Below are 60,948 nucleotides of genomic sequence, written 5' to 3' on the forward strand. Positions count from 1 at the left end.
GCTGAAAAGATGGACTCTCATCTGCTAAAAAAGATGGCCTTCAGGTAATCTTCATTTGGATATTTTTAGAATTCTTGCATGAGACATCCAGATAACCACAACTGTTTCATTGCTCCCTCTCCAGGAAGTCGTTGTCTCCAGGAGCGTTGGTGTCAGGCAGTCCGGGAGTTAGCAAGCTGCTGCTGCGAACGGGACCCCACCGACTTGGGGACTCTTCTCCCGTGTCTTGTCCTGAAAATCAAGCTGAATTGGTGCTTAATCGAAGTTAATCCATTTAATCATTCAATCAAAACAACAATATTTTTCTTTAAAACAGACAGATGAGGTCAATTTCCACCTAGATTTGTTTGAAGCTACGTGGCAGACATGAGCTGGATGAGTTACTAGATAGTGTTAATTTGTTTTTGCTCTTGTTTTTTTTGGTATATTTTGCCCCCTCACAGGAAAGCCACGTAAAAATTCATAGCCCAAAAATGACAGCATATGCGGTATGTCTGATGAAAATCATTCTAAACCGTTGTGTGTTACCAAGGGGACACAGTGTGATTTTCACTGTGTCCAACACAAGTCATGTCATACTTTAACTGCTTCACTTTAATTAATGTGATTTTTTTGCATCTGTGGTCTCTCACTTGTTAGTTCAATACCACTAAATCTCGCCATTAACGCTGGCTTGTCCAGTTCCCTCTCAGATGCACATTTAGCTCATGTGATCTTTCATGGACTGAACACAGTCTTCGTATGGCTTATGCACTATTTCACTTTAAGATCAAGAGAGGTGTTTGGGAGGTCCAATATGCTATTGTTCAATGACAGTCTGAGACTACAGTTACCGAGGGTCCAGTTGAGCTCGATCGAGGAAGCACATTTAAAAAAAAAAAAAGCATGTTCTAGTGTATTGGCTAGTCAGTGTCTATATTGGTAATTGTAATTAAATTGAAATCTCCCACTCGTTGTCGGTCTCAGGGTTTTGAAGCCAATAGATTTACCAGTTTTATTACAGTATTTAACACAAAAGTGAAGGATTACTTTACAACTCACTACAGTCTAGTCACCACATATAGTAGATCGTTTGTCTCTGCACTTACTCAGGTTGATCATCCACTTTACTTTTTCTCCTCCACTCACTGATTCATGTCACATCGGGGCATGTTTTCTGTTTATTTCTGTCAAGGTCCTTCCCTTCTAGGTTAATCAAAGCAACATTAACCTTACATTCTCTGGATTTAACATGGGTTTAAAAGAATAAATATTTTTATGAATACATCTGTTTAAGAGATGGTTAAGCTACAGCAGTCCTTCTCAAATAGTAGGGCGACTTTGGAGCATACTTTTTAGCTGTACTAGAATAATAAAGTGTAATAGCACATCCACTCATGATTTTCTTTATTTTTAATTTCAGACAAATTGATGCACTATAAGTCTTTTCTGGGATACAATGCTATACTGAGGTGTACTTATAATAATTTTATATAATTTTTACAAATAATAATATTTACAGAGGTGGCGGTTAGTTGGGGACACGAAACGTTTCCTTCTTCCTGAGGCGGGGCGCAACAAAAATAATTGAGAAGCACTGTGCTGCCGATACACCTCTATTATTAGACCACTGTTATTCTAAATGTCTTTAGTTACACCGGCTAAGAAGCGAAATGGGAGCTATGTGACAGCCGTATTTTAGACATAGGCCTCACAACTGCTTCATTGTTCATTACTGAATCATTGAAATTGACTCGCCCCTAACAGCTCAGAACGTCCATTTTGAATCAAACAACAGACCGCTATATTCAGCGACCGAAAAGGCCTCTGTCTTTTGCAAGTCATATGATCGCATGCTGCTGACGTCTTAATTCTCCAACACAGAGAGAAGGCCTTAACCATCAGTTTTCACACGGTCTCCAGCAATTCCATCTTACACTTGTTTCTTAAACATTTCTTTACAGATGTTCGTGTCCTGTCGAGTTGTATTTGTACGCTAACTACCAATATTTCAAAATAATGTGAAATTTACGTCTTCCTCAACATTGCATCACACTTCTACTTTCTTTTTTTGCCCTTGTACGATGTTTGGATTGTATTTGCCACACATATGGGTGCATTTTTCTGAGTGTGATGTACTCTGTTGATGTATTAAGTGTACAGCAATATAATGGGTTATAATTCCATTCATACTACCTTTTTTTTTCTTTCAGATAATGAATATGTAGTCCATATTATTTGTACTTTAAAACAAGTTTAACACATATCTAAACCACACTACTGTCAAGGTTAGAAATAATGCAAGGAAACATAATGGCCAGTCATAAACCTCTGACTTTATAGAACTAACTTAATGACCCCCTGCAAAGGTTCTGTAGTGATCAGAAGAACCATGTGTTTTCAAAACCTTTGCATCTCACCCATTCAGCTGCAATAGCACGTCTGCTGAATTGGACCACACTTTTCCTCCCATTGCCCATTTACTGTATGAGTGCCAAGATTTTGGCATGTGCTGTCATTTTTTTTAAATTGTTCCAGAGATTTGTTGATATCATCATCATAGAAAATGAAACACAAATGAATTAAATTCTTGTCAAGGTTTATGACTAACAATTGTAGTTAAGTCTATAATAAGATAATGAGTCTGATGAACATCTTTTATTATCATGAACAAAGATGATTTTGTCTCACTTAATTGTCTAATTATATTTGATCGATCTGTCTTAGATGGTTTCTAAAATGGTTTCACAAAATCATTCTGTTAAAATGCAAATCAGTCTTTCATCTGTCTGTTTTGGGAATTTTTTTTTCTGACGAACCTTAAAGGTCACACACGAACCTTCCAAGACATGTGACGTGGCAGTACATGATAGACGCACGCTTTACCTGCTCAGGGAGAAATTGTACTAAATACTTTTCTATGTTTCATTTTAAAAGAATCTGCAGAAGTATTTTGCCTCGCAGCTTTGTGATTGAATATCTGTGATTTTTGGACAGATTTGGGCGATGCAGTGTTGAGCAACAGTATTGTCAGGTACAGTTAAAGTGATAGCCGTGTTTTATTGCCATTTGCACTGCACTAGGTTCTCCCCCTTCACTGCCTGAGGCGGTGGAGGTCAGACTGACCTGTGCCCCTTATTCTGCATTCTTTGTCAAGCATGCATTATAGTCCCTCTTGTGATGGCAGAGGAGTATTGATGATTCTGTAGTTGTGATACAACACACCTGGTGCTGTACAAGTTCTGCACATGCCCACTGTGTGGCCACGTCAATCGCTGATGTTAGCTTGCAGCGTTCCGTTTCCTCATGAAGATGACTTATAGTGAAGTTGTGATGATTCTGTATTATTGTTGCTATAATTAATATCACCTTTTTGTTGTGCTATTTATTTTTGGTAATTCAAAGTATTGAAGTCGAATAAGATGTTGAAGCTTGTAACTAGTCACTTTCATACTTCTGTATCATGCAGACAGCCTCAGTGTTGATTGTGTAACATGCAGATTTAATGTTTACCTAATTCATGTCTGTATTAGACATTTTATTTGCAAATCTATTCGATTGAGATGAATTCTTATGCGATGGTACACATCCGTCATTGTACACACAGTCTGGCGCCATCGTTTGATGGACTTATATCAATGCTTATTTGTAAATTCTTAAATAACACACAGTATTGCTATGGTTGACCTATTTTTGGGGATGATGTTTTAGAATAAGGTATGGAAATCCTTAATACAGAGCATCTGTAAAAACGCCCCCACACTGAATAATACTGTTATATGTATTCCATTTATTTCCTTGGAAATATCCCATTGTTAAGTGAAAACTTAACTGTATGCTCGTGCGGGACTGTACTAAGTCTGTAGCTAATGAGTGCTTTTGATGAACGATGAATTTGTCATTGGATATTGTATTGATGATTCTCTGGCACATTTTATGCATGCATGTTTATTTGTCACTGATTTACAGGCAGCTTGGCAACATTCGGCGTCTTTGTTGCACCAAGTGGCAGGTTTGTTATTTATGAGAATTTTTGGTCATGAAGTGCATGCAATGATAATAAAACAATCTGAAATAATGTCGTTCCGGTCACTGTGTGACAGCAAGTATTTTACGATATATATATATATATATATATATATATATACACTTTTAAAGCTCACTTAGCCCCCTGAAGTCATTTAATGTGGTGTGCAAAGGATTTCGTTGGGTGGCTAAAACTAGTATTTAGTACAAATACTGCAGTGCTCCTTTGTTGTCATTCAACTGGCTAAAAATTATGGAAAAAAAATGCGCTGACTGTGACATGTGAACAGAAATTACTCTGTGGCATGAAGGAATCCTAATATTGCTGTAGAACTATGAGCGCGGCGACAGATTTGGATTATTTGGATTAGGGGCCTATTGTGACTTTTGTGAGGGGCCCTCTAGTCGAAAGACAAAAAAGGGTCTTGCATTTAACTTTTATTTACTTACTTCAATAATATGAGACTAGAGGACAGTAGGAGAAAGTTGAATTCCACAATGACAGCATACAAGGTGTTCCAGGACTCTTCTCAAACCCAAATGACAAACTAAGAGGTTTCCCCTTCAGAGTTACCCCACTGTAGTATGTATATGCTATCAACCATTTTATTTGCAAACCGTCTGCTTCAGGATGTCAAATAGTGAGCACAACCTATGGGATCGCTGCAGAAAATGTATGGAGATATGTGATGTCATGCTCACATGTTTTAGAAGCCCCCAAAAGGTTTAAAGGGTGTGAGAACATGAGGATGACCTCAGGAGTGGAAGGCCGTCAAGGACCAGGGCTGAGGTCAATGTAGAAGGCATCAAGCAGATGGTGTGTTGCATCTTTGGTTGACTGATCTGCACAAAAACAGTGGTAGAACTGGTGCACAATGACCAGCAGTGTCGACGCATGCAAGTGACATCCTTTAGCGGCTTGAAACCGAACCAGACTTGCAAAGGAGAGTCAGCACTGGTGATGAGTCATGGAACTTCGAGTACGACTCAGATCCCTCGTTCTTGCTACAGGGCCAGACAGCCAGCCAGCGAGTCTACGGAGATATAAAGCTGCATTTACTTGGGCCGGACTTTTCCCCAAACAGAAACGTCAAGTTTGTTTGTTGCTCGGTGCTCCTTGCTTGATGGCATGCATCAAGAGAGAGCTGAGAGCTGAGAATACACCTACTTACTCCAGGGGGATAACTTTTAAGGGGAAACCTTAAAGTTGTAGTTTGAGTCTGATTTATTTATTTATTTCTGCGGTACCAGTCGTGGAAGTTCAATAATATAGTTTCTTTTTATTTACATTTAATTTAAAGGTTTCAGTATACATGATAAATATTAAATACTAAAAAGTTTGTCACTAGTGGTGAATATCTTGGGTGGTACATTTACCACCTATGTCACATGCTATTTTACCCCCAATATCTTTAATGCCTTTTTCTAATTTATTGGGTAGTTTTGTTTAAATCTCATAACGGCGGAATAGAATAAAGTCAAAGGGCCGTATGTGACCCCAGTACAGAAAAAGAGGAGCAAAGTAGAATACTGTACGTATAATATCGTCTACAGTGTATCTTCACATATAACGCAAGGAGTTGTTCATACACTCTGCGGGTGTGGGAACCCGAGATGGACTTGACGGTAAACGTGAAGTCTTCTCACTCAGTATCTCAGAAGGCACCGGCGTGCTTGTCACTGACAGGCGCATGCGCAGTGGGCAGGTTGGTGGCTCGGGTTTGTGTTTACAGCTCTGGACGGGTGGATGCTGTTGGTTTCTGGTGTTTTAAAGAAACTGCAATGTTGTTAAAACACGCTCAGGATTAGTACAACCACAGCAACTGCAGGTGAGTCGTCTTTTATCTGCAGGAGTGATTCTAAGAGTGGTTGTCTTTGAACTGAGTGGCATTTTATCACTATTAGCCTGCTAGCCAAAGATGGCTACATTTAAAGTTCTGGCCTGGATCTGGATCAAGGCAAGCCAAAACCACTAGGCGTATTGGTTGTTGCTCCTTTCCATGGCCTTTTCAAATGACACAGTTTATATCTTTCGAGATGCTGTATATACTCATTTAGCTGTACTGTTTACTCATCGTTGTCCACAGACTAGCTGTGATAGCTAACGCTGACTTCACAAGACTCGCCCATTGATGCTAAAACATGTAGCATCATCTGATATGTGCGTGTATGTTTGAATGTTTATTATGTTCTCTTTGGATTACATTTGTTAAGTTTTGCATACGATTACCATTGTGGCTAATAGGCCAGCTAACATGTTGTTCACGATTTAAAAATGATGACAGTCGTTTGCCATCATGGTTAAACACATGTGTTCTTAATGCTTTGTATGGTAGATTAGAACACGTAATAGTGGCCTCTTTTCATAGTCACTAAAGTATTTCTGACCGTTGAAAGACACCAAGGTAGTGTCCTTTAAATGAACAGTTACAGGTATAAATATGGAAGATTTAATAAACACATGGTGAATCACCATGATGTGAACTTCTACAGAGCTTATTGCGCTTGGACATCTTAAATTTAACCACAAGGCATCGGTAGTTGTAAAGTAAAGGTTCTATACAATAACAGTCTTTTTTGTGATTACGCGTGAGAAACTGCAGTGTCTTGTCTAGAGCGGATGTCGAGACACCACTCCTTCTGTGTATACAATGTTGAGGAGTGGTGTATGCAATGTTGAGGAAGCCAAGAAAAATAAAAAAAAATGAATATTAGAATTACGAGTGAAAAAACTGTCAGTGTGTTTCGAATATGCTAAACTGACAGTTATATCCATTGCAAAATGACTTTCCTTTATGAGAGTCAATATTTTATTATGTATTTGACTTGCGGAAACCTGTGTATAATAGTTGTTTTTTAGTTGTTTTAATCCATCTCCAGTCTCTCACAATGACTGTGTTAAATAATAGTCTTTTACTGCTAATAATTGTAACGTCCCTCTAGCATAATTGAGGATCTGAATAAACTTTATAAGAAAAAAAACATGCTCCTTGCTTCAATCATTCTCCTAGAAATTCTGCATCCAAGTGCTGCCTGCAAAATACTGTCCAAGCCACAAATGTTACGTATGTTCAAAATAAATAAGTGAACAAATAAATTGGATCGAATCATTGCCCCACAATCATAGGAGAATTCACTACTCCTATTGTACAACAGTATCTAGTGCTTTTGTATTTTACAATAATTCCATCTTATTGTATGATGAAATAGGTTGATGGATTGCCTTATAGATAGAAGGATTGTCTTTATTCTTCCCAAAATGGAGAAATTTTGCTTGTCACATGCTGAGTAAGATTTAAATGCAAAGAGCAAATCAGTTAGGAGTTCATTTCAGCAAGTATACTTCAGTTCTCTCTGAACTTTCCAAATGAATACTGTAAAATTCCAGTAATGCTCCTCTTGCACCTGTCACTTGGTGTGTTGGGTTAGACTGAATGGATGACATCGGCTAAAGTAGATGTGTGTTCCTCTGCAGCTGCTGGGCTTGAACAGGGCGTTTGGTATTTAAGTTGTTTACTTAACACAGATTTTACCCAGTGTTACGGGAATGCAATAGGAAATTGTGAATTTTTGGTGCTTTAGTAGCTTTCGCTCAGGATGCTGGATGTGCTTCCAAAATCAAAAAGTTCTCTTTAGGCCCTGCAGGTGTTCCTTGGTCTGTGTTTTATTATTACTTTTCTACAAAATCATCTGTTTTCTGTTACTGGCATTTATTTTTGCACAACCTTGATTCATATACTCAGTTTAACTGACAGTGGTACATGCTATATATATTTTGAATTTTAATCAGGCACTGTGAACGTAACATGTCTTCTGAAATCTATTTTAATGTGATATTTCTTTCTCTGCTTTGTATTGAAAATAGAAACATGCAACAGTGTTCAAAGCTCGCTGCCTGAGATGGCCTCTCACTTGACCTGAGTCTGAATCTTTGATCATCTTAACTTTAGTTCCATTGTTGATATAAAGAAGTTGTTAAAGCTCCAAATTGTACCTTACATGTGTACTGCAAAAGCCAGATAGGGGGTTATACTAGGTGTGGTGCTGTGCTGACTGGGAATAAATGGCAGCTGTTGCAATTGTCAGTGTGCATTGCACTAATAAAGAATTGTCATGAGACTCTACTATAGCATGTGAACTGCAGTGCCTCGTACTCCTGGGAAGGAGGAAACTCATACTGTGGAAAAAAAAAATCAAAACAATAATAAACGTTTCTACTCCAGAAGAACTGAAACTTGGTTTAACATGGGTTTAAGATGACACTGTAAATTATGTGTTTAAAATATAGTAGTTGCATTATTAATATTAATCAACAGGAGGAGGTAATTGACTTTAACAAACTGTTTATGGCGTGTTTGACAAAAGAAAAATGAGGTTCAGCTTTTACTTTCAACCAGAGTGTGTGTTTGGTGATAATAAACAATTGGAAGCTCAAACACAGTGAAAGTTTTCTGTCGCTGCCACTGATTAATTTCACTGTCAAATCCAGGCAAGCCCTAATAGGATGTTTGTTTTTTTTCCTGCAGTCATGTGGTGTCAGATTGTCTGGAAGACGCGGATGTCGAGTTGTGTGAACATGCAGCATAGTTAGCATTTATTCAGAAATATATGATGAAATAACATTTTTGAGATCTGATGTTTTGCCACACTGTTCTATTCCTCCCTCAATCATGGTATTAGTCACTATTGCACGCTCGAACGCTAGGAAATAGTCCTCCTGTCCCCTGTGAAGTGCAACGTGGCCCAGCTGGCGGCCGAGAACAGCCTGTTCATCTTGTACCAAACTAAAAACAAGCGGACTTGAAGGCAAGGCTGAAGGTGATTTTAATGCCTTGTGTTGAATAATATCTGACTTCTTAACCTCCTGACCACTGTGGCACACTTCGGAAACTTGTCTTCATGACGTGCCACAGGTTGGCTTCTTATTTCAACGTGTGATCACGTGATGTAATCACATGGAACATGGAAGACAAAATCTACCATTTCAGATTGAACACATGCTCAATCTGTAGTTTACAAACACAAGTTCAGTGTGTATAAGGGATTCACTTAAAGGTTACGTTAGCAACAGTGTTTCAATAAGTGGCTGTATGTGCTTTCTGTTAGTTTCAGATCTTGAATCTTGGATGTAAATCATTCAAATCAAAACAATGTCATGATTTAAAGTTGGGTAGTTGATTGTTTCACTTTGCTATGATCTAAATTAGAATTGTCACGGTGATGTCAGTTTTATTCTGTGGAGCGGAGAGTCTGACAATGTCGCCTCAACACAGACTCAAAGTGCTGCCCACAGACTCACAGACATTAGCGAGTCCGTACTCTTTGACTGACCACGAATAAAGCTATTATCAGTCTGTCGTGAGTCTGAGTACCGGTAGACAGTGGAGTCAGTCCACTGACCACACACATGCACGCACTCGCGATTTCTTCATGTGACCAGTATTAAAAACAAAATGATTTTTTACTGATTGGACACAAAAACCCTGCTCCACCCGCGTGTGCTGTTGTCCACTAGTTGTCTTGTAATGACGCGTGCGTTCCTCTCTAATGTCCGTGCTCTACAGCTGCAGACACTGTGACTGCTCTGCTCCATCGGTTGAATGTGTAGATCAGCTGCTTTTCCTCAACAAAAATGTACATGTGCACCCTTAGCCATTGAAGGGGCCTGGTTCAGATGCGATATTGTTTAAATAATGTTAGGTGAAATTCAACCATACTCGGAAGAGCAAAGAAATTCATTTCTCTGTTAATACATAACCATGTTAGTCCTCCACATGAGCAAGTATTAGTATTATTGCTTGTTGTTGTTGTAGGTGACATGCCACATTTGTTGGCATAGGCATGAAAATAAATATTTAACAAATAATACGCTCATTTTTTAGCATTTACTGAATTGACATCAAGGCCTTAGAATCAAAATGAATTTTTATTGAGTCTATACTGAATCGAATCGCAACCTTAATCAAAGTCAAGTCAAATGGAATTATAAAGTTCTTGTCAAAACCCAGACCTATAATCTAATCTAATCTATACCCCGAACTACAGTCAGTGGTTAACAGTAAAACATAGTCCACTTGAAGACACTCGGGATTGAGGTGGCTTTTGACTAAAAACTCTATTCATTATAAAGCAGTGGGTAATTTGAGTGACCATGGCACCTGTTGAAAGTTTTTTTAAGAGAGAATGGCAATAATAATCACACGTCATGAATCAGGCATCCCACAAGACATTTTTATGTGTTTCCTGAACTGCAAACCTTGATAAAGGAAGCAGCGTTCCTCGGGCTACAGGATGACAACGCCGCCATTATGACTCCTCTAGTGCTGCCACTGTTACTGAGCTGAGTGTGTTCATGTGCATCCTGGGGACTTTGTTTACGTGACTTCACTAGTTTTTATATGTCACACTGCTGCAAAGAAGACATCCATTACAAAATGATAAGATACTGTGTCAGGTCATTGAAACAGAGATGTGAAGGGGATGTAATAGGTGCTTGCAGGGACATGCAGGGACACTCATCTGTGTTTCTTTTGGACATCGCCTCTTGGCTACTTTGCCAAGAAAACAACACCCACAGAAAGTACTTCCTTATTTGCTTGACCCTTATAAATGTTATATACGAAAGGGCAAAGAAAGCCTTGGTGAGTGATATAACCTGGTACGTTTTTGTCACAAAAGCTAGTTCTGGGTCAAGTGTGTTGTCAGAAGTGGTTTGCGAGTTGAAGTGTGACCTCATTTACACAAAATCGACAGTAACCATGCTGACTTTCTGTTGGTGAATATCTTATTTAAAAAAGCAAGCACGTATGAAACAAGGAAGTTACAACTGCCGTTTTTTGGTGTGAAAGAGCGACACACTGATGGCAACATGCACATCACGTTGTGTCCACACTTTTTTAACTTTTGAAATCTGTGCTGTGCTAAATGTCTCAATATGGGTCATTTCATCCATGCTGTGTTATGTATGGGAGCACGATTGTTTAGATGCAACCAGGCTACTGTGGTCATACTAACCTGCAAAGGTGCAATTGCCGTCATGCATGTTCTTCTTCTTCTTCTTTTTCTTTCAACACGTTTTTCTAACAATCAGTCCTCTCCAATGGCAGGATTCATTGCTTACATCCGGCATAGTTTTGATGGATTTGATGACAATGGAAGTCATTGAACAGTGGTACAGGCGGAGCGCATGGCGGGACTCGCTTTGTGTTGTTGTGCTTGATAATGTACATGTTTTTGGGTTCCAACTGTTTTCACTAATGCGATTCCCCAGGCTGTCATCTTGAGGAGAGCAGTGAGGTGGAAAGACTTCTTTACTTATTTTTAAATAAGCACTGAATAGCAATCAAGTCTACATCAGATAAAAACCAATTCAATCTTCAGCTAAACCTCTCACTCACTTATGTATTGTGATTATTTTTTTCTTCTTGCCTTGCACTGTGCCTTTAATTTATTTTATATGCAAGTCTATATCGTTTGATACTTTTCTTCAGTATTTGAGATGTCAGCTATGGCAGTCAGCACAATGCGCCAGCAGGTGGCAGTAGTATTCCAGAACTGGCTCATACGCCACACAGCTGCCTGCTTCCTACAGCAAATGATGAATACAAGATTTGTGGATCCAGATAATTCAGTACACCTCCAAAACTGAGTCATCTGTTCCACGTCCCATTATCAACATATCCTGAAGCTTTCATTGAAACCGTATCCATCTGTTTTTAAATTATGTTGCTAACAGACTGTACGATAAACATTGCCGACTATGACTTTGGCTGAAGTTGTTGCAGTCTCTGAAAATGATAGAATATAATCTAAATAGTTAATACAAGTGTTGATTCTCTGTGTTGGCATCAGCTACTAGCTCTGCTATTTCACATGATGTATGTCCACATTTTAAATGCATTTATGGACAGTAGTTAAATATTCTCAGTGGTTGAAGTAAATTTAAAATGGTCTTGCAGAATTCACTTAAGTCCCTCCATTTACTCTGGATCTTTTTCATTGTTTATTCATTTTGATTCCTTTCTATTTACCTTTAGAAGTGCTGTTTCCTGCCCTGTCTTTACAAGATGTGCCGATTTGTTTATGATAATTGAACCGATCAACTGCCTTTCAACTTCTCATGGATTTCATCACATCATAACTGTTTGCTGCTCGTTTTTCATTATTATTTTTCTTTTTCTAGGTGATTTTGCTCATCATCTCCCACCTCCTCCTCCTGTCTTCCATTCATGAGCAGCGTGGCTGACTTTCACAACGACAGCCATGGATGACAAGGGCTCGGTGGGGAAGATTAGTGTGTCGTCAGACTCAGTGTCCACTCTCAACAGTGAGGACTTTGTCCTCGTGTCCCGGCTTGGGGATGAGACAACTTCCTCCACTAATAATGGTAGTGATGACGAAAAGACAGGATTGAAGGTAAGGACTTGGGTAAGGGTATAGGCTTGGATGAGAACGCATAGCTTTAGCAGAGTAGGTGGTCAGGAGAGCAGTTGTACTTCAGATGTGCTTCACATGTGACACAGTGCTTGGACAACAAAATAAAAACATTCCTTATAATAGATAGGGAATGTAGATTCCCTATAATGTTGAGGGATTAGCAGCACTGGATGTCATTGAACTGGACAGTTCTTTTAGAGGGGGCTTTCACTTTGCGGACTTTGGCCCGGTGGGTCCAGGATGTGCTGTCTCACACAACTAATGTGCCTATGCGCTGGGCTGTGTTCAGATTTGGACAGCAGCCGCAAAATAGCCAGTTTGTGCTCTGCAAAATGTCTCAATGATGAAATCCCCATCAGATTGGCAACACTGCGGTCCTGACTCCTGATCCCAACACATTTGCAAGCCAAGCATTGTTGCCTTCACCGTCTTGATGTTTTCCACTTGATCATCTTATTTCCCTGCCTATACCAATGAAGATGATCCTCTTCAGTCTCTGGATGCGAGTAGTGATCCAAAGGTTTTCTTTTTAGTCCAAGCAAGTTGATATATAATAAGTCGTTTATGACCCAAATAATGGATAAAACATGAAAATTATGAACACGCTTGAACAAGTCCTGCTATTCGATGACACCCGTTTGCCGTCTAATGCTTGCTTATGTGGCCGAGAACCTCAATGTAGCGTGTGTTTTGTCAAGTTGTTTTTGGATTATGGTGTCAGTGATCAGACTCAACTACTCACTGCTCCACAGACTTCCTCTTTATTGAAGGTGTGCCACCTATGTTGTTTACTGCATCTAGCACAAAAACACACCCCATTGCATCAGTTGATCGAGTTGAATCAATTTTTTGAGCCAAACAAGAGATTATCCTGATACAGAATCTGTGGTGTGAAATCCCCCTCAAGTATACAAATGGAGTTACTTCGAGAATAATCAGAATGACATCCTTTGCATGATGTGTAAATGTGTCTGTAATGTCAGTCATTCAGTGTCATGCCTTCATATTATATTATCATCATTTTCTTTTTGTATGTTTTAGGTTAACATTTCTCATCTGTTCAAGGCTTGTTTAGACTTTTAATTATTTAAACTGCCATCCATGAAGCTAAGTTTGCGGATATTGCTGCTTATGCATGCTTGGTATTAAGTGGAAGTATGCTTCATCACAATTATTTATATAAAATGCTGTCATGGGTCAGTCGTATTGATAACCTGTTTGTTGGGCACATTATTCCTCCAAACAGCTTCTCTGAGAAGAGGAGTGTTGTGGCGGGTCATCGTTACATACTCAAAATATAGTTTAAAATCATTTTGATCTTTAGCGCGCTATGTATTGCGTTTTTTTTTTTTGTTAGTTTTTTTCCATTGTCGACAATGGAATAAAAATGGGCAATGGAATAAAAAAATGGAGTGTGAGCTGGAGAGTGCTGCTGCATTGAAGGTGAATTAGTCCAAGATAAATTTGGTCCTCGACCCTGCCACTTGCGACACTAGAGGGCACTCATTAACTTATAATTCATTTTTCAAAAGAATGAGCTTTAGATCACTTTTTATTTGGATTACATGTGTTTTCTCACACTACAGGTCACACAAGTCCAGGGAAGCCTCTTGAAATCTGTTTTGTGGTTTGGAATTTGGAATAAAAATTTTCAACTATAATTTCCGTGAAACAAACTAACGAGAAAATATGCAAACTCTTTGTTGTTCTTTGTGCATTCTTGACAGATGGTGGCTGTCTACTTCTTTTCTTGCACCACTTGTCTAAATTCTTTAAAAGTTTTCTTCAGAAGTTAGATGTGAAATGACCAGGAGATGGCGCCAAAATCCTATCCGCGTTTTGGTGGGAGGGGTGCTTGTTCTCAATTATTGCTTTATTAGATTACATTAGATGAACATGGTTTTGTCACTCTGTTTACTGAATAAATTTCAGTTACTGCTTGCTTGAATATCAACCGCAAGTTGACTATTTATTGAATTTCTCTTTGTCTGCATGGGAGACAGCACAACTTTCACAGCTCATTGTGACTCACTTACACGCAGACCTCAAGGATTGAATTGGCACTGGTGAATCGTTTTTCTATATTAGATACATATTCCAGTTTCATCAAAACAATTCATCTGAATGTTGAAAAACCCAAGTGGAAAGTACCATAATGTTGTGCAAGGAGGGTTGTGTTTGCTGTCTGAGTCACCATTTACAGAAGCAAATGAGTTGAATAGAAAATTGTATTTTTTTAATGAGCCTATATTTTATGTTTATTTTATGTATATGTTTGTGATTTATGCGTGGCATGAGAGAAGGTAGATAGATACTTATCTCTGCTGAAGGTGTGTGTGAAAGTGCAGTAATTATTGTGGTGTTCACTCCTAGCTTACTACATGTGGTCAAAGTTTTCTTTGGTTGTGAGTCGCTGTAGAAATAGCCCCAACAGATCACATCTTTTACATCCAATATTGAGTTTGTTGTTGTCAAATCATTCCATTCACCTGGTCACCCAGACATCTTGATTTAGTTTTTCGCCACAATACTCAAGTTTCCCAGTCCATCCTGTAGGAGGGCACTTGGTGTGTCTAAACTTGTTGTTTGTTATACAGGTGATTTCTGAGGAAGGGGTCAGCTTTAAGGTCAGTCTCTTCTATCGCTCTTTCCACATTGTGTTTGTTCCTCTCCTGTAATGTGGTATCTCGTGGTGATTCTGTGATTTGTGATCGTTGTGATTTGAGTTCTGTTCATGGCCGCTGCCTGCCTTGATGAGACTCAAGTGATATCATACTCTTGGCACAGGTCTACTGATTGTAGAAGGATGAGAACTGAGGAGGTCTTCAGATGCATAAGCAGTGCTCCGCCTTTATCTGCACCAGGCTGCTGCTAATGCAACATGTGTACCTTATGTAATGCATGGAATAAATTATGCTGTTGTAAATATTCAATTTTTTTTTGTTTGTGCGAAGCAGACTGCACTGCTGCATGAAAGATTTTGCGTTCAGTGTATGTCTGCTGCAAATATCCTTTTCAGTACCAAGCAAATGACTTACTGGAGTTATCAGAGACGGTTTAATTTGGAGCCGATTTCATAATATTTTTCTTATCATGCTTTGATGTTACACAACAGCTTTTTCAAAATCTGATGCATTCAGGATTTTTTGGCTGATTTTGTGAATGAAATCATGTCACACTAATCTACTGATTATTGGTGATATATTTCTGTTATTAAAAGAAGGACATTGGTCTGTGAAGACCAATCAGAAACGTGGACGACTGTCAGTCAGAGATGAATAATTTTAGAGGGAGTGTCAGTTAAGCAACTATTATAATAAAGCCTATTATTTTTGTGCTCCTTGTTTCTCAGATTGTTGGAAATGGGAGTGAGCAGCAGCTCCGAAGGGAGTTGGAGGATGTCCTCATGGATCCATCAGTAGCTGAAATTGGGGTTGAGCAAGGTGGGGGAATGGAGAATCAATTTGGTAACAACAAAGATCTGCTGTCTTCTATTGGAACATCTGTACCACCGGGCACTGACCCTCTAAGTGCAACATCTCCCAAGCTGGAGATAGCACTTCCAGTTCAAACAGCCCAGGAGAGTGAGCTCAATGAGAGGTCGTACCGAGGTGAGTCATTAGGTGCTTCAAGCTCATACACAAAGGGACACCTGATATTTGTTCTTGGAAATAATCAAGTCTTACTTGCAGCCGATGAATCGTCATCAGAAGGAAGCCCTTGCAGTCCTATACCAGATGAGGACAGTGTTGTCTTCAGCCAGCTGACATATCTGGGTTGTGCCTCAGTCAATGCTCCACGAAGTGAAGTGGAGGCCCTTCGCATGATGAGTATTCTCAGAGGACAGTGCCAAGTCCCATTGGATGTCACACTGTCTGTGCCAGGCGTGTCAGAGGGCACTGTCAGGTAGCGATCACACATAGACCTAAAAATAGGAACCCCAACCTCCATCATCATCTAACTTGTGACCGTTTGATGTGATTGCAGGTTGCTGGACCCCCACAGCAGTACAGAAATTGCCAACTACCCCATCTATAAGATACTGTTCTGTGTGCGTGGTCATGATGGCACACCAGAGAGGGATTGCTTTGCCTTCACGGAGAGCCACTACAATGCGGAGATCTTCCGGATTCATGTGTTCCGCTGCCAAATACAAGAGGCAGTGAGTATTTTGAATGCATTTAGAGGCAATTATTTTCCTCTTCCTCCGTCAACTCCCAATCTTGATTGAGGTTGATGATACTTCGTCGTCCTACACCAAATTACTTCCCGGGCTAACTTATATATTAAAATAACACATATGAACATGCTTATTTGAGACAGTTTAATCCTAATTGTTTGGCCATTTTGCTCTCCATGAAAGTTTTCTATCATTTATAGCAGTGACATGTTACATGACGTAAGCTGACCTGAATGTTTTGGTTATCTTTTTCTTATATCCTTATAAAATTAAGCTTGAGACATTTAGACTAGATGATTGAATTGAACATGTGCATCTAAAAGTTGGAAATTTACCCACACGTAAAGGTCGGTTTTCTTAGTTGCTACAAGGACAGAAGTTTTGGAGCCCTGCTAAGTATCACAGCAATCATGCTTTATATGCTGATACCAAGGCTTTCATTGGGATCCAAAAACATCATTATATTCTTATGGCTACTGTGCAGCATTCAAAAAGTTATTGTTTCATCAAGAAAGAACAAATGGCTAGTAATTACTCTGCTAACCGTGCTCTCACAGTACTCACTTCCACCCCACACAGGCAATAAAAAGGCCAATTGGAGACATTTGCTTACCGTGGCGTTGATGTGAGGGCTTAGGAACAATAAATCCATTGTGCAACTCGGCTCCCTTGGCAGGATTGCTTTCCGAGACACACGGGGGCTCTGCCATTTCACTGAACTCATCCTTACTACTTACATCCAGATGTGGAATTGTTTATCAATAAACAACCCCCCTACACAGTCTCAATCTCCTTCACATGCAAAAAGAACAAAAGCCATTGTATAGTGAAGGTTAAACGCCCCTTTATACTGAACCCCTTTTTAAAAAAAAACAAGTCAAACGATCATTGTTATTTATTGATAAATTGTTGGACCCCCATCATCCAACCCTCTTGCCCCCTCCAAGTTCTGATGCTTACTGGAATCTAAACCACTCTGCTGGGGGCTGCTATTTGGGAGAGAACACCATCTATTATCTAACACACATGTCTGCTCACTAAGAATAAAAGTCAAAAAACGTTCTGCTAAAATGGAAAGCTTGAACATTTTCCACAGTGGGTAGAAACTTGCATGCAGTGATTGTAAACAGTCAGAACTTTTATCTGGCATGTCTGCCACTGCTGGGGGTAAAAGGTAAAGCTTCTTACAACTGAACCATGACATAGTTGTCCAAAAAGTCTTACCTCTGTCATGACAAGGACACAGAACCTCCTGTTTGTTTTTTCCTGGTTGTTTTAGGCTTCTAAATAAATGCTGCTTCTGGGGTTCTGAATCAACTCAAAGTGCTAATGCGCAGTGTTCCATATGCAAATGTATACGTATGTATATTATATGACATATTCCATTTATTAATTTGGTTTCTGTTTGGCCGTGGTAGGTGAGCCGTATTCTGTATAGCTTCGCGACAGCATTTCGGCGGTCTGCAAAGAGGGCACTGTTGTCATCACAGCAAGCGGCTCCACTCACGCCCGACAGTGACTTGTTTACCTTCACTGTCAGCCTGGAAGTCAAGGAAGATGATGGCAAGGGTACTTTCAGGTAACCTTTTTATTGTTGTTACTACTTTATCACATTTGACATGAACGCCAATACTATTAATTAATTAATACATGCTATATTACAGTAATAGTAGTGAATATTACATTCTTTTTTGAAGCTTGTCAAGCTTCATTGACCTGTCTTGTAAACTGAACTTCACTCTGGCTTTTTGTGTAGTCAAAAACATGGCTGAACACCAATTAAGGATTATTAAAAAAATCTATTTTTAAAATTTAGTCATAATGGATTTTCTCGATTCTTTCCAATCCTAGTTGTAAGAATAGGAAATAATCTTTTGAAATGAACTCACTCATTTATTTATCCTGCCAGCCTAATTGCTTTTCAGTTTTTGTGAACACAGACATGGCAAACTTGGTGCATGCATAAATAACAAATCAGTCAGAGATTCAGTTGAATGTCTTGACCTTTTTTTTTTTACTTTCACAAGTTTCTACTAAACAAGCAGTGCTCTTCTGCCTCCCTCAATCATTCATCCTGATTTCATTATTTTGGTTTCCAAAATTGGAGTCACTTCCGCACTCGTACAAATGAGTTGCTTATTTGGAAAACAGCAATCATTATGTTGTTTTCCAAATATGTGCTGCTATCTTTAGCCCGTGTATACTTCCTCCTCATTAGATCTCTTATGTATGGTTCAGTTTTCAGACCCATGATCCCAACTGCTTTCACATGTTTTATACTGTATCACCAAGTTGCTCCCAGTTTGAGCTTGTTATGTCTGACATGTTATGTGTAAGGTTCTAAGAAGAGATTTATTATAATTTGACATCAAAACGTCTTAACACACGTTTTATTGCTGAAAAATGTGTCAATGAATGTTTTAAATGGTGCTGCTCCGGTCTTAAAGTTATTTTCTCTTTCCGGCATTTATAATACGGGGAAGTTAGCCAGATTTAGAACATGTTTGGAATCTTAATCTTCTTCTTAATCTTAATCTTAATTTGATTAGTCAAAACATTCTTTCTTTAAATGTCACCATTCCATTCAATTAAGATCAGTTTAGGTTAACCCTCTTTGTATGGCCAAATTTTAAATGTTTACATTTGTGACCTTTCTCGAAATTACAGTGCAGTTGCCAAAGACAAGGATAAGCAGAGCTTCAAGCTGCGGGCCGGTATGGACAAGAAGATTGTCATCTATGTTCAGCAGACGTCTAATAAAGAACTGGCCATCGAAAGGTAAAGAATGGCGATGAGTAAATGAGATGTTTCAGTGGTTGGCTCATACACTCGTTTGATATATCAACTCCTCTCTGTTGGTGTTCCATCTGTTGGAATTAATCCAATTATATGGGATATAAATTTAGCATTTTAGGGATGCAGTGGATACGGTTGTAATGGTTGCAGGTAAAAATGGTGAACTGAGATAAAATCCCCAAATGTTAGTTGCACTGATCCTTTTTTTGTAACATTCACTGCCTTAAAAAATGTAAGTAGTATTTTATCTTAATCTTTCAATCTTGTAAGTCAGTTTGAACCCAAAATACATGTGAATTTATTGTTTTCATGGATTGCTGCACTCCGTTCAAGTTCCACACCAAGCGGTCACTCCTGCGGGATTGATGCTGGACATCGCAGTGGGAAGTTACGCTCTTAAAAAATGTTTGAAAAAATAAATATGTTGGATATGTATGTTAAAACAACAGAAACGTCGCACCTCTGTTGATTAACATGAACAAACATTGAGGCGATTGCTCTCAACAGTTGTTTCATTCATCTGGTGTCTGCCGTTGCTGACTTATTTTGCACACATTTGCTGAGCACACTTGTAAAGCGTGCTGGAGTAATCCGTGCTACATTGTGCTGTTCTTGGTTGTAAATATTATCCATAGATCTGCTTTTGTAACAATGAAATAGCACAATTTCATGACATCACATGCAGCGTCTGACCCTGTGATGCTGGAGCCGTTTCTTCATCCTGTACAGTGACACAAACCATACAGCAGACATTTTAAATTCAGGCACCTGCTGTACTCTTCATGTGCTTTATTTGTTTGCATATTATTATTTTTCATCGACACTGATCATTTTGACATTAAATTTTCATACTGTTCCGTACTTAGCACGGCGAAACAAGGGCTTAACGACATAAATTTTGAGCTCTCTTCAAAATGGAGAGGTCATTCTGCACCTTTAATTGATCCCGAAAACAGTCTTTGTTTCAGTAGTGCTGAGTCAGATGTGTCAGGTTTATGTGTTCCAGACCAACCATAAGATGGTGGTTGATGCTCCCGTTTTCCATGGTTTAATAAATCTGTTGAATTTAAACATTCCACAGCTATTTTTGTGGACTTCCCTTTTCACAGTGGTTTGTTATTGTATGATGAACTCGAAGAAGATGGAGATTGAAGTGCTGTGTTTAATACCCACCATCTTCTGCTTCGCATTAGGGGATCAGTTCAGTCAGATATGTGATGTTTTAACAGCAGTTATACTCTTGAGAGATTTATTTTTCTGTGTCTGGTGCCTGCGCTTTTGCAGTCCTTTTTTTTTGTCCTGCACCCTTACATAATCGCGTTATTAACTTTTTTTTCTCTATCTCTCCTGGTCTGTGTGTGTCTGTGTGTGTGTGCGTGCACCCTCTATTGCAGGTGCTTTGGCCTGCTTCTTAGCCCGGGGAAAAATGTGAAGAACAGTGACATGCACCTTCTTGACCTGGTGGGTAAGACGTACATTTGGGTGCACTTACATATATTGGTCTTCTGGGAGTTAGCTAACTTTTCCTGACTTATGCCCAAAGGAGTCAATGGGAAAGAGCTCAGACGGGAAGTCTTACATCATCACAGGAAGCTGGAACCCCAACACGCCTCAGTTCCAGGCTGTGAATGAGGAAACACCTAAAGGTAACAACCGAAAAAAAAAAAAAATAAATTACTCAGTGGCTGTTAGCGTGCCAGCTTGTCGTACAAATCCAAATATAAGCTCTAAAGGCTGTTAAAAGTGTGTTATGACAGTTGCTTCTGTTCAAATTGTTCTTAATTGAAAACTTCTCCCTGGCTTCGGTCACTGTGTATCTGGTGGAATATTCTGTGCTTATTTCACAACATTCTTGTTCAAGATATATGTGCTTTGGACTCGGTTAAATCTGATTTTAGCATATATAGTCACCCACTTTGTTTCAAGTAGTAGGAAAACAATTCTGTCACTTCTTCCACAAAACATGGCTATAATACTCAGGCCTGAATTAATTATGTTATTATGTTGCTAAATGGCAGAACTCAATTTAGGAACATTCAGTTGTCATAAAAAAAATTAACATTCAAAATACCTGATTTCTTTCGTAGATAAATTTATGTACATGACAACAGCGGTGGACCTGGTGATCACTGAGGTAGAGGAGCCGGTCCGGTTTCTGCTGGAAACGAGAGTCAGAGTCTGTGCTCCAAACGACAGGCTGTTTTGGCCATTCAGCAAGCGCAGCCACACTGAGACCTTCTACCTTAAACTCAGACAGGTATGTTAAGCCTGAGCTTGAGCTTTTCATGTGTGTATTAACATCTACCACTGACTGCATTTCTCATTAGATGGAACGTAAAGAACGCAAGAGTCCATCCTCTGACACACTTTATGAGGTGGTCAGTTTAGAAAGTGAGACTGAGCGAGAGAAGAGGAAGACAACAGCCTGTCCTGGTGTTCTTCCCAGCGGGCCCGGTGCCATGGTTCCCTCGCCGCCTGAGGATGACGAAGAGGAAGGTATTGATTTAATGCCCTATGTTTTATGGTGTCTGCTAACAATTCACATAGATGACCCTAATTCCATCTAGACATGAATAACTGAGAGGCAAGCACAGCGGTCTTCATGCCCTTTATCAGCATGTTTTGCCAAAAGTTAAAGTGTTTATCAAGGATTTTTAAAAGAATTCCAGAGTGAGAAGGTGAACAAATTAACCTTAGAGATAATCACCTGCAGCATATGTTACATATCTGGAATCATGCAGATGTGATACTTTACAGGGCACAAAGTACCTTGATCTTTTGATAACTGTTTAAAAAGGCATTTACTGTCTTTAGCCTCAATCACCGAAATGAAAGGGGTGCAAGTATTTCTTCTTTGGCTGCACCAAATTTAGACTTGCGGTCTGCAGGAGTCAGTGTCCCGTGGTAGATCAGATGCTGTGTTGCAGAACTGCTTGTTCTGATTTCTGAGGAGTGCATAGCTAGCAGTGTTTTTTTTTTCTCTTCTTTTTTTGGTATTTAATTTTAACTGCAGTAGCAGGGAAGTCATGCTCATCTGTTTGTCCTCTGCATTTTTGCTATAATAAAGTCTTTGTGTTTACATACTCATCCTCATTTTCAGTTTCCTCACAGTATGGATCCCTGGTCATCAATGTAGGTCATCCCGTTGTGCATCTCTATTGGCAACTCTCATATTGACAATACATCAAAACTGACCAATGCAATAAAACACATTCAAACAAAAATAAAGACTTGGACCATTTACTTGGTCGAAAGTGTGAGGTAAAGTTTCCAGTCTGACATTTACTTAGTATCTTTCAACGACTCTCACATAATAGTCACTCTTTGAAGTAAATAATGTGATATTTTATGTTTCTTCATTGACATATGTGTCCTTCTTCAGATAATGATGAGCCTTTGTTAAGTGGCTCCGGGGACGTTTCCAAGGAGTGTGCAGAGAAGATCCTTGAGACCTGGGGAGACCTGCTCTCCAAGTGGTGAGTGGTATTACTTTTAATCCACATGGTTGCTTTATTGAACACAATCTTGCTTTTATTACTTCAAAAATTGGCCTCTTGGAAAAAGCAAAATGGACTTTGTCAGCTACTAGAACAGGGCTCTAAAGTAAACTATTTGGTGCCACTGGTAGTAGAGACTGGCTCAGGGCTGAGGTGCTTTAGGTATTTGCCATAATTTAAAAAAAGTACTAGATTGGATGTGCACCAAAAGGACAGTCTGCTTGAACATCCTGAAGATATCAGGAGAAATGGAGGTGCAACTCTGTAAAGGTGTCCCATCCCTCTTCCCCAGCCCTCTATTGTCCTTGAAGGCTTTCACTCCTACTGTCACTCTAGACGTCTGCTCTGCTGAGCTAACATAACCCACCATGTGCTAATTGGCATTGGCTAACTTGACTATTAAGCTGTCACGAGCCATGTACACACACATCATGACAGAAAGACCATATACAGTTGGTAGCATGTGAAATGTTGCTTGAAATGTTTCTGTAGTAACACTGAATTGTCATTTCAAGTCGGAGCTGCCCATTTTCATCTTGTTGGATTGAATTATTTGAGGGTAGCTCAGGGTAGCTTGTGGGTTCATGGTAACTCCCAAAGTCCTATCAAGCACTTGCATTCATTGCTTCGAAAAAACAAATCTCTTTCCAGTCAGTACTCCAGGTGCTCTATCCCTTGCCAAAAAACCAATGACTTGTTTACTTGCTGTCAATGAAACTTGCTCTGTAATACAGTAGATCTGCAAATGCCAGATCTATGGTGTGGAAGCGGCGCTTCAGAGTTCACTACAACCTCCAGTGAGATGTTCCAGTGACAAGCAGTCTCGGAAATGAGATAAAATGCCCACAACAACCATCATTTACTGAACTGATGGATGACTAAGTGCAGAACAGCGAAAAGGCCACATTTTAAGTAGCTCATCCTGGCCTGAAAAGAAAACCTTGTTTTCGGCTAAGAACTTCTGATTTGTGTACGGGTGAATTCCAATTCCTTTCTTAATGCTCATCCTCAGTCCTCAACATCAAAAATGCACGCTCCCGTGAAGTGCAAGGGCTGTCCCAATTCTCAGGAAGTTAAGTTGAGGAGCAAGATTGAGGATAGTATCTTCCTCAATTTTGAGATTCCCTGGCACCTGGTACCTTAGTATTGAAGAATGCCCATACTACCCAGAATTCTTCATATATTTTTAGCCAGCTACGAATGTGTTTTATTTGTTAATGGTGATATAATCTAACAAAAGCTATTGTATTATCTTTGCCCATTTTATGGTTTATTTACCTCATTGTTGAATGACATTCATTTCTATTTTATGATCTCTTGTCACTCATCTTCCGAATTGACAGAAAAATGCTGCTTTTGCATAATGCAGCCTTGTCTGGATTTAAGGGTTGTCCCATTTCTGAGTCACGCTTAGCCCTAAACACTTGGTTTATCAGCTGGAGTTGAGGGGTTAAGGTAGCCTTTTTCATTCGGGGTGCCGCGGTACACTAGTGTGCCGTGAGAGAGCGTCATGTGTGCCTTTCACAACAGAACGATGGAAGGAGTGATCCTTGTCGGACCGCCGAAGACAGTCTGCACCGCAGAGCTAACGGCTAACGTGACAGCTCACTTTGATTGACATGCACCTTGATACTCATGGACTGTCAAAGTTTGCTTTGTGGTCTTGAGGTTTGCGAAAAACTAAGTACACAACAAAATAAATGTGCTCCAAAATGTGAAGAGAGAAAGAATAATTGTTTTTATGAAGCAAGTTCAGGCAAAGAATGCTAAGGATTTGTCCAGAAACTCAAAACTACAATAAAATCATGCAAAAGAGAAGATATAAAATCGAAACAGTAATTTAAAGTAAGTAAATACATAAATAAATCATGATATATTTAGCCCTATTGCCCGCCCCTTTCTGGACACATTTGAAACAAATACATTTTCTGCTATTTGTTTCTGCAAATAGCCTTGCAAAATTAACAACCAAGTAGCTACAGTTTTTCTCAAATGAATAGGGATTTTTTATAGGACTTTAAGCACAAGCGTGCTTTGGCCAAGGTTCCTTTGGTGGTGTGACCTGGGATTTTTTCAACGAACCAAGGATGCCGTGGCTAGAAATAGGGTGAAAAACACTGGGTTCAGGATTAAGAATTGGCTAAGAATTGCCCCTAACTCTACAGATCAGTTAATATTGCACACAAATGACATTGTGGGGTATTGGATATGATCCATGCGTTAAATAAATTGCTGCAAACAAATAAAAATAATAGTCTTGTCCTCTTATTAAGTTTTGACATCTTCTGATGTCTCTTTTGGAAAACTCTTCCACAGTCAGACAGTTGAGGCAAAGTACTAAGTACAGCAACACAGGTAATCTGATCTACAGATAACACCAATGTGTTTCATTGGGGCCCCTTGATGAAGTAAGTGGGAGCTGTGCTGTCATGGATTCGCGGTGAGTTCCCATTCACTTGCATATTTTTGCAGAAGTCTCACCTCCCAGTCAAAAGAAAAGTCAAGATCATCTAGGTTTGTTTGAGCTTGTTTGGTTTTGATAACATGTATTTTTGACATGCCAAGTTCAACCTGTGAAGACCTTCATCATGAGCTGCATCATCACACCCTTGGAGGGTGTTTCGTAATAAAGCAGCAAAAGATTATTTTTAAGATTGTGTACAGATAGTCGATTGTGTGCGACTGTGAATGCTTGTTTGTACCATGCGTTGTGCCTTTGGGTGGCGGACGTGATTAAGCAGAGGTGATGTAGTTGTGCAGGACTTGGAGGAAGGCAGGATTGGAACAGAAAACTCCTTTACAGTCTTGTGCCCCTCAGCAGCACTACTTACATCACATGGACACACAGCCATTCACACCAGTTTGTTTTTTTTCTTTTTAAGTCTGGGCACAAAATGCCACGTGTTGCATAACCTGGTACACAACATGCATGCAGAGAAGAATCTCAAATTTTAAAGTGGTCTAGATTGTGTGTTCCTTCAATGATTTCATATTTGTTTTATATGGAAGTTTGGAGCTCCCAGTCAGGCAAAACTTTTTTTTTTTTATCAGTATTACCTTATTTTGTGATCATATCGTTTGATGATACTTCTCATGTTATTTCATACTAAATACTTGGGAAATGAATCAGAAGAGACACGTTTGTGGGAATAAACATATTATAATTGACAGTTAAAATGTCAAACCAGTTTATGTCCTCAGTTGCCACGTCTTCTGCTTCACGTTGTCTGACGCGTGCACTTCGTATATTTTGCCAATTCTCTGCACAGAGTATCACGAAGTATTATGATACTGGGCGCCTTGTTTTGTGTCATGTGAATCTAATCATACAAGAGGTTGAGTTGATGATTGAATGATGTTGAAAATAGAGATTAGCAGTCAAATTCTTACTGTTCTCTTTTTTCTTTCTTTTTCTGCATTAGCATTATAAGATATATAGCAGTTAAAGACATTATCACACAAAAAGAGGTATTAATAGTTGATATTTTGTGCGTTTATGAGCTACACACTGTTATTTGATCCCCGTTGATACAAAAAGAAAATCAGTCTTTTAGCAGAAATGTATTTTTCCCCTATCGAAGTCTGATGTTTTGGGTGTCACAAATGTGTGAACAAAACGTGACTTCCGGCTCAGTCTACTAATCAACTGAAATTGTCGCCAACATAAGTATTATAGTGCCCTGCAGTGTATACTAAATGCAAATAATGAATGTGAACAAAAGAGCTGGAAAATATTTCCAGCTCCAACATTCCTCATGAAGCTCTACTTCGAAAGGACACTTTGGAACAAGTCTAAACTGAGCTACAGCTGAACTTTTACTACCGTACAATAACGAATGCATTAAAATAATGCTACACTGTTTAATAGGCGTGCGGCAGAAGCTCATAAAGAGAGTTACTTGTGAGATTGCTGCTCCAATTCTAAATGGGGTCTTCTTAAGTGCAAACTAGGAAGACGATAAAACATTTGACACTTGTTTTCCATGCAGTCTAACTGATGAATAACTCAATACACTGGGAGGAAGATTGTCTTTCACTGGGAAGTATGATGACTTCATTGATAAACCTGTAGACAGGAACAGTAATTTAAAAGCGTGAAGTCATTTATCATAACTATTTGGATATTAATTTATTTAGCACATACACTCAAATTACGACAGCAGCATTGTTCCTGTTCTACTTCCGTCAACGGGCATCTCGGCCATTACACATTTAATAATTACTGTACTGTTACATTCATTAATTTCTGTCTTCCAATACCATTAGGATGTGACTCTTTTTCCAACTGTTGTTTATTGATTTTCAGGTATAGGTGTAAAGACACAAATTGGTCAGTAGCCAAGGACTCTAGAAACAGAGCCGTGTCAAAAAATAGTCTTACTATACATATTCGGAGAAGGATACACATTGGTCACAAGAAAATTCAGTGGTAATAATACTAAAATGGAAGAACCTGAAGCATTGATAATTGCTTTATTAAATTTGATAAACAAAAAGCATCTGCAGAAAACCAGATTACTGTCCAATCAAATTGTGCAGGAACCACACAGGACAAACCATAAACTGAATTAGAAATATACTATATTAATAAATAAATTAAACAAAATAAAAGCGATGCGTAGTTAAGTAAATAACATAAACGACAGATGAGAACACCGCTATCTATCCAAAAGTCAATTTTGCCTTTTTCATGTGGCAATGCGATAAAAATAAAATCCAACAAATATAGATTTAAAAAAAATTACATATTCAAAAAGTTGAAAATTTCTTTTTATTTTTTGTAAAATAGCTAGTTATCTCCAAAGCTAAATAGGATGTCATTCACAACCACTCAGGACTCAAATATTTGTCCACATATCCTTCCTCATACTGTATATTGGATGTCTTCATTATGCATTTACAATGCAGAAAGTAGTAGGAATAAAGACAAGTGGGTCCATACATTTTACCTGTACTGTTAAGAGGGCTGCACTTTCACTTCATTCAGATGGATAAGTCAGTATATTAAATAGTGGATGACTTTGCAAAAGTGAAAGCTTCAAATTATAAAAATACAGGCATGAACTCTGGGATTATTGTTCTTCCCGTCTATTGGTGTCTATCTAGCAATACTGACTGGTTCTGTGAAATGGTGACAACAAACTGTTTCGTCAGTGACTACTGTACTCCTTTCCAGCCAATAGTTCTGTCAACAATGTTACACAATACCCATCACTCTCAATGATAAACTCAGTTACAGTGACCTAATAGTTCCCATGATGCTTAGTAGTCCAGTCAACCAGCTACAACATGTTTCCGCCTCAACAGCTGGTCAGCTGAGCATCGCAGCGCCTTGGGAACAGAAGCGAAGTGGGAAGAAGATGTTGAAATACATATGGACAAAAACAGCAAATTTCATCACTTTAATGTCAAAATGCCTGTACCTTCACTGGTCTGATGTGACAAGGCTCCATCCTGGTAGCATGAAACTCCATTGCTCGCAGAATTCCATGATATAGTGATCGACAACTGTGATTGGTTGACTGGGCTGCAGAGCGTCATGGGAAGTCACCATTGCTGGGCTTGCTGTTGAGGGTGAAGGCACCTCACATGCTACTACAAGCGGCCTAACAGGACGGCCAAATTGGAACGAAGTGTGATTTGTTGTGACGGTATTTTGGTTTCTGATGTCAGTGTTCAACGAGCCAGACGCCTTTGTTGCGGGCCGTAGGTTCCCGACCATTGATCTAAATGAATTAACCTTAATACGTTTCATGTCATGTTTGAAGGCCAACGCTGTTAGTTATGGTTAGAAGTTGAATACAAAACATTCACAAACATAAATCCACAAATATTTCAACAGTCTTTTAATAACCTTAGTTGTTGGTTATTTACAATCACGAGTATAAATAAAAGATTGTTAAAGAAACTAATATACTGTTTAAGATAAGTCTTTGTTTTTCATCCTTGGTGACATTTTTGGACTGTGTTTCTCTCTCATTTTAGGCACTTGAACTTGTCGGTGCGTCCCAGACAACTACCAGCTTTGGTGCGGAGTGGAATTCCTGAGGCTCTCCGTGGGGAAGTGTGGCAGCTTCTGGCAGGTTGCCATAATAACGACCACCAGGTTGAGGAGTACCGAACTCTGATAACTAAGGTGAGATTGACAATTAAATACTTCTCTCAGGATGTACAGTTAGATCATCATGATCACTGAGAGATTCAATGCGATTTTCTGTCTGTTAAATGTCTGTAGATTATCACTTGTAAGAAGGAAGTTGTATCTACATTACATGTGAATGGGAAAAGCAGCAGGCCAAAGTAGCTATTTATAACATCTACATTTTGAAAGTTTGATGGTCTAGCCATAAACCTTACCTCCTCTCCTCTTCTGTCTCTATGTTGTTTCTTAGTGCTTATCTTTTTTTATATTTGTCTGTTCTGCAATATTTTTGTAGATACCATGTTGAATCACTGAAACGTGAGTGGTATGAGTGGAATTCTAACTTTAGCTCACCCAACAATAACAGTGGATCACAGAGCCACTGTATTGATAGACAGAATGCTGGAATTTATTGCATTCCAGGTTGTACATCAGCCACGAAGTGTGTGGCAAACACGTGCAACTGTATCAGAGAATTTATGTTTTCTCCCCTGAACTAGACTGGAGAAGACAGCTAAGATAGTTTTGTTTCATCTCTCTTTCATTGAGCTCCTTTTCAAATGTTCTATGCATAATATCAATTAATGTTGGCAGTGATTTGTTACATGCACCCAATTGATTTCCTTCCTCCTTTATTTTGTACCATTCTAGATTGCTACACAAGCCAGTTTATGTCTTAAGTCACAACTAGGCCGTCGTCTGTGTATTCCTTGAGTCACACTGCATCCCAAATAATGACCCGTTGTGTGCGTTTATCTGCTCCTTTTTATCAGAACATTATGTCCTTCTACGTATCTAACTGCACCCTGCTGAATGGGGTGAACACATAGTCTCTGGTCTTGTAATGCAACCAATTCTTTCCCTTTGAATTTCCTGATACAACAGCACGCGTTGCCAAGGACTGGACGTACCAGTCCATGTCCGAATGCTGACTAATTAACATGCCACCATCAGACAATACACTCATTAGATGCTTGTGGTCCTGACCCACATTTTGTATTAGTTAAAAAAAAAAAAAAGGCTCGAGCGGCATGGACTGAAGTGGTTGCTAAGTTTAGAGAAACCATTAATGTGTTTTGGCAGTGGCTTGGCTCTGCTCCAGCTGATGGTGATCACATCTTACCGAGAACATCAGAAACTAAGTTCAGGGGATATTGTGATGCTTTGTGAACTTAATGTACCCAACGTTTGACAACTGGTGAGCTGAGACAGACAGGGCACAACCTGGACAGGCCAGTCCATCACAGGGCACACCCACATATATCTATATCTATCTCTCTCTCTCTCTGTGTATATATATATATATATATATATATATAAGTGCTGCGTTTATGTTGGCAATTCAGCCAGTTAAGTTAACTAATGTTAAACCTTAATTTAATGTCAAAAGAACTGAAAATATTTACACTTTGAAAAGTGGGTCTATGCTTTCAGGAGTGTTGCTGTGACACTCAGCATAATCACGTGGTAATTTGCTCAGCGTGTATTTTCTATGTTTTTGGAGAGCGCTGGCTGTTTTATTCCAGGAAAAGATGTGAATCAGTGTTGCCTGCAAGATACTTTCGTTCCCTGATTCTTTTGCTTCCCAAACAACCTACCCTCTTTTTTGCTTTTTCTTTTCATCAACTTGAAATGTTTAATAACTAGCTTTATTGACATGGCTTGAAAATGATGGCGATTGAGATATGTGGCTGGTTGGATGCAGACCCTGAGACATTTCTGAATTTTCAAAATTTGAATTCCATATGTTATAAGGAAAGAAAGCTACATCTTGTTTCTGATTCACGAAAAAAACTCCTGACTCTCAGACTGAAACAGAAGGTGCTTTTGGAATTTGTGTTGTTTGACCAGCTGGTTTTCAAGATTGACAATCAGGGAGGGCCTCCACCTCACTTGTGGTTTGTCTTCCACGTTACAGTGTTAACTTTGCATGCTGTATTGCTTCATGAGCATTCATGTTATAGTCACATATAATTACAGTCAATACATTGTTTTGAATGTCATCACCAATTTCACTTGGGGATATTCTGTCATACTTGACGATGCTCAAACTTCTCACGACTCTACTTAATGTTAATGTTCTAGATGCCTTTTCCTTCTTTGCTCTTTGCACATTCAGCTGATTTCATATTTGTGTTTGCCCAAGACATCTTTATCTTCTCTTATCGGTTCTATTCTGGGAATACTTAACATTCATATTGCTTGAAGAAATGTTTTTGTATGTAACACATCAGCTGGCTTGCCTGATACAAGACCCGACTTGTATTCAGTTTTCATATTTTTTTATTTTATTGAGTATAAAGGGCAAAGAAAGAGAACAAGGTGTTTGGTAATCCGTCTGTCTGTTTGGGAAAGCAGCCTTATTTGCTTTTGGTGGAAGAGTTAGTTGGCAATCGTGTCTTTTTACAAAGCGCTTTAACTGACACTACTGGTTATTTCAGAAGTGAGTTACAAACTGATGGAAGCCCTTCAAGTCACACTGTGCCCCGTGAGTGGCACGCAGTTGCAAGAAGATTGGTGACCCCTGGACAAGCTTAAACCAATGATCTGGGATGGGGCTCTTTTATCCACCAGAGTCGCGCTTCATTTCCTTAAATGACCTGGTTGAGGAGGTCAGGGATGAAACTCCCCATTCAGCTGATGGATACACTTTCTAAGGTAGATTCGTGTTGTTGTTGTTTTTCCTTCTTGTCTTCTTTGTAACCACGAATATGATGATTACAATGAATTGTAATCATCTCAGCACGAAAAGAATGATGATGCTGAGTAGAATAATGTCAAGTTATTATCTTTAAATGGTGTTAAATGCTGTTCTGTCTTCTCTGAGAGATCACTTGACCTAGTTGGATTCCAAACCTCCAATAGAAATGATGTGAGGTTTGTTAGTGCTTATTGCAGACCTTTGACTACAGTGTCTTCTGCCCTCACTGACCTATTGCAAACCATATTGTGGGGAATTTCTATTCCTTCCTTTACTTCTTCTCCTCCTGAGCCTTTCCTTCGCACTATTGTCTATTTTTAGCTCCTCGTGTGGTGGGCAGGGGGGATGCATGAAAGCACAACAGTGTCTGGTGCGGATAGAAAAGGTGGAGCCTGGTTGGTGGAGTGTTTGGGTCTCTATCCTGCTGAACCAGATTGTGCATCAAGTAAATAAATATCGACTGTGCCGTACTTAATCTTATAGCAATTAGGTGTCTATTCATCTTTATTTTACATGCCATCATCACACCATAAAGTCCTTAAGTTACTATGCGCATAGTTCCTTGTTTGTCTCTGCCATCAACACATTTGTATAGGATCTGTATGGAAAACGTGCAAAACTCATACAATGTGTGTCCCTTGGAAACATTCATTTGTTTAATTTTGTCTAATTACTCTTGTCACGTTCTGAGCAATAAAAAGTTGTATATTTACTCATGCTTAGTTGTAACTGGATCGACGGCTCTTTCACGTGGATCCACTCATCAGTAAGAGAAAGTTTGTCATTCAGATGAAAAATTCAGGTGTGCAGTAAGACAGGTGTGTGACGGTGAGCTTCAGTTGTGCACTTAAATGAGATTGCTGACAAGTACATTTCCATCGGCCACTTACAAGCTAATTTAAAATTTATTCCAATGTTCTCTGTGTATTGTAACCACCTTGTCTTATCTTTTGCCCGCACTGTTCTGTGACACTTAAGCTCGAGATGTGACAGAACTTTGCTATACTTTGATGGTTTTACACTGACATCATACAGTATGTATATGCGGGGTTATACAAAGTAGTGTATTCACAAGTTCACAACAGCAACTGCTTTATTTCTGAGACTATTCCCTATAATAAAAAAAAATAAAAGAGCTAAATATCAAGTGGGTGTTGGTGCCTGCAACTTCAGGTACAAGGTTCTGGGTGATTTATCTGTCGGTACTGGACAGTGAAGGGACGATCAAAACATCTCTCAACAGAGACTTCGTGTTTGTTTTTTAGTCTCTGAGGAAACGGTGTTGGCAATTTAACTGAGCCTTGTTCACATATTTGTTTCATTCCTCCTTTGGTCTATTTATCAGCTGACTCTTGGGCAGATCGGCACCTGCTTGTTATCAGTACATGGTTTGTAACTTCCACTCACTTTGTAGTATTTGAAGAATGAATATTGTGACTTGACCGTTTTGGGGGATAGTATGGTTGGAATTTATTGAAGTTTTCAAAAAAAAAATGTTGCTGCTTTAAGACATTAATAAAGGGCACTAGTTCTTTGGTTGTTCTTTGGATAAGCTACATTTTATTAGTTAAAACCTTTATGTTTTATGCTTAATTTATGTCTGTTGTAGAGTCTTAAAAGAAGGAGTGTGAACACTGTACTATATTATTTATACTGTTATAAACTATGTTATAATGTTTTGTGTATTGTTAATAGAGGGTAATAAAAATGCTGGACGTCAGGCCTTTTTTAATGTCATAACAGTGTATTAAAACAAAATATTTAGCATTTTATCTTCATGACTTGACGCTTTGGCACGAGAACCTTGGGGAGGGCTCAGGAGCTTGTGAAGGAGGCAGACTTCTGCCCTTGCATTTAGTTATTGGTTGGAGCCAAAGGGATGGGGAGGGGCCTCTGTGTTGCTGTTTCTGTAGAGAGAAAGGCAGCGAGAGTGAGAGATACAGTACAGGAGGATAAATGAACAGGAGGGGGTTCTCTCAGCGTAGGAATGCCTGCAATTCCACTCCAGACGTAGTTGCTTCTTCTCTGGGTTGGAATACCCGCCGACGGTTGTTTGTGTGGGAGTGTGCTTTTAACGCAAGTCACCCCGACTGCTACCTTGATCCTCTCGGTCAGCTGTGATCCTGCTGCGAAGGACCAGACAGAAGCAGAGACAATTGGACCGTGAGGGGCAGAACCAGTGGAGCAGAGGCGACGAGAACGGACATCAGCCAGATGCACAGTGGGACTTATGGGAAAACTCAATTTTTGCTGATTATTGGAATCATCACATTTCCTCACCTTGGAAGTTTCCTAGCGAAGGAACGGACAATGCTCATATACGTCTTCCAGTTGCAGTCTGAACAGTCTGCCCTCTAAAAGTATTATGAGAAAATAAAGTTCCATTACGCGACAGACCTCCTGCTTTTGGATTTTTTAATCATGGCAGCTTCAACATGCTGCATGGAGCTGATAATATGGACTGAATATTTGTAGGGTGAGTGTCTTAACCACTTACCTACAAGGCATCGTCCTTGTCCTACTCTTGAATGGCACTTAGGACACATTTCTGCCCACAACGATGAATTCCACTCTGGATGGACTGAACCAGACCGCAGCAGACTCTGCTTCATTTTGCCTACTTGAAATCGGCTACTCCCAAATATTTACTACCTGCCTCCTTGAAGTTTCCATCATCCTACTGCTGGCTGTTCTTATTATTTCTGGTAACATGGTGGTGATTTTTGTGTTTCATTGTGCACCACTGCTAAGCCAGCACACCACCAGTGCCTTTATCCAGACCATGGCGTATGCTGATCTGCTGGTAGGAGTCAGCTGTCTTTTCCCCTCCTTGTCCCTTCTTCATCACCTCCAAGGCCTGGACCCTAAGCTCACCTGCCAGGTGTTCGGGTACATGGTGTCAGTTTTGAAATCAGTCTCAATGGCTTCGCTAGCTTGTGTAAGTGTGGACCGATATATCGCTATCACGCGACCTCTGACTTACACATCGCTAGTGACACCATGTCGTGTTCGCTGCTGTATCGCCCTCATTTGGCTGTATTCCGCCCTTGTGTTTTTGCCATCCTTCCTTGGATGGGGGAAACCTGGCTACCACGGAGATGTGGTGGAATGGTGCGCCGTGGAGTGGAAGACTAGTCCGATCTTCACAACCTTCATTGTTGCACTGCTGTATGCGCCAGCGGCTCTTACTGTCTGCTTCACTTACGCGAACATTTTTAAAATATGCCGACACCATACCCGAGAGATCAGCGAAAGGCATGCCCGTTACCGCCCCCAACTGCAAGGACCAGGAATGACAGTGGCTGCTATGATCAAGGACAACGCTGCATTGGAGCAAGGGCAGTTGCCGCAATTACTTCTGTCACAAAAACTCCAGCAGCATCAACAATTTCATCAGCCGTCGTCATACCCGGACAAGAGATATGCTATGGTGCTGTTCCGAATCACCAGTGTCTTTTACATTCTCTGGTTGCCGTATATCGTCTACTTTTTGTTGGAAAGTGGAGGAATCTTTCACCACCCGGCAGTGTCGTTTGTTACCACATGGTTGGCCATCAGCAACAGCTTCTGTAACTGTCTCATCTATAGCCTCTCCAATTCTGCCTTCAGGAAGGGCCTCAAACGCCTCTGTTCTTTCTGTTTACAAAGCAGTGGTGCTGGATTTGGAGTCAAGAGCACCAAAAAGGCTTTTGTCGGTTCCATTGAAAAAGGTTGTGCAAGGCCTGGGTGTGGTTACGACCATAGAGATTTAGGATTTGGCACAACATGTCATGTGTAAAATACACAACCTTTTGCCAGGTTGGCATTTCAACTTTTTCCAAGTTCCCCACTGTTGTGGTAAAATGCTTCCACTGTAAGATGAAAAATGCTCTTACAAGATGAAAGGAGGCGCTTATCTGCCGCTGCCGTGTCTACCTCTCTTGGAGGTTACACAGGCGCACACGCTATGGCTGGCAGGAATAGACAAAAGCGGTCAAGTGCAAAGTGATCAAGGATAAACAAGCCTGTGTTGGAGAATTGTGATAGGCAACCCACTGAAATGTATAGGACACTGAAAGATGATGATAATTTAATGTTTCAATTTGCTTGATATCATTTAAGTTATTCTGCCACCTTAATACATTTCTATGCTATTGAGTGTTTCTTTGCTAGGACGGTTACGTAAAGCTGAAAGTGCGGTATGGGATACAATGTGACCTTTGTTTGCTGGCACATTTTGGCACGGCATCTTTAAATGCCTGAAAAAAAAAGATTATGGATGTTTGCTGTCAGTCAATACTTGGACGCACTATTAATGGACTTGGATTGCTGAATGAGTGTGAGAGGGTTTGAAAACAGTTTTTTAAATGATTGCAATGTCCAAGCAGATTCTGTTGCAGGAGTTCTGTTATTGTAGTTTGTCTTGATGTTTTGTATTGGAGGCGCAATACTGCAATTTAAATCAAAAAGCGTTTAAAAAGACATTCAAATATTTGACTGAAATCAATGTGTGCGGTTTCTTTTTTTGGTGACGAAACACGACTGCAGGAGGATGGCATGCAAACAGGTCAAATAAACAGTTGAGTTGGTCAAACAGGCAAACCTCTGTGTAGCGTGTCGAACAGACTCTGACCTCTCACCTCCCTGATCATCTGTTTTTATCATCACGTCTTCATCTGCATTTTCACTCCAACAAAGACAAAAGACTTGCAATGAACCAAATGGACTGAGTGTAAATTTGTTGTGGGAAGTGAATCAAGGTTCTTGTTGATCTTTGTGTACTTGCCGAACCAAAGAATGCAGAAATGGAAAATAGTTTCTTTTTTGTGTAATGAGGGTTTATGCCACCGGATGTTCTTTCCTGTATATATAGAACTGCCTTGATCTGCAAATCCAAAATGTGGGAAAATACATTGACTGAACAGCTCGAAGGGCTATTGAACTGTTGAACTCGACATAATTTAACAGACTGTTAATTGGGTGCACGTGTACAAATGCATTCCAGCCAACAATAGATTGCATAATCAATCATCATTTGGAAGTTCTCAACTTGAGTAGATTAATTACAAGGTGTCATTTTCTCTAATACAATTAAATATATAGCGGTGTAATTTCATTTCTTTCTTGGTGGCGAGTTGTGCAGTTGCCTGTTCCATCAGAGGGACCACCCTTTTGAACTTCACCTTTGTGATTTCCTTCAATCGTACTGTATTTTGTGAGACTTCTGTTAAACAAAGTTGCGTAGACTTGTTCATGATATTCAGAAGGTTTGGCTGCTATCTGTGAAACAGTGCCAAATATTGTATGTTGATCACTTTAATGTTTAAAAATGGCCTCTTGAATGTTTCATGATTCATGTTTGTATTGATGCATTTTATGTCTCCCTATTAATCCTCTGGCACATGGCTAGCATGACCAGCATGCAGCCCCATTCAAATTAAACTGTTTTGAAAATGCACTTTATGATTGTATTTATTGATTGAAGTGTTGCACTCTCAAAAGGCCTTAAAAACAACAGCTTTCCTCCAGATGATCATTTCTCGGATCTCTTAATGATACAACTCATCAAGGAGTGTCACTACTTAGTGCAACGTGTTTTGGGACATTAGTAAACCAAATGTGCTCATGATGGTATGCAGACACAGATGGTAACCATTCGTTTTTGTTTTTTTTTTCCCTGTGAGAAAGCCGTCTCCTCTCCTCTTCCAAGGTAATAATGCTGCTAACTTGTTTAGTAGTAAAATGGAGATATCTTCTTGCTGTTAGATGTATCGCTTTGAGGTTGTTGTCTATTGTTGATGGTCAATACAAGTGAGGTTGTGTTCAAGGGGCTGTCTGATATTAATGAAGTATTTAAAAATCATCTCTTGGTAATACATTCTTTACAAAAGTTCTATTTTATCCTTATTGTCATGTTTTTGCTGCCAAAACTAACTCCCCCCGAGTGCTCCTGATCTGCATTGTGGTGGAAGCATGGGGGAAAATGGCCATCTAATAAAACAATATGCAGTGAAAGAAAATCAATGCAAAGTTAATGTTTTTTGGCAGACATTCCCAAAGTTCTCAGCGTATGCAGACCTCTGTGGGTCACTCCTGATGACCCCTCTTTGCTCCTAACAATGTAATGGTAATGTGAGTAAGTAATGGAGACCTGAGTTAAACAGTCTCATTTATGAGGTGCTTTTGGTCATAGCAAGCGTCAGTGTCGCCACTGATGTTTCTGAAATTTGAGTTACTTACTGTCAGACCTCTTTGGCATTAATTACCAAAGCAACTAACCATCCTTCCACTTTAGATCGATATGACCTGAGAAATACTATTTAAGGTTGATCTGGGACTTGTCTGTATTGCTTTAGAAGAGCTGGTGGACATTTCATGTGCAAGAAAAGATGGTGCGTCTTGACCTTGACTGTCGCTGTAACATGTCTTTGAAAAGACAGATTTGATAGCTGGACATAATTTTTCATGTTATCTTACACTATATTACGTTCGGTAAAGGTCCCACTGTTTCCACATATTTAACTAACCTTTGTAATATTCCTTATTGTGTTAGTCTTGAACTAGATTTCTCCAATTTCCATCCTCATTTTCTGCACTCACTTCATCGATCTGTCACTGTTTGCTGGCTGTCTTCAACATTGAGGCGGCAGGCGAAAGTAGGCCAGGATGAAGTGATAAAGATTTAATGGTATCCAACACTGAGGTGAAGACTCAGTGTAATGGGGGGTTTTGAGCTCAGCCTTGTTCTGGTTGTGCTTCCTCATCAAAAATTGCAAATGCATGTGTTCTCTTAATAAATACAAATAATTTTAAAAAAAGTCATTGAGTCTCCAAAATGAATTATTTTGTGAGAGCACCCATCCACCCCTATCTGAAGGGACTGCACTAAGAATCTCTAACTCTATGTATGAGTCCCTGGTTAGTTATGGATTACTCATTCTAAGTATGGATGTTTTCTGTTATCTGTTGCTTTGGATACTTCCCACAGCTGTGATGAAAGACAGTTTCATTTTATTTCACTCATTCATCTCTGGGTCTGCGACAAAAATGTTTAGACCTGTAGTCGGTATGTAGCAGAAACATTTGCATCTCACATCATCTTATCAACCTGTGGCTCAGTCACACGGTCACTCATGCAGGTATTACAGTAGCTACCAGCAGTTGTGAATGAATTAACTTGAACTCTTAATTAAGGGGGGATTTAAAAATACTACTACTTCTCCAGTAATTGGAAGAAGAAACAATGGAGCAATATTTCCACTCCAGTACCATACAGTTTGACATTTGTTATTTTGGTGACTCAGAATTATTGGGGACACGAACAATAAAAGAGTAGCTGTTCAGCCAAGTTTTAAGTCCAATACCTATAATAAAAAAAAAAAAACAGTGTATCTTGCTATATGTTTGTAGAAATACAATCAATGCAAAATTTAGTTGTGATTAGAATTTTCAAAAGAATCAACACAAGATGAACATTATTGTTTTGAGTCACCACTGTGGAACAGTCACATGCTCAGTTTGGCAAAGTTTGGCTGGAACATCAGAGCTAATGAACTATTATTCCTGTTTCGCGATGTGTTTTTGTTACCTTGGATAACCTTCTGTTATTCCGATTTTAATGTTCATAAATTATCAGTGATATCAATTAATGAGTGACAAACACTGATTTTGCTGTAAAGGAAACACTCTAGCCTATATATAACATTGTCTTTGTCACGTTAAATGGCCCTTACGCATCCGACAACAGTGGCGGGGGCTATGTTTTTGTTGTCCTCTCACGCTACGCTCACTCCAAACCTCAATTTAACTGAACGCAGAGAGGGAGGAAGCTAATTGGCCATTATGTCAGAGGTCTTTGTGCCTGCTCTCAGCACTTGAGATAAGTATTGCTGAGTGCTGCTGCTAGTATAAACACAGATCCTTATCATTTACTGAGATACTGAAGGGAAGTCAAGTGGAGCTGTGCAGATTTTGTAAAAAAGAAAAAACAATTTTATGAGTAAAGCCTCTATTCTCTGTCAAATGCTTGTACTGTGGAGACTGTCAGAAATCCCGAATCCTTCAGAAAGCTGGACTCTAACAGGAAAACTATCATAATATGTAGACTTTCTGACTTTCCTCTCTTTCCTTTCTAACATTTCAGAGATCATCTGATACAGAAAACACTTTTATTAGGCTTTTGTTGTTGTGAAAAATAATTCCAGTTTCAGAGGCATTAAATTTGTTCTCCAAAGTTGTTATCAGATCTTCGCTAATAACACTTAACCATCAGATCATGTTATGGTTGAGATGTTTGAACTTTGACTTCAATGGGTTGACTGGTTTACACTTCACATTAACTGTCAGTTGTATTGCAGCACATGTGAGTGGGAATAACTGTGCTTGAAAGTTAGCCTTGCTACTCACAATCCACACTGGGAACCTCCTACAGTCACTGCACAATGGGTGTGTGGTCAGAGGGGCTGGAACAGCCTGAACCTTTCCATTCATCCCTATTGGCTCGGTCGTAGCATTTCTTTCTTCCTGCGTTTCTTCTTGCGCGTACATTATTTTCGGTCCATGTTCTTCCTCTCTGGAAGTTGTGCCGGAGCTCACGATGAAAGGAGGAGGAAACGCAGGATACAATCAGCGACGTGAAAAAAACATTGAAATATAATTTTACTAAATGTATTTTGGAGGGGATTTGAATCACATTGGCTCTCGACAGTGAGAATATGATTGCTGGGTATTTATTTTGCTGCCCGGATTAATTGAGTCGTTCAATAGTTTGTTTATTCAGCACGAGTTTGGCATAGCGTTATCGTTCCTTGAATGGCAACCCTTCTCTGCTGCTGCTGCTGACTCTCTCATTATCCCAGCAATCGTGTGAGAGCAGGTTCCCATCATCAGGCTTCAAAGGAGGCCAAAACCCAATTCTGCTGAGAGAGCAAAATGAATGCCCCTTTTTTCTGTTAAATCAACCAATATACAATAAATGCACTCTGAAGATAACTGCGATAAATGAATTTTGTTTGCCATACAACAGCACAGGAATGTTTTCCTTTTAGATTTCCTTTTCAGACGCTGAATACTTTGATGGTCAATAATGAAAGACGAGGCGATTAATCTCTGAAAAGCTCGGCTAGTTTTTGTCTGTGGGCTACAGTTTTTACCTATTAATTTCTTTCTCTGTGTTGTGCGCCATGTCACTGCAGTGGAGGGAGATCCTGGAAATATGTGTGGCCTCAGGCTGGTTTTGTATACTGTAGATGCTTTTCATTATTTTTGAACCACTCTACAGATTCTGGAAAGATTTGGGACCAAGACATTTAAGCATCATGATTTCATCTTTAAGATTTCACTACATACATGAAACGACAATTATTTTTTCCAGGCTCTCACCTCCATTTTCCACATACAGTACAGTTGAATTATTATTTTTTCACCTCTCTGCAGATCTCTGTCTTGGTATATGAGGATAATAATTCTCAGATCTATGCTGTACAATATGCGTTCTTGCTCTTTGTTATCTGTGCTTGTTCTGTGATTGTTGGATTTTTTTTTTTTTTTGTACTACTTGCGATCTGTCACCATTTTTTGTAATGATCATGTTGGGTGCAGGAGGCATTGTTCGACCATGAGTAGTCAAAGTTTGTGTAGATAAATGTGGGAGCGACTGTGTCCTTCAATGCTAAAACTTGAGTGAATACATACAGTGGCCGGGAACGTGCACAGCAAATGCAAAATGACATAATAAATACAAACACAGAAACACGACAACATTAACTCACAACACATCTGCAAAAACCTCAACAAATTGGAAATGCTAAAACACAAAAAAATGTGTTGTAGCGTATATATAGAGAGATAGATAGATCGATGTTTTTAATGTTTTTGACCGAGCAATGGGAATTCCTCCCCTCCCAATTATTAGAATATATGTCCCTCACCTTCAGAAACTGTCTCTCAGCACACTGGCGGCTTACTGAAATGTATTTTTGTGTGTGGCTTACTTTGCTTACATTACGGTCCATTCAATACTCAAAATTGTGTCTATTCATTCTGCCTTTCAGGAGTCACCACAGGACAGCGCCATCACCAGGGACATCAACAGAACATTTCCAGCTCACGACTATTTCAAAGACACTGGGGGAGATGGTCAAGACTCTCTTTATAAGATATGCAAGGTGAGATTATTAAGTGGGGAACAGATTATGTAGTAGCTGGTGTGTTTTAACTTTCTGCTGCATCATGTTTTCATCCTCTTTGTTACTGAAGTGTTACTTCCAGTCTTTAAAATGATATGCTGTTTTAATCTATTTGCAATTACTTAAACTGTACATGTGATTCCTTCTGGAGTTTAGGATCATATTTTTGTTATTATGCACATTACCTTCAGAACAAAGTATTAAAATCTTCCTTTAGTTGAGATATATTTCTGTCTTATGTTATATGTGGTGTGCTGTTAGAGCCGCCAAGGAAAAATGGTAATTAGCATGTGAAATTGAATCCCATTTTCTCTGGAAATGGAGTGTAATTACTGTGTAAATGACTTGTTTAACAGTCAGCCTGATGACTTGTGGATCCACGCTGGAGTTGTCGGAGCAGGAGGGAAAACTCTTTAATTAACTGAAATGCCACTCTCGATCTGGGTGGTTCAGTGAGTTCACGATAGAAACGCAGACGCTAATCGAACACACACTAACCAGGTTTTCTGCTTCAGTACAGTAAGCCTCATAAGATGTGGAATGGGAAGCATGTGTACACACGACCATATTAAAGATAGAAAACATTTAGTGTCTCAATCCTTCTGGAGGTGTTTCTGATTTTGCTGCCATTCAAATAATACACATTGTTCAATTGAGGTTATCCATCTTTTTCCAGATAAGTACCTCCTCAGGTGTTTTTAAATAATTCATGGTGCCCTCCCTTCTTGCTCTTAGGGGATTGATCTGCTCTTTGTATGTCGCACTTGACTTATTATTTGCATTTGGAGCTCAGTGGGCCAGGTTTGCCACTTTCCCTGTGCTACATATTCCCCTTCTTGAAGTTGCATTCATTTACTGACCTTGCTCTTTTATTTTACAAAATGAATTGTATGGAATTTAATGTAGATCAATTGTAAGTAATAATTTTATTCAATCATCATCGATCAAGGCTCGAATTGGTGACTTGATGAGTCAGTTCCTCCCTACAATTTATACTGACAGTCATGCACACTTTCACCAATTTATGTTGTAGAATTTTAATGAAATATGCAACAATGCTTCTGGTGAGGAACTAAAACATTTGACTAAAAAAAATTATATATAATAACAAAATATATTATGAATATTAGGCCTTAGTTGCAATGACATTTACCAACAACTAAAACTAGAATGTACCTGGGTGAAATGAATCTATACGCTGAGAGAACCTGATGGCATTCCACAACTTTTTTATCTTGTCATTTCCGCACATGTGGCTTCTCTCAAGCTTCAGCCCCCTCGTTTTATTTTCAGCAACACTATTGGTTTAACTTGTGGCAACAAGTGTCCGCATTGTGACTAAGTGAACCATGTTTCTAACTGCTGATGTGGATGTTTTCCTCTTCCTCAGGCCTACTCTGTATATGACGAGGAGATCGGCTATTGCCAGGGACAATCTTTCTTGGCCGCTGTGCTGCTGTTGCACGTGAGTTTCATATCACTGGTGTCTAGCGAAATCTTTGTGATCAGCTTTTCAAACAACCTGCAGCCCAGGGGAGGACGGTTTTGTTTTGGTTGGAAGTGACGTGAGCTCTTGTGACAGTGGGGTCCAGCCGAAATCTTTTTCATCAACTATTTAAACAACCTCTGGTACTGTGGATGAGTGTTTGTTTTTAACAACACTATCTGACATTCTTTGTGGCTGAGCAGTCACCCCATTTTTATTTCACCGTTGAAATAGTCGCCAAATGAACTATTGTTTATATCACCATGTGGCCTTTGAAACATTAACATCAGTTTAGGAGCCAGCATTTCAGGGAAAACTGGGAACTGCTCACTGAACTTATTTGGGCTTTCAAGTCCAAACATGTGCCATTGTAAAGGATGTGAATTATTGTTGCTGCCTTTTGAGTGGGATAGTGTCCACTAGGAGAAGCTGCAATGCCACCTACAGGAGTGTTAGCGTTTTGCATGACCTTGAAGTTCCATCGTGAGTTCATGTGCATGCCACAGCTACTGTTGTATATAGGGAATTGGCTCATCACTTTATAACATCGGCAGATTCCAGGAGACCTGCTGAATGTTTGAAATGTTTTTCATCTGCAGATGCCAGAAGAACAGGCCTTCAGTGTTCTGGTCAAGATCATGTTTGATTACGGCCTCAGGGACCTTTTCAAGCAGAATTTTGAAGATCTGCATTGCAAGTTCTTCCAGCTTGAGCGACTCATGCAGGTTTGGTATCTTAATGATGAACAGGAGCTGCGGCGAGGTGCTGGCCTATACACCTCGCAGCTGGTTGTTCGGGTTTTTTTTTTCTAAAGAAAAGCTCTTGTTTTTATCTTGAACAGGAATACATTCCTGATCTCTACAACCATTTCCTGAATGTGGGTCTGGAGGCTCACATGTACGCCTCCCAGTGGTTCCTCACCCTCTTCACAGCCAAGTTCCCCCTTTATATGGTCTTCCACATCATTGACCTTTTACTGTGTGAGGTATGTTACGTGAGGAACTATTCATATTTTTACCCATACGCTGTGCCTACAGTTCAACATTTACTTGACTCAGTATGTGTCACTTATTTCTACAGGGAATTAGTGTCATCTTCAATGTAGCGCTGGCCCTTTTGAAGGTAACACAATCACGCAAATGATTATACGCTATCCTATATGTGTTTAAATGTAGAATTATATGCACATTCATGTGTCTGCACATTTCTTCTGGTATGGACAAGCAATGCAAGTTATAAAATTCATGTGTTTTCTTTAACCAATTCTGTTAGCATTCATGTTGTTTTCTGTTCTTAGACATCAAAAGATGATCTTATCCAGACAGACTTTGAGGGAGCTCTCAAGTTTTTCCGTGTTCCTGTTCCGAAACGCTATCGCTCAGAGGAAAATGCAAAGAAATTGATGGAGCTGGCATGTAGCATGAAGGTCAGTGTCTAAAATAACATCCTTGTTTTGCTTACTCGTCGCTGGTTTCTTGTAATGATCCAGACACACCAGAGGGGGGCAGTGTTTACATACAACTCATTACAATCCTGACTGACCAGCCAGGCAAGTTCAGGTCATCTGTTCAGAACAGTTCGGACGAGTCTGACTTTGGCTGTGACTTCGGAGAGAAGCTGCCTGACTTACATATCCCTCAGACACAGATGCAGAGAACTTTTGGTTTTGTATAACAACAAGCTCCTTTTGCAGAGGAGTATCTAGAGCTCTTTAGGCAAGGGCTGCTGGACTTGCCATTCCCTGAAGAATGTGTTTATGTACACATCTTTTGACCATGAAATATTCATAATATCTTAATAAGTGTCAAAAGACACCTGTAGAACCAAAACCAAGATGTAAGATTGCATTGTCCCCAGCTTATTTCTATCAAAATAGACAATTAAAAAGGATGGTGTGGAGACTTGAAATGTGGTTTATATGTTGTTTTTATCTGATGCCCTCAATACTCGCCTCTGATGCAAAGAACATTGAATACACAACGTACGGGTGGTAGATATCCACCTCCCATATGTTGAAAAATCCATTTGACATGAAAATGATATATTTTTGTTGTGGAATTCTGTATTGCTGCCTCCTGGTTGCGGGAGTTTTAGAATGAAGTTGATTGCTCTGTAGCAAAGAGAAGATTTCTGACTATCTAGAGATGAGAAGCATTTCCTGCTGAAGAGTTATGGCTGCAGTAATGAAGCCGTGGTTTATTGAGCCCCCAAATGTCACTCTTGTGTGACTAGCTCTCTGTCAGTGCTGAATGAAAATGATGAAAAAGGCAAACCGTCGGCATGGAATGACGTCTTGCATGTCCTGCTGTGAGCTTCAACGACAGCCATCTGACCGTAGGCACACATGCACCTACTTGTTTGTATACATGTTAAGATCTCTCTTAGTGTCCTTGTTCTCTCTCACATGAAAGAGTTAAACAACAAAGAAACAAAAGAGTCATGTGAGATGACTCTTTTTTTCTTTGTTGTTTAACTCCTTTAAACAAAATAAAAATAACAAGAAAACAAGAGAAACCTCTCTACCCTCGAGTATACGGTCCATCTTGTGCCTTAAAATGTCATAATTTTCTTCCTTACGTTTCTGTTCATAGAAAATTGTGTTTCTATTCCTCACAGATCAGTCAGAAGAAGCTGAAGAAGTTTGAAAAGGAGTACCACACCATCAGGGAGCAGCAGGAGCAGCAGGAGGCTCCCATTGAGAGATATGAGGTCAGAAATAATACAACAAATAATATGTTTATCAGGTATTATAAAGATAATATTGGTAGAGTTTGTTGGGTCAGACTGGATGTGGCGCTCTGGTTCTTCTTTTGGATTATTAAGTTGGAAATATTAGCAAAAACATTTGATCACAAATAATAAGTTTCTTGAAAACATTTAAAAATAAAGTTTCAATATATTTAAATCAAAGGTCGGAAATATTAACAATGTTGTAATGATCTCCAACCTTCCTCTTGTACAACCACTAGTACACAAAATGCTGTGATTAAATAGTTTCATAAAAATTGTATTGTTTTCACTTCTCATGGTGAATCATGTCCACCTTTTCACAACTGTATCAGCCATGAACAACATATATCTCCCCACAGGAGACTTATCAGTGCTGCTGTAAGGAATTGCAACACTGCACCAAAAACGCCAGCCGTAGCACGGCACATTCATCATCTCTAGGATATTGTGTTTTACACTACAATATCATTAATCCTTAAAACCTACAGCATGCATTCATGTAAGAGGTGACGCTTTCTGCAAAGTCAAGATGACTTCAAATCGACATTATAAATCAATCTGGGTGGGTTTCTTATCGATTGGTTCAGAAGTTTTTGTTTGTACAGAGCAGAGCATTAAACAAGTTTACTTTTTGATTTTGTTTGTATTTACTTAATTCACAATGCTGAACAATGGTTTTTAGATTGAATGAGTAATTAATTGATTTTAGCGTGGCAAATAGTGAATAAACTGTCAAAACTCGGTCACTATTTGTTTTTTAAATGGTCTCATCATAGAAACAGCCAGACATTGATACTCCTTAAAGCTTTGATTTGCTTCCAAGCTTTATGTTAATCTTTTTTTTTAAGCTGTTAGCACATTTTCCTTTCCCCCCTTTATTTGTTTAGTCCCCTATTGTACATGGTATAGACATTTTTGTAGTGCAATGTAGAGTACATTGTATATTATGGTTGTGTGCTTCACTTTTGTTCTTACCGCAGTTGGGTTAACTCTTGTTAAATATTACACCAGATCATTCCGCTGCTGTTACTTTTTGAACCCTCCATTTGTACTTATGAATGTACTGAGTCATAGTTTTCAGCAGAAGCTTTGTCAGCTTAGCTTCCTTTCACTGTCCTTCCTCTTTCAGATAATCGCACTTCTCCATGTTCCTCTGCTGTTTTGTTGTCCAGATCTGTTAGTGGTGCCCTTCACATAGATCATCTGTCTTTGTCTTCCTTTTTGTTTCTTTCACTTACTGTCCACTTCATCTTGCCTTCCTATCTTTCATTTCTTATTCTCCAGAGGGAGAACCGCCGCTTACAAGAAGCAAACATGCGCTTGGAGCAGGAGAATGACGACCTGGCACACGAACTAGTCAGCAGCAAGATTGCTCTGCGCAAAGACCTTGACAATGTAAGTTATTCATGTGGTTTTACAGACTTGAAGACATCATGTAATGTGTTTCACGAGGCAGTAATGCCACACAGATAACTACAGAGAACAGCAATTTCATCTTAGATTTTTTGAGGACTATTCATCTGTGACCTTGAAAAAGACGAGTTGGAACAGACTTTTCACGACTTTGTCAGCATGAAGTTAATATTCTCCCGTGTGTTTCAGGCTGAGGAGAAAGCAGATGCCCTAAATAAAGAATTGCTGCTGACCAAACAGAAACTTGTGGACTCCGAGGACGAGAAGAGGCGACTGGAGGAAGAGTCAGCACAGGTAACAAAATGGAGAGATGCAGAGTCACATTTAATGTTTGAAATGGACTGAGAAATACTCAGAAGTAGCTATTTACCGTTGTCGTCAAACAGTTGTCTGATCTTCCACGAAGTTTGCAGTCCATACTTGTGTTTGTTGCATGTGCTCGGCACACTAACCTTAATGGTAGGGCCAGAGTGCATCACTTCATTGTTCTTCATTTTCGAGCATTCTTTGCTCATGCTTGATTTTGGAAAATGTGATTTTTGCTTGGAAAGTTTTGATGAATGATCCATGGGTTCCAGTGAATTTGCCTCATACTAGTGATCCAGTGCCCCCACTGTCCGATGGCTGTAATTGTAGTCATAGACAAAAAGCCATCTGATGAAAGCCAATCTGATTTGATACTAGAGACCACATTCAGTACAATGACAGTAGTAGCCATTCAAAGGTTCCCAGCTTTCCATGGTGGTGCCGTGAAAGGTCCGTGCTTGGTTCATGATGGTTCTTGGACCATTCTGGGTCCCAGATGGCAAGTGAGGATGTGATCACACTAGGGCCATTTCATTTGTGCCGTGCTATTGTCAGAAGCATGATTGCTCCCCCTGACCCTCAAAGCCTCCTCAGGACTGTGGCCGCGCTTTGATACTGGCACAGAATCTGCATAGTGTTGTCATGAGTTACAAAAAACATGTGACATCAGGTCGTTATTACATTATATTATTTATTTCTGAGATGTTATGTAAACAGGCTCACTGTCAAAACAACAGTCTTGACAGGCAATGAACATTTCATTTATTCACAAATGTTAAGCACAGAGAGGTATCTGCACATGCAGGATGCTAGGGCACTCAGAGGGCCAGATCTGGGCTGCCGGCCTTCTGTTGCCCGCCAATGAACCTTGGAATCTCGCTGAACTTTGTGTATAGAGCGAGCCATCCTCCATTCACACCTTGTAGTGCAATCAGTAGGCAGTGTTTACAGTACATTATTCAAAAATGCTCCCACAAGAAGAAGGGGTATGACTCCGGCGGCTGGACATCTGCTGGCAGCTGGCTGGGAGGAGAACTTTTGAATGGCTACTACTGTAGGAAAGTGATCAAATAAAGAGCTAGAATGTGAAACAAAATAATATTTTGCTGGTGTTGTCCTATTCTGCCATCATCAGACCATGGTTGAGTGACACACCAACATCGTGAGTGAGTGTCCTGATTTTTTTTTTCCCATAAGTGCGAAAGCACTGCAGTTTTCTAGCCATCAAGCACAAATGATACTCTCATTTTTTGTCATACTCGGCTCTGTCTCACCTCCCGTGCATGTCATGCACCTCTCTCACCACACGCAGACACCCAGGTATATACTGTATAGGTGAACAGGTGAGCTCAATGCTTCTAGAGGATGTTCAATAAAACTGGCTAACCCCACAACACTGGTTTATTATTGCTTTGAATGCGCATAATGCACAAGCTCTTGTGCAATTTTGCTATCCACGCGTAAACCTGAGAATTGTGCCTTTACAGAGTGGCTGCACTGCCTCTTCTGGTGTGACTGAGTGCCAGGCAGCGGTGTCGCGCCATGGCTCTGCAGCACCGCATTTGTGGGAATATGGGGGTTGGTTGCAGATCTCTACCATCTGTAAAATGTCCCACTTTTTATAATCGGTAAAAAGATTGAATTAGTGTATTATTTCTATTTTGCATGACCTAAGTAGGAGTTTGTGAGAGCTGAATCTAAGGAGGTATTTATTCAAATGACGTTTACAGTCATTTCGATCATGTGTTTCTTTTCTCTCACACTACAGCCACATGATCTACCATCAACTGCTCTGTGTTTTCTCATCTTTCTCCAGCCTTTCATTAAGTGAAGTTCCTGTTCCTCTTGTCAGGGATGCATATTGTGTATATAAAATAATTACCTGTGTAGGTCTTTGTTAGAGCCCCTATAGCAGCAAAGGGGATTGTCTGTGGTGCAGTTCTATGTTGTTTTATATAGAATTTCTGCAGGACAGAGGACATGCCTGCTGCTCTGTGTACTAAATCTTTCTTTCGTTGTCCTGTTGAGTGCAGAGGTGTTGACGTAAGTGATTTATATGCTTGCATGGAGGTTGTGTGGAGGGCATGACTTGCCCTGAGCGCCGAGCCTGCCAATACCTTTCTGTGTCTTCCTTATATTTAATGGCAGCTGCACAGTCTCTGGGGCCCCTGACAGAGCCCTGTCCTTGCTCTCTGACCTCCAACACATCGTTTTATGCTTATGTGTCCACAGCTCAAGGAGATGTGCCGACGAGAGCTTGATAAATCTGAGATGGAGATCAAGAAGAACGGCTCTATCATTGGAGAATATAAACAGGTATTTGAGTTGCACGCGATATGATACTCCTGTAAATCCATGTTGCTGTAAAGAAGGTGGAGGTTTATATAGGTTTGGTTTTCTTAAAATGATGACTTTGACAGGTTTTTAATCCAGTGCTCCAGAGTCAGATGGTCACAGGAGCAGATGCTCATGCAGTGTTCTGAATCTGAAACTGTTGTGTTACTGGTATGTGATGTTTTGATCGACACCAGTTTGTACAACAACTCGTATAAAAATTGCTCGAGCTTAAGCGGCTGCTGTGGTGGATAAATGAAGCCCTTCTTGTGTCATTCACAGCGACACAGTGAACTCCTGAGGGGCTGCAGGAGGAGCACTGAAGTGAAGTGGATACAAATCGATGACTGATTTTAAAAAAATATTCAAATTTGTAATGTTAGATCTTCCTTTTATCCAGGGGAACTGGCCAGTGCTGCTGCCACCCAGGTGTGGTTTCATCAAATCCAGCCACTACTTAGGTTGTGACTTGAGTAATAAAAATTCAATGAAAATCAATTACAACACTTTCAACAAAAGAACAATGATTTGATGATCAAATGCAGAAATGGGATAGATCAGATTTTCATTTACTTAATTTACTTCAGAGCAAGGAAATAAATAAATAACCAGAGATCACTCTTTGGCAGGGCAGGTCACAGTAGCTTCAGAACTTGCTCACTGGCCTGGTGAGTCTGGGCACCCCTGCTTTGAAATGCATCGAATAATCGAGAAGTCCATTTAAATATGATGATGGTGAATCAACCACAGCGTGTAGAACACAAAACAATAATACATTTCTACTGGGTGAGTTTTATGAAGTGGAGTCCTGGTCCCACTTGAATCAGATCTGCCCAGTTCTACCGTGTTATATATCCCCCAGCATTACACCTGTGTTGTTCATTGAATGTCCATGAACCTATTTGTTTCCATCAACAAGTTTGTTAAATATTTCTATGTAGATTAAAATTCTCATTACTTTTAATCTGTCTGGAACTCCTCCTGCCACAATTCAAAAGAAACATTATGCAATAATGCAACTTCCCTCTCCTTATGCGGATCCAAAGAGAAAATGAAAATACACTTCAAAGACCGACCTTTACTTCACCTTGTCACACAATATTTGCATTCAATTGAAACTGACAGAGTTTCCCCGAGCTAGTGACAAGAGACAACGTGGAGCGGAAGACGTTTTTAGGACTGTGAGTTAATCTGCGCGTGTAATGGTTGAAAGCTGTTTTCAGGTTGCAAACACACCATGGAGGGAGCGGGACACAGCAGATTGAAGTGTGAAAATGTGGCTCTGTCAAATATAGTTCCTTTGGAGCTGGAAAGAGAAGCAGGTGATAGATGGAGCTGTGGGAGAAAACAGGCGAGCAGATGCCAGCACAAACTGTCAGCCGCAGAGATACTCAACAGTCGTCAGCATTGTGAAAGTAATTCCTAAAAACTGTCTTTCTATTCCAGTGACTCTAAATAACAGAGATTCCAGGCAAAATATTTCTCTCCAGATATTCAGGACAGCGAAACGTCTGTTGCTTTGAAAGCTGAAAACAGACAGTCGAGCTGACTGGAGATCTCTCTGGAGAAAGAGAAGCTTTTTAAGATGCTTTCAGGCAGACTGACTCATATTGTTGTAATAAACTGCAATGGAGTTACTGCTGCATTCTGCCATTAACAACCATTTTAATATTTTCACATTTTTAAAGAGACCTGCTACTCAGTGGTTACTGTGAACACGTCTTCTTCTAATACATTTATTAATAAATTAGATTTTTAAACAGCTCCTTTATTTTGTGAAGGAAGAGGATGAGCTAAAAGTCTATTTACTTCTTGAATCAAGATACATACCGTCTTCATTGCTCATATCTGTATAGTTGTTCAACCCTAGTCACCATCTGCACGCTGTCCTGCAACATTTAAATTAATTTAAACACTGACATTCATGAGTCCTCACTTCCTTATTCATGCACGCATCTCACTCGGGAGCAACGTGATCCAGTGAAGCACTGAATGTCGCTGACAGGTGACGACATTATCTGTCCTCAAAAAAGCTGCGACGGTGTCGTCCACTCAACAAAATGAAATGTCTCCTTTTCAGAACAGCCTTTGGAAAGTTTTCTGTCACACAAAGCACTGCTCTTATTATGGCAGACCTCACTGTCAACAGGTCTGTCATTCACCTCTCAGCGAACAAACAGGTGCCTCTTGGTGTGTGCACAGATGGGCTCTCTCAGGTTATCTCATTTTTTTCCTTTACAACTAGATCACCAGCTTGATTAGCTATGAATAAAAACAAACAAAAAAAGTGGGTAATTTGGTGTTTCCCCGTCAATAGGAAAAGTTGTGAAAGTACTTGACTTCCTGTGAAATTGTTTGAATCTTCTCAAAACGTCATTATCTTTGAGTGAAAGATTTTTTAACCGCACTTCTTATAAACTTTTGCAGAGTTTAAACTGAACTGACTGCCTCACGCCACAGTGTCCGTCCAATAACAGAAATCTATATTGTTAAGTTAAAAGGGATGAATGGGTGAAAGCAGTTTTTCCCCCTCACAAAGTCGGAGAAACCAGTCCACATACTGTGGAGTTAAAAATGGAAATGGAATGATCAAGAGACCTGTAGCAGTCATGGCGGGGGGAGAGGGATGGAAGCACTGATGTTGGTGGAGTGGGTAACAAAGAAAAAAGATAAAAGACCCCTGAGAGCCAAAGGATCGACTGAGGAAACACTTTTAAAACCATCCGTGTGCGGAATATGGAGTAGCAAGTTAGAAATGCAAGCAAAATCACGCCTGCAGCAGAAGCTGAGAGATAATGTGTATTTGGAGAGCAATGGCGTGACCTGCTGCTCCCGATGATGATTCATCCGCAGTGATTTTACAAATAACCAGTAATGGTGTGTATGTTTTTTTCTTTTTTCTTTTAGAGAGCAGTAGTTGGTGCCTTCTCAGGATCACATAGATATTCCACAGCAGTTCTTCTGCCTAAATCGTTCAATCTTGTCCTTTTTGTTCACAACAATAAATATAAAAGCGACAAAGAGAAACATTGTTTAAATGTCATGTGATCTTGGTATTCAGTACGATCTTCTGGCTTCTTAATTGACCTTGTGAAAGAAGATGAAAGTATCATGCTGATTTCTGAACCAATGTCACACAGAAGAGTTACCAAAATACCTTATATTGTGTGAAATGATGTGTGGCATAAAATGCAATGACACATTTTTGGCATCTTCTGTAGATGGATTTGCTGTTGTGGAGACTGGGAGGCAGGATAATGTTGTGGGCTCATAGTTGGAGTTAACAAATAGTGTGTCAAACACATGTTCACCCATGTTTCGGAACAAAAGACAGACTTTTGGGGGGATAATGTAAAATATTTATGATTTTTTTGCTTGTCTTTTTCTAGATCTGCTCTCAGCTGAGTGAACGACTGGAGAAACAGCAAACTTCCAACCGTGAAGAACTCGAGAAGATCAGAGTGAGTTTTCCCAGCTACATGGACAGATGATTTTGACTTTAGTTTGGACACTGGCAGAGACAGATTTTCACCCACCAAGCTTTAAGTTGCGTTTATTGCAGTGTCACCGTCTTAACTGGCAGCCCAATGAAAGGTTTCGAGCCGGCAATAAGTGGATATTTGGCTGCAGAATGGTAGACAGCCTCTGATACTCCCAGCTCTCACACACTTGGCTCATGAAATGGTTGTTGAGACTGATGCTGCTGGCACAGTCTACTTTGGCTGAATAATGCTGCGGGGTTGCCCAAGGACTCACAAAAAGGCAAGACAAAAAATGCACAGGGGGAAACTTGTCCTCGCATGTGGAAAGTCTCCGTTGATGGTCTTGTCGTTGTTTTCACTGATTATGAGTCAGCAAGTGTAATCATGCTGTTGGCGGCGGCAGCACACCATCAATTATTATTTTCACCTGAAACATTAACACATGCTGGAAAAAAAATTATTTCCAAAATGAATGAAAAATGTTTTACTCTCAAACCACTCAGTGGTTTCATCGCTTGAACATGAGTCAGGGCGTTGCTTTTGTGTGTGCGCGCGCGCTTGGGTTTCAGTTTCAGTTTGTGATGAAGGGTTCTACATATCTCCGAAGTACTAATGTGCAGTGAGTGAGCCACCTACAAACTTTTTGTCACTGACTGTTGCACGTCCTTCGCCAAAGCCAACCCGGGGGACCATGTTGACCTTGGCTTCTCCAGCAACACATCAGTGAATAGGGCAGGAGACCACCGTTGCATTGGCCAGATCTCAGACATGATGCCACATTGAAAGGTGTTGTCTTTGTGTATTGTTTTTGTATTGGCCCCAACCACCCTAATACAATTCCCTCCCCACCACCAGAGTCGCTGAAGTGTGACAAACACCGTATGTATGAAATCCTCCGACAACTTCACAATGTCCCTATTTTTTGTATTGATTTTTTTTTTTTTGCATTTGAAATATCATTGATGTCAATGAGTGCTCTAGGACCACAGGTGGCAGCGCAGAACTCAGCTGCTGCTCCTCCCATCTTTTTTAGATCCCAGTGATATTTTGGCACGCAGCCAAAAACCTTGCATTCCATGTCTCATGATCAACATTTCCTGCTCATTTGGATGAAGTCTGTCCACAGGTTTTTCAGTAACTTGGATGACAGGCAGGCAGACCAATAAACACAGATGGTCACATGAGCTCCCTGGCAGTGTAACAATGTATAAGCGTGGTCTGATTAAAACCTCCCTTCTGACTCTTATTCCATCATCGTTCTGGCTGATGATTTCTCTCCAGCGCTGCACAGTTTCCATCGCCAAGCGGCCTCATGTGAGGGACTGGTAAAGATCATCCAGGGAAAGCAGCGGTGTAATGAGAGTTGGGGAGCAATTACTGGTAATAGTACCTTATATTACTGACAAGGGGCGGCAGGCGTGTGAGTATGCACTCGGTTGGGTGCAGTGGCGTCTTTATTGTCCACAATGAATCGGATTTTTTCGTCCCTTTTAATAAATGAATGTAACTTGTCATTTGGTACAACACGTTTAATATGAAGCCATAAGTAGTTTCATTTTTCAGGTGCTGAAGGGAGAGGAGATGTTGATCCTCTCGTGAGCAAATTCAGTCCTCGAAGGCCATTTAATGACATGTTAATGTGGCTGAAAGGATGCTGTAGTCAGTGACTCCTTCTTCTTCCCTTGTGTTTTCTTAGTCCAAAGTGGACGGCTGCGAGAAGTGCAGCAGCCTCTTCAACAAAGAAGGTCGGGTGCGGGCGGCTGTGACCTCAGCTCCTGTCGAGCAGACTGAGGAGACGGATGAGGAGAAGGAAGGTTTGAAGAACCAGCTGAGAGAGATGGAGCTGGAGTTGGCGCAGACCAAACTCCAGCTGGTGGAGGCAGAGTGCAAAATTCAGGTAGACTGACAGCATTGTTTAAAAATGTGTGTGAGGCCAATGTTGATGTGAACATCTGAAGCTGCGTCTCACACTTCCCTACTTTAGATCTCATGGATTTTAGTAGGTTTAAAGTTTGGGATATTTGAGGCCTATTCCTAAGGGGCTTTTTCTCACTGCGGGTTCTGTCTGGGGTGGCCTGAGTTCGATTCGCCCCCTGCTGTGCAGCCTCGCACCTCTGCGCCTCAGGTCCTTTTTTCCTCCTCAGCTGGCAGCGCTCTGCGCAAAGTAGCTGGTCTGTGACCCACGACGAAGCACGTCTCAAGGAAGTCGTCATCAGCCGCGCTACAACCTATTAACCACCATCGGCTTGACCTCCTTGTTTCTCCGTCACTCATATCTGAGTCGTCCTCATCTCAGATATGAAGTGATCACGGAGCTCCGCCACGGCTGGAACAGAATGTGGCATTTCACAGCCAAAACTAAACATGAAAGATTCTGATCATGTATATTTTACAAGGAAATAGCAGAAACATGGTGAGTAATACGCTGCTCTCACAACACGTTGAACACAGAGAGATTACTGGCGATCGAGAAGGTATAAATCCGTGCATACAGATCCCGACGTCAGAAATGATCAATGAATCTGGTGATCTTTAGTAACTTGGGCAAAATCAGTGTCTTGCCTCGTCGCTGTCCTCACGCAGACATCTGCGCTGCAGCCACATCACAGCAGTGAAAATAGTTACTGTAGAGCGCCGCATTATTCATTTAAGCAAATCTGTCTGTCAATAAAATCAGCCTAATAAAGGCGAAAATATGTGAGTTATCAAATACCCGCACACATCGCGAGTCCCAGACTGCTGCGCTGCGGTCCCGTTCCCAAGCACAATTTTCCTGCAGCTCCCAGCTGCTCACCTCAGTGTTCTGGGAGTTTGAGAAGTTGTTTTTTGAACAATGTTGTGCACCCACACAGCGATCAGACCCTTTACTGCCCGGCATTTATCATGTTTGTGTGGAGTCGCGCTGTACACGCAGATTTCGGCGTCTAGCGCCAAGTCGCCAGAGGCGAGAATCTCACCATCCACTGAGAGTTTCTCCAGCCGGGATCAAGTCCATGGCAAAAACCCGACTCACGTGTGTTCACATCTCGAAAGAGCTTTGTCTGGAGACAGAACCTGCAGTGTGAAAATGCCCAAAGACAACCAGTCTTTTAATCTGAACAAATGACCTGTGTTTTTAGTGAGAGGTGAGCAAAAGTGTTTGGTATATAATGTGCTATTGATTTTGTTTCTCCTCAAAGCCAAAATCAGAGTAAGACCTTTTTGGAAAATAGAGACAAACAATTTATTTGGACAGTTGAACGACATCAGATGTTGCTGCTGCTGTAAGGTCTTCCACTGAACGTATGGTTGTGCTCACACACTGGAGAGTGAAAGCACTGTCTTCTCTCCACTCAGGACCTGGAGCATCATCTGGGTCTGGCTCTCAACGAGGTCCAGGCTGCTAAGAAGACCTGGTTCAACCGGACCCTCAGCTCAATCAAGACAGTCACTGGCAACCAGGGCAAGGAGACCACTTAGTCTGCAGCCGAGCAACAGGCCGTGTCCGGTGCTCAGTCCAGCTGCTGAAACCTGTGGACCACAGACCTGACCCTTCAGGCCATAATTCCAACACTAACCGTTACTTACCAGGATGACCATCACTGCTGAAACACTCCTAATCCTGATGTTGTCAGTCCGTTCTTTATATTCTTTTACTGGTACATCTGCCCGCACTGAGGAGGACAGGGGTAAAGCGCCATGTTACCCAGCTGTACTTGTGCTTCCACCACAGAAAGAGGAAGATAAACCCATCACTAATTTCTGTCTTTGTACTGCTGACACGGAAGACGCTGAAGGAGGGAAGGATGGACATCTCCTGACTCAAAATACTGGCCCAAACTGGTCTGTGTGTTTTAGGTACGAAAGCTAATAGACGCTTTTCCAAACCATTTTTTTTTTCTAATTTATGTGTGAACAATGTGTTTTTTTTTTTTATGTACGTAATTGAATGTGTCACGAGGGAGCGTGTGAGTGTGCATGTTTAATGTTCGTGTGGTCCTACACAGTGTGTGTCAACGCACAAATTACTGACTGAAGTTCCTGTGTGTGTGTGTGAGTAAGAACCTGGAGGGAAAGGACAAGCACTAAAGTGGTGAATGTTTGCATGCATGGAGAAGCGAAGGCAACCGGTTCTAAATATATGTTCGATCGTGTGTATGAATGCCTTTAGTCTCAACTGAAAGTTGAGTATGTCCATTCGAAACTCAGAAACAAGTCTGATTTTTGTCCGTTTTGTTGGGTTTGGGTCTTAAGCACAAACATTAAAAAAATGGCTCCAAACCCTACAAAGCAAAGTTTAAATTCTGATCCATTTCAAACTGAGGGGTGCCATGTCTGTTGCGACCACGCATGAGCCACTCTGCTGTCTTGGTCACGTCACAGGCAGAAATGCCTCTTCGACTTCAAGATTGTTTTACAGCCCGTAAAATATCAAATACGCACACCACTACACATTTCCGTGGTTTCAAACTAGTGTCATCATTTCAATGTTCTGAATTTAGTTATTAATCTACAACAAATACAAATATGGGGTGTTGAACAAAAGTTAATGCTCATGTACTGTTGCCATAGTGACGTTCGGAAGCTGGTGGAGGCTTCAGGCACTGGCTGAACCGACACTCCCTCCCACCCTCACTGGTAGTAGCTGCTGCTCTTTGACTTATAACCTCCACTGGACGGGTCGTGTTGTAGTGCGGGGAGGCAGGGCGGTTCGTGTTTCATTTGCACGTGTTGCCACACACTTGCATCCATGCACAACACAGTGATCAAGAATGGGCATATGAACGATTCAGTACTGAATTATTACACACAGTTTTCTTGTATCATACTTCTGCACACAGCTCTGGTGGGTGATGATTGAGTTCCGGTTCCCTAATAATGTTTGAAGCATCGTTGAAGTGGTGCGATGCTTGCTGCTTACTCACAAAAGCAGTGGAATTCTCTTGTCAGTGGGACGAGTGTCAGATTTACCGAGACCAGATGGTTCATCATTTTAACTGCCGTGAATTGGCACCCTCTTTCACAGTCAAGCCGACCGTCATTTCCAAGGTGCTTTCAAGAACATGACAGGAAAATGTTGCATGCAGATGCCGTGACAGAACGCACCACCTCCTGGATGTGACGGCGTGGAACCGGATAACTACTGCACAAATAGCTCACAAAATTGAGCAAGATAAACACGCTCTGAGTGGATACGGATGGAACCGCTTCGGAGCGCTTTCCCATGCTGGAGGTGGATCAAGATTGAGGTGAAAATCATTCCACAAAGCATGGAAATATCACACAACTGTTTGGAAAGAAACAGTTCAATGATGCAGTTGTGATGGTCCTGTCATGACCATCCATAATGTAGGACGTGGACGATACTGTGGCTCTCAATACTTACTACATGCCCTTGTTTCTCCATTTCACACACACACAATATGTATGAATGTACGGGTTGAAATGTCCCCCACACAAACTGTTGGCAACCAGGAGTGTAACGCTGCACTTTAAGTGTGTATCAATGTCGCAAGACTTGCAATGTCAGTCACAGGAGGTCAGAAGTCAGGGCAGATGTCTAAAACGTTCCTCAACGAGAGGAGCAAGACCGGAGGGACAGAAAGTGTTGGCATGTGTGTTTCTACGGCATCCAAGACATGATGTCAGCCATTGTTATTGTGTTTGTTTGTTGTTTTCAGTCCTCCACTCTTGTGAAATTGGACTGCGGGATGAAACCGAAGCAGCCAAAAATAGATACTGTAAATATAAACTTGAGAGTGATTGGAAAGAGATGCGCAAAGAAGTATATTCAGCTGACGTACATAAAGGGCCGTTTCTTGAATAGGCACTGGGTTGTAAAATAGATATGAAACACATTAATGAATAAACATTGAGGTTTTTCTTTATGATTTTGTACTTTGTAACTTTGACTAATGTTGCCTACCTACCTGCTGCTGTGCTACAGTTTAATCCAACATGAGGTTTTTATGTTTTTTAATGTTGATTTTTGGCTCCAAGCTTCGATGTCTGACTGCTGTTTCGTTCATTTCATGCCAAAACGTAGCTTTATCAACAACAAAATCATTATCATTGTGTGGAAATTGTAATAGAGTAGATTGCATTGTGTACACTTCATGGATTATAAAGATATCAATACAAACGTGCCTGTGTGTTTTTTGTTTTTGTAAATATATATATAATGAAAATACATCAAAAGGTCAAGTAGGAGTAAAGAGAAAGATTAGAAGTTAAAGACCAATTTGGATCCTTTTTTATAAACATTAGTCTTTGCTTGAGGGACGCTCCGATCAGGGTTTTTACTGCCACATCCCTGCACAGCATTTCCCCGCGCATGTGCTGTAGGATGCAAACTTTACATGACAGATTGAAAGAAGCTCCACAGCAGACATGCTGCTGCTGAGTGAGCAGCGAGTTGGAAGAAGTGGACGCATCTGAGCGCCGGCTGTCACACGTGATCAGTTGTTGTGATCATGTAGACTGAATAAAATCTGCATGTTTTTTAGTTAGAACTAGTAAGGATATCCAAAAAATAGCTGCGAGCGGCCACTGTGCGATGAAAGCGTTATTTAGAGCTGTGTTGTTCGCACCTGTGTGCTCACTCAGTGCTGCACTCACACGCTGGGCTCTTGCCTGCATGGGAGGTGTGATCGGGCGAGAGAGAGAGAGACGCTCATAGATCCTGGCTTGCTATTCAAAACATCATCCTGCTGCCATTTACTAAGAGCCACGTTACCCCACTCACGTTTTATTGGGCCCATCTATTGGACAGTGCTCCTCGGCTGTTTTTAACAAGAGGCTCTCTCAAGTTTCAACTGGAACAAGGATGCAGCACCCACTGGATCTGCTCTAGGAAAAAAAAAACTGCATGCTGATGGGATAGTTTTGAAATAGCTGCATGTTGTTGATCGTCTTTGTAACCTTGACCTTCAACTGTGCTGTCGCTTAGGTCAAGTGCCTCCACAGGCACTCAAAAGGAGCAGAGGACTCTTGGTATCTCTGTTGTTCAGATACCATTTCACTCTTTTCTCTCTGGATCATCACCTATCAGTTATTGAAACTGCCATTACTCCAATCTTGCGCAAGCTTTAGCTCTTTTCTGACCTTTGTTTCTTGCTCTCACTCCATTGGTGATGTATGGCAGCATTGTCCTGGCAGAATCTTCTGCCATCGTTCAGCATGCTGGAGGTCTGGTGGTGCAGCATCATCATCTATCACTGCATGATGGGGGCTGGCGCTGACTATGGGTCCATCTGACGATGACAGTGTGTGGTGAGGCCTGCAATTCAAATGAG

At 40.4% G+C, this 60,948-nt stretch overlaps 3 protein-coding genes across 8 annotated transcripts in view; all 3 read left to right on the plus strand.

The window, feature by feature from the left end:
• Positions 1–305, plus strand: part of rc3h2 (ring finger and CCCH-type domains 2) — a 20,818-nt gene extending 20,513 nt beyond the window's left edge. For all 4 annotated transcript variants that reach the window (XM_053863258.1, XM_053863249.1, XM_053863241.1 and 1 more), the window contains 2 exons: positions 1–44; positions 125–305. The exon at positions 1–44 is cut by the window's left edge. In XM_053863258.1, the coding sequence (XP_053719233.1) occupies positions 1–44; positions 125–269 (189 nt within the window). In that variant the 3' untranslated portion in view covers positions 270–305. The remainder of the gene's footprint in view (positions 45–124) is intronic.
• A 5,400-nt stretch (positions 306–5,705) lies between these two features.
• LOC128758121 (rab GTPase-activating protein 1) lies at positions 5,706–59,783 on the plus strand. 3 transcript variants are annotated; one of them, XM_053863963.1, is made up of 27 exons: positions 5,706–5,834; positions 12,188–12,420; positions 15,039–15,068; positions 15,794–16,052; positions 16,134–16,347; positions 16,429–16,603; positions 18,040–18,200; positions 19,289–19,399; positions 20,812–20,878; positions 20,961–21,063; positions 21,505–21,674; positions 21,745–21,913; positions 22,800–22,893; positions 28,900–29,050; positions 41,789–41,902; positions 43,314–43,388; positions 44,009–44,134; positions 44,251–44,394; positions 44,490–44,531; positions 44,707–44,835; positions 46,026–46,118; positions 47,424–47,534; positions 47,742–47,846; positions 50,091–50,174; positions 53,582–53,653; positions 55,371–55,571; positions 57,011–59,783. In XM_053863963.1, exons 2-27 carry the CDS (start codon positions 12,268–12,270, stop codon positions 57,131–57,133), a joined length of 3,276 nt encoding a protein of 1,091 aa, XP_053719938.1. In that variant the 5' UTR covers positions 5,706–5,834; positions 12,188–12,267; the 3' UTR covers positions 57,134–59,783. The 3 variants fall into 3 exon arrangements, with proteins under 3 accessions (XP_053719938.1, XP_053719946.1, XP_053719955.1); XM_053863971.1 differs by lacking the exon at positions 15,039–15,068; XM_053863980.1 differs by lacking the exon at positions 12,188–12,420 and having other exon boundaries at positions 5,719–5,834.
• LOC128758132 (probable G-protein coupled receptor 21) lies at positions 30,620–37,347 on the plus strand. The gene has a single exon (XM_053863986.1). The coding sequence runs from the start codon at positions 34,318–34,320 to the stop codon at positions 35,533–35,535; it is 1,218 nt and encodes a 405-aa protein (XP_053719961.1). The 5' UTR covers positions 30,620–34,317; the 3' UTR covers positions 35,536–37,347.
• Positions 59,784–60,948: the final 1,165 nt, after the last annotated feature.

Source organism: Synchiropus splendidus, chromosome 1 (assembly GCF_027744825.2).
Source record: "Synchiropus splendidus isolate RoL2022-P1 chromosome 1, RoL_Sspl_1.0, whole genome shotgun sequence".
Taxonomy (NCBI): domain Eukaryota; kingdom Metazoa; phylum Chordata; class Actinopteri; order Syngnathiformes; family Callionymidae; genus Synchiropus; species Synchiropus splendidus.

Bases quoted from the DNA above. Each gene is read 5' to 3' on its own strand.
- LOC128758132 (XM_053863986.1), top strand. From the start codon at position 34,318: ATGAATTCCACTCTGGATGGACTGAACCAGACCGCAGCAGACTCTGCT.
- LOC128758121 (XM_053863963.1), top strand. From the start codon at position 12,268: ATGGATGACAAGGGCTCGGTGGGGAAGATTAGTGTGTCGTCAGACTCA. The intron at 19,400-20,811 runs GTAAAGAATGGC...CCTCTATTGCAG, and splicing joins AAAGAACTGGCCATCGAAAG to GTGCTTTGGCCTGCTTCTTA. The intron at 50,175-53,581 runs GTATTTGAGTTG...GTCTTTTTCTAG, and splicing joins TCATTGGAGAATATAAACAG to ATCTGCTCTCAGCTGAGTGA.